The sequence below is a fragment of the Magnolia sinica genome, chromosome 17 (genome assembly GCF_029962835.1).
Source record: "Magnolia sinica isolate HGM2019 chromosome 17, MsV1, whole genome shotgun sequence".
Taxonomy (NCBI): Eukaryota; Viridiplantae; Streptophyta; class Magnoliopsida; order Magnoliales; family Magnoliaceae; genus Magnolia; species Magnolia sinica.
In genome coordinates this window covers 44,642,125-44,714,213 of record NC_080589.1, presented here as the reverse complement: position 1 = coordinate 44,714,213, position 72,089 = coordinate 44,642,125, and the positions used below count along the sequence as shown (strand labels likewise).

Here is a 72,089-nt window from a genome sequence, read left to right as displayed (position 1 = left end):
TCGCTTACGATTGATTGAAGAGTGGCAGTCTTTTCGACAGGGCTCCAAGAGTGTTGCGGACTATATCGAGAAGTTTAAAGAATACTCGACCCGCTGTGAGGTTAATGAGGACCCATGTAACGCCTTAAAAATCGGGGGTCGAGCATAAACTCGACTCCCGAGTTCCAAAGCATCACTTATGCAACATAGATAATGATGATTAAATGTTTTCCATATTAGTGCATTAAACATGAATGGGATTATACCAAAATAGCATATCATACTCCAGAGACAAGTGAATTTTGCAAGTAGAAGACTATAATAGATGTATAAAATATATGAACTATAGTAGGTCTCCAAAGTATGATCATGTTACGAGGTTAAACATATACATGTATACCCTAAAATTGAACAAAATGAATATACATGGGTGTTCCAAAGGTGCAAAATCGCAAGTGTAATGACATCTAATCAGCATCCCTTTAACCCTGTCGATCAGAACATGGTCTACATAGACCCGCTTGATAACTGCATATAAGAGAAACCCTCCTCATCATCATAAAAGTCCGGCTCCGCCTCATATGCATCGCCATCATCTGAAACTAAAACAGGGTCTGGTTGGTGTTTAAAACACTGTCCCATAACGTGGGAGTGAGTGATCAACTCAGTGGAATAATAAAGCAAAGGTTAACATGTTATCAATTCAGTCAAGCAGTAATGATAACGCAATACAACAATCAGGTTCTAAGTATTCTTGTTAATGCAAGAATGATATGAAATAATGATGCATGCTCTCACCTGCGCTCCCTCAGTGACTTCATCTCACGATCACGCATGAAACACTTCCTCAGTGCTTGACCTGCTACGCCAAACGCACACATAATACGGTGCATGAGCGTGATTACCAAGTTCTTATTAGTCTTTTCATACAGTAGGATTGGAAAGCTAAGGTACCTCATTTATATCAATTCCCAAACAATGATCCATTCTAGGGTCGTCAGTCCTAACAAATCTCATACGATGTTGCAGTTCTAGGTCACTACAAAATGCTCGTCACCTAATCAGTGTAGGCCTAGTTTGTACTCTGGTTGCTACGGAAAGACTCGTCACCTCAACGCAGTCTCAGAGTACACTCGAGGTCACTACCACCCACACCCTACCAACTGGCAGTCTATTTTCGAAGGCTCATCACCAACCCAACTGGGGACCACAGCCAGGCTATGCAAGGGTAGGCTGATAGCTCGAATACAGTTTCTCATACCACCGTATTCGGCTCACGAATTTGTGTTGTTCATTGGTCACTACAGGGAGGCTCGTCACCCTAGTGTAGGCCGACAGCTCGACCACGGTGTCCCATACTACCATGCCCGGCTCATGAGTCTTAGTGGATCGAGGTACCAAGGTTAAAGGGCTTTTCCACTGATGAGTTTGGTACCTTAGATTCAAGCAGTGGCGTCCATACATGGTGAACATACATTGGGTCAATCGAGTTACTTGACGAGCTCGACTGGTACGAGCACGCGTTGACTTGATCGACATGGAGTGCGCGAGCACTCCGTGTGGCCTAACCACTGTCGATAACCGAAGTACGGCTCGGACTCATTGAACACGTTCTGCATGGCGAAACAACCTTAGCCACCAAAACAGGGCATGTTACCGATTGTCTGGACTATAATATAGTCCCAAACACATTCGGATATGAGAAATATGTACACATGACAATCATACAGTATTTAACAATCAATACAAACATGGAAAGCATTTGAATGTATAATGAAACACATATAACATGCCATTCTACATATACGTATTCTACACAAACCATGCTATTTTGATTACAACAACTTGAAGGAATTTATGCATATAACTACGGTAGTTGGGAATCCTATCCCAACGACCCTATTAAGTACAATTCATCTAACTACTTCACATACAATCATTGTGTCACACACTTATACTACACATATCAACATACACGACATATGTTGATTATAACATATATGTGGACAAATCCTCGCAACAAGGAGTTGTCACGTAACAATTCATGTATTTGCATTCCATAAACATGGCTGACACAAATCATAATTCCATGTCCATTCAGACATTTCAACAAACACATAGACTACACACTTTAATATACATGTATTAGACTAGTTATAACATATATCCTAGTAAGCCCTTTTACAAAGGATTTGTCACATACACAATGAGCATATATTCATGGTTAATAATCATGGCAAGCACAGATCCAAATTTTATATTCATTCAATCATATCAACAAACACATGGAATACACTATATTCAACATAATTCATATATATGTGTAAAGCGTGGGAAACGTCGTATTTAAGCAGGTGATAGCAATCAAGTCGGTCATAAATCATTAACTGACATTGAAATCCTTGAAAACCATAACCTAAACGTTTACAGTCCGCACCTTACGCCGATAAACGCGTAACGAACTCAGTTTAACCACTAAGTCTTTGTCTACGGCACCACAACAACCTATATCAGGGAATAGGTTAGCTATTTCATCTATTACACTAGTTGGAAACCCTAAAACAGTTTAGGGTTAGGATTCCTTACCCAAGTAAGTTGTCGAAAAAGCCAGTATAGCGATACAGATGGGGTGGTTGAGTGCGTGAGTAGCGGGATCGAATCCCAGGAAGAATCGCCAACTCACTCTTTCACTTTCCTTCTCTTTTCTCTCCTCTCTCTCTCTCTTAGGGTTTTCCAAATTTATATGGAATGAGAGAGAGAGAAGGTTTAAGATCCTTATATAGGCCCAGAACTGATGCAAATGGCCCCAGGGCCATGGTATACTTAGGTTATAGCCAAATAATGACTATTTCAGTCCAACAGAGCACTTCTAGAGGCCCCTTTTCTGCGTGCGGTCGGACTTAAGCTCTTTGACATTAGATCTAGGTCAAGCTAAGTTTTCAGTCCGATCAGATTAACAGATCAACCGTGGCAGACCAGTTTCAGTTCAACGGTCACGGGTACTCGATCAAGGCCACAGGTGTACCGACATGTGTTGGAAATTTTTCCTGATCCGAGGGTGTAGTTGGGTCAGATTCTGATGGTCAGAATCCTCAGATTTGGCCTGCAAGTGAACCGACTCAATTCACTTAAGTTTCAGTTCGTTTTCTAAAGATATTAGCGTTTCTCACACACTTCACTCTGGACTCAAGTTGTGCATTTCTAGGTATTATTAGGACTTGATTTCTGAGGTAGATGTCAAGTCCAATGAGACGGTCCTAACCGTATGGTTTCGCAGTAACCGGATTTTCGACGTATGGTCCAAGTCTGATACGAAGTTTCAAGGTGCTCCCGAGAGCAACTGGGTTTTGAGATGGATCCTAAGTTTCAAGATAATGTAGCATTAACGATTCTATACATTTTGAGTCTTATATTTTGTATTTAAAGTGGTTCAAGCTAATTCTATTGATTGTTCAGTTTAGCACTTAACTAAATCGGGCCCTAATTACGACAGAATAAGGTCTTAGGGCAGCTCTACGTCCCTTTCTGGCACTTTTAGTTGGTATATTATTTTAATTATTCTTCTAGTAGTTATTCATCAAGTCCACTTCATTCTTACCAAATTTTATTAGATTTTTTGTTGTAGAAAAATTCTAAATATTCTAAAAGCAGCAGTTGTCCAAACTAATAATTTTTGAATAGTTGCCCCAACGACCTATATTTTATATCTTAAATATTTTATTATATTTTTCACTTATTTTTATATAAAACTAAACTTATCAAGCTTCAATATGGATTTTGAATCACCTAAATCGGAGTTATAACGAGAGAGATATGACTTTTCGAAGTTGGACGAAAAGTGTAGAAAATGGGGCAGAAAACGGGCCACTCGACCCGCTGGCTGGTGAGGCCTCCCGGAACCGGCGAGGTCCTCACCGGTCTCTGGACCTTCCGGCGAGGGGTCGGCAATGGGGCGAGGTCCTCCACCCCCAAGGGTGCCGAAAACATGCGGGGCCCACCTCGGGTCCCCCCGATTTGCATCGTTTGCCCCGCGAGTTCGTTTGATGTGTTTTCGGGTCCCCTTTGCAAACTGGAATGAGTTGTTTAACATGCAATATATGATTTTGGGGTAGGAGAAGATGATCTATCCAAATAACCTATGTATTTCATGATATTCTAAAAGGTTAAGGGTCAACTCATTTTATTTATTTAATTACTATTTATAGTAAATTTTAGTTTAAGTATTCTTCTTCATCACCTAAACTTTAGGATTCATGTCTAATATAATAGTACTTAGAAATATTTGAAGAATAAGGTGGTGGATTGTGAGATTTTGAAGGAAATGGGTTAAAAAAGGATTTGACGCTTTGGGATTGAGTTCTAAGAAGTTAATAAGGTATTATGATTGATCCATTGCCCAAGGAGGTCTATTTCTAAGTTGGTAAAATTCCGAGATGTTACAACCCAGTACTTACCTTTGCTCATTTCAAAACGGGCCTCCGTCCTGACATCAGGAGAGAATTGCTCGCCAAAGAGATAGACACTATTGAACAATTGTACCAAGTAGTGTTAGATGTCAAGTAATACCTTAAAGCATCTGTGGAAAGGCGGTTTAACTTTCGCGAATCCGGTGCTAAGTCCAACCCCTCTAGGGTTAAACCTAACACGGGATTCCAAAACAAACATTCCCTATGTTCAACCTAGACCTAAAGATGGTAAGGGTAAAGAGATTGTTGGGTCTAGTTCATGTGGAAGTGGGGTCACTAGGTGTTTTAGGTGTCAAGGGTTTCGTCATTTTGCTCACCATTGTGGCACGAGAGAGGGCACTAAAGTACTCATTATTAATGGGCAAGTAGAAGTAGTGCCCCCAGAGAGTGATAGTGAGGAGGAGGAATATGAGCCAGTCAGAACCCCTAGTGATGAGGAAGAGGGAGCACAAGAGTCTGTGACCCTCACAATTGTGTGTTGCGCCCTGGCTCAAGCCAAAAATACTGATGACTGGCGCCGCAACACGATCTTATACACTTATGCAAAATGTGAGGAAAAGAGTTATAAGATAATCATGGATAGTGGTAGTTGTGCCAACGTGGCATTGACTAGCATTGTGAGTCATTTGGGCTTGAAGCTGAAAGCCCATCTTCAACCCTATAGAGTCTCCTAGGTTGATGAAACATCCATTCCAGTCTTGCACCGCTGTCTTGTCCCTATTCAGTTCAAATCTTATAAAGACAATTTGGTATGATGTTGTTCCTATGGATGTGGGCCATATCATTCTGGGTAAGTCGTGGCTCTATAACAGGGATGTTACCATATTTGGTCATTCAAATGTGTGTATTTCTGGTTTGAGGGCAAGAAGGTCAAGTTAAATCCTCTGTCACCCAAGAATACAACTGGAAAAGAGTTCACCACACAGAGTGGTGTGAGCGGCCCAAAAGAAGTAAAGGAGTCGAAGTCCAAGTCTAAACCGCTCCATATTTTGAATGTCAAAGACTTTGAGCGAGAGACAGAGGCGAACTCGAGGATATACGCCTTTATGGCTAGGGAGAGTATACCAGAGACTAGCGTAGATTTACCCACTGAGGCCATGTAGGTAGTACATGAATTTCGTAATGCCTTTTCTGATGATCTATCTAATGAGCTTCCTCCTATGAGGGATATACAGCATGTCATTATTTAATCCCTGGGACAACTCTACCAAACCTCGCGCATTACAGAATGAACCCAAAGGAGCACACTGAGTTGAAGAGGCAGATTGATGAACTCCTAGAGAAGGGTTTCATTTGAGAGAGCATGAGTCCATGTGTCGTACCCGCCCTTCTTAAGCCTAAGAAGGATAGCACATAGAGGATGCGTGTTGATAGTAGGATCATCAACAAAATCAAAGTCAAGTATCGGTTTCCCATACCGTGTCCTGATGACATGCTAGATATGATGGCCAATGCTACTATCTTATCAAAAATTGACCTCAAAAGTGGGTATCACCAAATCCGTATACGCCCTAGTGATGAGTGGAAGACGGCCTTCAAGATGAAGGATGGGCTATATGAGTGGCTAGTTATGCCTTTTGGGTTAACTAATGTCCCAAACACTTTCATGCATGTAATGACCCAAGTGTTAAGACCCTTCATGGAGAAGTTCCTGATCGTATACTTTGATGATATCTTGATTTATAGCATGACTAAGGAGCAACACCTTAACCATTTGAGGTAGGTTTGTGGGATCCTTAGGGCCGAGAAGTTGTACGCCAACCTAAAGAAGTACATGTTCTTGTCTAGTAGTGTGATCTTCTTAGGTTTTATTGTGCTAGCTGAAGGCGTATTCGCGGATCCCGAGAAGGTTAAGGCGATCATTAATTGGCCTGAACCCCTCAATATTCATGAGGTGTGCAGCTTTTATAGCTTAGCCACTTTTTATAGGCAGTTCATTCAAGGCTTCAATTCCATTGTGGCTCCCATCACGGAATGCATGAAAAAAGGAGAGTTTCAATGGACAAAGGCCGCCTCGAAGGCCGTCAAGGAGATAAAGGTTAAGATGATCGAAGCTCCAGTCACGCGACTTCCACATTTTTTAAAATCTTTTGAAGTCGCATGTGACACATCAAAAGTTGGTATAGGATGAGTACTTAGCCAGGAAGGGCACCCTGTCACCTTTTTTAATGAGAAATTGAATAAGGCGAAGCAAAGATATTCTACCTATGACAAGAAATTCTACGCGGTAGCGCAATCACTACGCCATTAGCGACATTACCTATTACCGTAAGAATTCGTCTTATTCTCAGATCACGAGGCCTTAAGATATTTAAACTCTCAGAAGAAATTAAGCCTCAAGCACGCTAAGTGGGTTCAATTCCTTCAAGAGTATACTTTTGTGCTTAAGCACAAGGCCGGTGTAGAGAATAAGTCGGCCGACGTGTTGAGTCGTCGAGTCGCATTACTCAACTCCATGAGCGTTGAAATTACAGGCCTTAAGCGCATCAAAGAAGAGTATTCTGAGTGTCCAAATTTTGGAGTTGTGTATACGTCTTTATTAGAGAGTCCGTCAGGAGCTAACAATGAGTATTTGATTTTGGACAGATATTTTTTTAGGAGTGACCGCTTATGCATACCACGCACCTCCCTTCACGATTTTCTTGTTTGGGAGTTACATTCAAGGGGGGTCGCCGGTCATTTCAGTCGTGACAAGACCATTGCCCTAGTGGAGGATAAATTTCATTGGCCAAGCCTCAAGCGGGACGTGGCCAAAATTATAGGGTAATGTCATACTTGTTAATTGGTAAAGCAGAGGAAACAGAATACAGGATTATATACACCTTTAACAGTCCCATTCATCCCTTGGTAGGACATCAGTATGAACTTCGTGCTTGGACTTCCCAAGACTATTCGAAAGCATGACTTCATATTTGTTGTCGTAGACCATTTCTCTAAAATGGCCCACTTCGTTCTTTGTTCTAAGACCTCTGACGCATCTCATGTTGCCAAGCTGTTCTTTAGTGAGGTCGTCAAACTGCATGGGTTACCAAAAACCATAGTGTCTGACTGTGACATAAGATTCATAAGTTTCTTTTGGAAGACATTATGGCACATGATGAATACTAGGCTCCAATTTTCTTCTACCTACCACTCTCAGACCGATGGCCAGACTGAGGTGATTAATAGGAGCCTAGGGAGTTTTCTTCCATGTTTAGTGGGGAAGTATACCAAGACATGGGACGTCGTACTACCCATAGCCGAGTTTGCATATAATAGTTCTGTCAATAGGTCCACATGTCTAAGTCATTTTGAAGTCGTTACTGGTTACATGCCTAGAAAGCCTATTGATCTTATCCCCATGTCATTGTCTCATAGGCCATCAGAGTCTGCAGAGTCTTTTGCACATCACATACATACATTCATTACAAATTTTCTGCAAACCTACATTGACGTTTCAAAGAGTTCAATATTAGGGACTGTGATGGTCCGCATCAGGCCCGAGCGGTACCCTCCAGGGGCCATTCGTAAGTTAACGCGCGTAGCACTGGGCCCTTCAAAATTATAAAGTAAAACGGTCTCAATACATATGAGGTAGATCTTCCACCTTCCATGGGAATTAGTTTCACATTCAATGTGGAGGATCTAGTTACTTTTCAGGGACCCACTGATACTTTGTCGGGCCCTTCGCCCACCCATCCTGATTCCCCAGACTTACCCTTTGATCCATGGCCTCTTCCCGACCTTTCATCCTAGCCTTTGCTTCTCATACCTAGCCTTCACATACCTAGAGAGGAAATAGAAGATATCCTGGACCATCAGATAATATTCACATCGGACAATGGGTTTCAGAAGTACCTGATTAAATGGAAGTCATGCTCAGCTTCAGACAGCACGTGGCTCATTGAGGAGGAGCCTCAGAGACTTGATCCTGACATTCTGGATCGATTCAGGAGTTTATTTTGTCAGTGTCGAAATCTTCACAGCCGGGGAGAATTGATAGGGACATCATGCGCACACGTGCACGCACACCCCCCTACGCACATATGTACGCAGAAGGCGGGCCCCACCATCAATCTGGCTTGATAAAAACGTTCAGGGAGGGCCTCCTAACTAGAAGACGAAGTTTTGGTTCAAAAGGGTGGGCCAGATAGTCAAGAAAAGCCCATCATGGGATCTCATGATCATGACCCACTCGTCGAATTGATTTCATATTCTAGGTTTTACTTATTGTTATTATTTAGAACATCTTGAACGCTTTAAATTTCTTTATTTGGTTTTTATTTAAGTTTACTTCATCGCCAAGTAATAGGTTGCGCACATAGTGCGAGTTTTTGGGTTAGGATTTTCCCTATAAATAGGCACCCCTTGTAATTCTTTTCATTCATTCAAGTTTAATAAAAAAAAATTTGCTTTATTTTTCTGCTCTCTTCGTGAGTTGTGGAAGAATTCAAAAGTTGGTGTGAAGTCCTCCCTTTTTGAAGGGCTAACTACGTGGTGCAAAGCCACATCGATCCTGATTCACCCCATCGTCCATCATCTCTTTTTTTCCATCTTTTACTACCATCTGTGTTTCGAATTCGTCCTTTGTTGCATCAGTTTTCTTCATTACAGCAGGTTTTCAGATTTCGGCCCACAGGACGGCTGAAACTTCGGCGGAGCACCACGCACAAGTCGTAACTCGGATCGACCCGAAACTTCGAAGTTTTAGAGCATACCCCTGACCGACCAAGGTCAAGGAGAGCTTTTCCGCCATCAACGCACCTTTGCACGTGCGTCCAAGTACCTGTGCATGTGCGAGCTCTGCAGGCCCACTGTCCACACGCGAGATCGTCTTTTGGCTCAGGTTTTTATCCTCTTTTATCATCTCATAGCCGTTTTTCATGAATCCTAGCCGTAAATTACGTTTTTCCTAAGTAATTTGCCTATTTTCTCACCCTATGGTTCCTTGAATTAAGATTAGGGAATCCCTTGGATTAGGGACTAATTACTATGCATGTGTGGATGATTATTTCTTATCTTTGAGTATCGTTTTGTTTATAATTTTTATTGATCCAGCCCTATCATGTGTAGGCCTGGACCGGCATAGATTCCCCTTAATTGAATGTTTGGACTTCCATGAGGGATATGGAATTTATGTAATTGTTTCTGAACTAATGTGATCTTAAGCCTGAAATCTCACATCTCATATTTAATTTTCATGTCCTGCATCACATACTCTCATGTTCCTCATCTAGGTGGGAAGAGATCACCACCAGATATATTTCATCTTAACCTAAATAAGCATATTTAAGATTAGCGAGTAATGGTTTTAAGTTAAGCTTCGATACCTTGACATTAGACTGTAGAGGCTTTATATGGATTTGGGGTAATTTTTTAAATTTCAGCCTCCACCGATTAGTTTCAAGTATCGGTGTAACATTAAGCAAGGCATTTATTTCCCTAATCATATAATCATCTAAATCAGGGGAGTAGGCCAAACATGTATCTAAAGTGTCAGAGCATATGTTCAAAAGTCACCTATCTTCCACAAATAAGTCAATCACATTTACTTCGTGAGCATCATCAATATCCCTCGGCTGTTTGCCCATATTAAATATATTTAGCTTCAATGTCATGTTCTCGAAAGTTAATTTCATTATCCCATTCCTACAATTAGTAATGGCATTTGATGTTACTAAGAATGACCGGCCCAGGATGACAGGAATTTGAGTGCTTACATTAATGACGGGTTAAGTATCCAAAATAATAAAATATACTGGATAGTAGAATTCATTGACTTGGACTGACACATCCTTTATCATTCCTCTCCGTATACAAACCGAACTATCAACAAGTTGAAGTGTGGTCCTAGTGGGTTACCAAGGCCAAGTTATTCGTAAACCGAATATGGAATCAGATTCACAGTCGCCCCCAAGTCAAGTATTGCATGTTCTATCTTATAATCTCAATTACACAAGAGATAGTTGGGTTATCGAGATTTTTATATTTCTGAGGCACATCTTACTTGAGGATAGCACTCACTTTTTCTGTAAAATAAAATAAAATAAAATAAAATAAAAAATAAAAAAATGAATATTTTACCATCTCTTAGCCGTACAAATATCTTTCAAAAACTTAGCATATGATAGGATTTTTTTTAAATGACATCCAACAAAGGAATATTGATTTTCACCTGTTTAAGCACCTCTAAGATATCCTGAGTGTTAGACAATGGTTTTGGTGAAATCAACCTTTCAGGGAACGTTGCAATCGCCTTGTATTCTTTTTCTGGTTCTTTCTCATACATATCATGGCTAGGTCCATCATTCTTCTCTGATTCTTCCAAGTCCAAGAGTGGTAATAGACTTAGCTTGCTCCACATGGTGGTTCGAAGAGCTTGGGTCACTTAATTCACATTGTTGTTTTGGGTTAGGTAGAAGTTAGGCTAGAAGAGTCCCTTTCTCCCTAACAACTAGTTGTGACTCAATTCTTTGAATAGATGATATGAACACTCCCAATGATATTTTGATATCCTGGAATGCTTGTAACGTATTTTGGTTGAATTGCTCTTGATTTTAAATGCATTTCTAAACCATATCCTCTTAAGATATTTTCTGATTTAATGGATTGAAATTTGATGGAAAAGCTGCTTGAGGATTTCTTTCCGTATTAGTCGTTTGCCCATTCCTCCAATTGAAGTTGTGATGGCTCCTCCAGATAGGATTATATGTGTTTGAGATAGGGGCGCTAAATGGCCTTTGATAATTGTTCACGGCATTAGATTGTTCGGATAACAACTCTTAGAACGTAGGAATTGTGGGACAATCCTATGTTAAGTGTATGTTACTAGCACAAATACCACAAATAATTTCAACGGTTTCATCCGGTTTGATCGTTTCTATTTTCTTTAGTTCCATGGCCTCGACTTTTCTTATGAGATTAGCCACCGTAACATTCACATCGTCCTCCTCACTTAAGACGTACATTCCTCCTTTTTCTCTAAACCGAGTTGGTCTGGGATTAGTGGGCTTAGATGAGATATCCCATGATTGCGTGTTTTCAACAAGCATATCGAAATAATCCTACGCATCATCAGGGTCCTTGTTCATGAAGTCTCCATTGCACATCATCTTTACGAATTGGCGTATAAGCGAAGTCAGTCCATCATAGAAAAATATTATTACCCGCCAAGTTTCATAGTCATGGTGTGGACAGGAATTCAAAAGATCTTTAAATCTCTGCCAATATTGGAAGAAGGTCTCTTCCTCTTTCTGAGAGAAATTCATGATCGCCCTCCTTAGGGTATTTGTTTTATGAACCGGGAAGAACTTTTTAAGGAACTCTCGGGTCATCTTAGCCCAAGTCCCGATAGATCTCAGTCTCAAGGAGTGAAGCCAAGACTTGGCTTTCTCCTTCAAAGAGAAAGGAACCAATTTCAATCTTAAGGTATCTTCAAACACGTTGTGAAAGTGTAAGGTTGCTACTATCTCATCAAATTCCTTGATATGTAGATATGGACTTTTAGAGTCAAGTCCATGAAACTTCTGAAGTAGTTGGATCACTCCCGACTTAGGCTAGTCGAACACCTTTGAATTTTCATGTAAAATTGTCATAACTTAAATCTTAGAAACCACTAAGATGTACTTTAACCTAGGGTCTTTCCCAAGGCCTTCTTTACTTGTAGGTTAGTATACAAATAATTTTTCTCTTGAAATCCTTCCAAACCTTCTAATCTTGAGATGTTTTATCATCTTCTAGTCTTGAAATGTTGAAGAGAGCTGATGTGTACTGAAGTTCCATACACTATACAATTTGTCTACGAAATTTGACAACATACTTGTGTGCTTAAAGTATTAGCACTTAAAAGCTGTATATTCAATTATGCATACAACCATATAAATCAGGCTTAACTCACACTAGGGCACATTATAAATTATATTCACATGCATCTCACAAGGTAAGGATTATATTCAAGTGATTGAACAATATAAGAGAGCACATGTGTGAATCAACCTATATAAAAAGTGTTAAGTATGTTACATATTCATGTACAACTTCCAAAATTAGGGATTCTTACAAATAATCCTAATATTCACTTACATAGCATAAATTACCAGAGTTATTGCATGGTTTATACATTAATTAACATATTTATCAAATATTGAGACTATCACAAGACCAAAAATGTCACCAAAAAGTTTAAAGAGTACATCTTCACCTTAAAATCAGGACTCCTTGACTCAAGCATGGCCTAAGTGTAGGAAAATTAGCGGGAAATCTCCAAATCCCAAGTTGATCGCAAATCTATTGTTAATAACTCGGATTTCATCCTATAAAATGTGTAACAAGAGTTTAAGGGCCTACCTACTTTAATATAACAATCCCCAACTCAATTCGGCGAACAGTGGCTCGAGCTTGGTTCAAAACCAAAGCCCACACGGAACCACGCTCCAACACGATTCTAGCAAGAGAAAGGATTGCCATAAATCTGCTATCAGGACCTCAAAATCTAACATACACAAACCCTAATATTAGAACTCCCAAGATTCGAAGTAACATAGAGGATTTCTATCCTAACTAATTTCACATAACTAGAAAATTAAGGAAAGACATATAAACAAGGTTAGGAAACCTCTTACCTAGCAAAAGTGGAACAATTCCAACCCTAGATCAAAAGTTCCACTCCGAAAAAAGACTTTGGATAACTTGCACTACCCAAACGTGGAGACGAACAACCCGAATCAACGGATCAACTCCCCTCTCACTTTCTCTCTTAAACTCTCCTTCTTTTTCTCTCTCAAATTCTAGAGGTTTTGGTGGATTGCACAAATGAGGGAGAAATGGGTATTTATACCGTCAAGGGTTTTTGCCTAAATTAGAGCTCACAAACGAGATTTTCACAACTTAACACGACCCATCGGTGGGACCAGCGACTACCATCGGTTAGAACGACAACAACTAATAGAATATGTTTTCTCCCTATTTTTTTGTCTACTCGGGTTGGTCGAACCAACCGAGGGGTTTTTCGAACCGAAGGAGTGATGATTTCACTCCTAAGGTTGCCACTATTTTTAGTTTTAAGGGTTGGTTTGTTTTCCTACAAGTTATTCTCATGCAAAGTGGTATTGAGGCTTATATTATTGGATTAAGGTTTCACTTACGAGTTCTCTAAGTTAAAAACTTCGGATACGTGTGTCCGCACGTGCAAATCTATATTTTCTCGAAAAAAAATTAGAGTAACACCCGATGTCATCCAATACTCAAGTATTAGAGGGCTAGGGCATTATACTTTTGCAAAGCTAATCAACACATGCCATGTGGCCACAATTATCGTGCCCATTAATAAGGCAATGTGCCCACCACGTCTATAAGAGACTCACCGAGAGAACAAATCTTATCACAAATCTAGCTATAATCTTCTCAAAGAGGTCATCTCTTGCAGTCCTTCCAAAATGAAAGATTTTTCCAGAGACATTTGGAGAGACTGTAAGCATCTGAGAAGATTTTAAAGATCTAAAGATCAGACCAGTGTCCAAGCAAATCTAGCCACGGCTTAGGCCTGAATCAAGAGACAAAGATGCATATGTCCAATCAAGCCTTTCTCCCCATACCTTAATCGGAATAAGGAGAATAGGAAAATTAGATCCAAAATCTAGTTTAATCCATCCCCATTCAAAGGTGTGGGAGATCTTAATATCATGGATCATATTTATATATCCTATCAAGTACTCCACACAATCAAAGCGGTAAGATCATACGAATGAGCGACCTTGATTTCCTAAAGGGGTCCCTTCCAAATTAGCATGTGAGGTTCTTGGAACTTGATCTGGTGGTCCAAATCCAAAGAGAATTTGGTGGTCCCCAGCTTGATCTTTACTAGGCCACGAAGATCTCTGCAAATGATCAGTTACAAGAAGAAGATCCAAGAAGTCAGGGAGTCTAAACCTAACTAGAGCCCTCCCCAATCCAAGTCACCAGTTCCGGAGCAATTAAAGGGATTCTCATATCTAAAACGGCGGCATGAGTACGAAGAATCCAAAAGCAACAAAGAAACCCTAATAAGGGTTTCACCGCCTCGACGATATATAAAATGAGCAATCAAATAAGAGTTTGAGGCCCTATACTAAACACATCAATTTATCTTTTATTTATCTTTCCTTTATTCTTATTTTATTTTACAGCTACTGTGTAGCGACTCTCGCTACAATACCTTAGGAGTAGAGATAGTTTTTTTACAACCTTAAATTGTAGATCACGATCATCTAAATTCCAACTTGTTTAATCATACCCGCCTCAATTCGTCTATTCCAATAGGTGTATCAGGTATTTATCATTTTTCTTTTGTTTATTCATTTGGTTGTCCCGCAACTTGTCAATTGTAATAAACATCAATTCCAAATATTAATGAAATTAGCAATATTTTGCTTTATTTAATTTGAATGTTCAAGTGTTGGTGAAAGAATAAGTCCTCAAGTCCATAAACTTATATCTATTGTCACATGGTAAAAAGAACTCATGTAGAAGGATTAGCCTCATTTTCTTTCACTAGTCGCCTGAACGGAACGCAATAATTGTGGCTGAGAAGACTCTAGATCTTCAATCCCAGTCTCCAATTTGTCCATCTAGGTGAAGGGCACACCAACAATTCAATTAAAACCCTTGAGTTAGGCAAACTTTGGCACGCTCGTGCATCCTACTTACACACACATGTACCAAATTTACACTCTCAGTCACAAAAGTGGTCTAATTTAATTAAATTGAATGCAACAATACCACGGTACATTGGTGATATTGACATAGTTACGATACCTGGTGATATAACGCCAATACCTAAAAACTATATAATTGTTGCCAAGGTCGCCGTAACAATAATATCGCCTATTATTGATAATATCCTTGATGCCCAGAGCAGTTGCTCAAGTCAACAACCAATTGAATCAAATGGCTTTTCAAGGCACAAGAATACCAACAAACACACCCTATATAAACAATGTCCAGAATTTGATAAATAACAAAATACAAGTATGGCCCACTAACAAAATACAAGTACGATCCACTCAACGAGTGGATGTGGTTGGTTTTGTATAAGGTGATCCTCATGATGCAGAAAACCTAATAAAAGGGTGGCTTACCAAAGTGACGTCACCAAGTTCTGTGAGCCCATCATGATGTGTTGTCACCGTTTATCGATTTGGGGAGATCATTTTAAGTCATGACCCCAAAAATGAAGTAGATCTAAAGCTCGAGTGGACCCATTACAAAAGTGTCAATGGGACTCTTACACATTGTTAGCCAAGAATAGAGTTGTACATGAGTCGAACTGAGTCAAGCTTGGCCCAGCTCTGCTGCGTTCGGCCAGCAGGTTACCCTGCTCGAACTCAGCTCAGCTCGGTCTTCAAGTCTGATTAGCCGGCTCGGCCAGCAGCACGGGCAGTTCGAGCCTAAGAGTTGAGTTCTGAGTTTAGGTTTCAGGGTTTTTAACATATATATATATATATATATATATATATATATATATATATATATATATATATATATATATATATAAATATTTACAAAATATTTATATTAAGTGAACCCGATTCGAGTCGAATCGATTCGAACATAATTTAGTTTGAGTCAAAAGTTCCGAGCCGAGTCGAGCTCTGAACTCGAAAGTTTTTCGAGCTCAAAAAATCAGCTTGACTCAGCTCAAATCTAGTTTCGAGTCGAGTCAAGTCAAGCTGTTTTGAGCCGAGTTGAGCAAGTTAACCAGCTAACTCAGTTCGTGTTTCGAATACTGTCTCATCATGGTTGGGGCTCTCCATGTAGTAACCAGCTAACTCAGTTCGTGTTTCGGATGCTGTCTTATCAAGGCCTCCCTGTTTGGCAACATGGTACACGTGCCAAATATTCTCGTCTACACATGCACAAGATCAAAAGAACAATGCAACTACGCGGCCCCCATCTATAGATGGGCCACAAGAATCAAACAATTCCACCCATCTGGTGCAAAAATGAACTGGCGAAGGAAAAAAAAAAAAAATCCATTAAAGGTAGAGAGATGCATCAGTACACTCGTAGCACTATCATTCATCAGAAAACCCAGTCTATCAACCAAACAATATTTAATTGTTCCCTAGAAAATATTAAGCCAATTCTAATATTTCTCAATAAACACAAAATCAGTGAATGAATTCCCCAACAACCAAACAACCCTCAAAAGCAAGGCAGATCAGGAATGGATTTGATCATCTGATCAGTGAGATTTTTGCATAGTGCCACATAAAAAGTGATCTGGACAAAATAGATAGTTCAGATCTATCGATTGGACTGTTCCAGTGATAGTTGCAACCAGGAGCATTGTAATTTATAGTGCTCAACACAATACAGACTCGATGCTATACAACTCAAGAAGCACATTCAAGAGTATCGTTCACAGAAAAAAAGAATCTACATTATAGCTGAAACCTGTTTTTAAGAATGCAGCCATAATCGATCATGCAGCCTTTCTTCTCCAGCACCAAGCATCTCATCAACCCTTTCGCCATCTCGGAAGAAATGGAAAGTGGGTGTGTAACGTATATTCTGTGTAGTTTCAGGACATTCATCAATGTCTGCATATAAAAATGATAGCTTTGGGAATTCGTTACTCAGCTCACAGAAAGTAGGAAGGATCTGGCTGCAAACACGGCACCTGCATGCATATGATGACTTGTCAGAATCACGAAGATAGACAAGCACTATATTCTCATGTTCATATATTACACTCAGTTTGATTGTTGCTGCAAATGCACTTAGATATTATTCCAGTGTCGCTGACTTGCATACCAAATAGGATCCGGTTGCGTGCCACTTAAAACTGAGGTTTCCTCATTTTAGTTAAACACACTTATGCATTAGTGATCATATTTCTTTTTAGTAAGGCTGTGTTTGGTTGCACCAAATATCAACACGGCCATAAGGATTAAGAGTAATCTTGATAACCAACAATCATGATCTCTATTACATAGTCGTGAATTGTGATGATCTAAAATAAGATGAACTCGTTTTTAAGTGGGGTAGGAGCCTATCAGATTTACAAGTTCACTGTCCAAACCATTGAACTGATGAGCTCCAAACACAGATGGGAGAAAACCTGGCAAGCTTCAAAATTGGTAGATCCTAACCCTTCAATATTCGGCCTTATTTTTTTGCTGATTGAGAACTCTTGCTGCAGTTTCCTCTTTACTGTGCATTTTTAGGCCACAGTTCAAAGGATTGGGATCCTCCAATCTGGATGGTTTCTGGTTTGGATCTTCCTGGATGGTGTCTGGGGCATCCCCCCATGCATGGTGGGGCCCTTCAATGGATTGTATTACCAAACCATGGGTTCCACATGCATAAATCTTGTGCAGGCAAACTATGGTTTTTAATGATGAGCAAGACCATTAAATTCTTTATTAGTCAATGCCACCAATCTGCCAAAGAAACAATATGGACTGATTGGCAGCATATGATGGTGCAGACTCAAACCAAGCATTTAATCCAAAAGTCAGAGCCCTCTTATGATTTGAACTAGTGTTATGAGGTAATAAGCAATGTTTAAAAAACAAAAATTAAATAAGGGGAGAGAAGTGAATGGTCAAGACCATTTTGAAGCGGAACTAGGCATAAAAGCAGAGTGCAGTTTCACTGAAGACCCGAGTCAACTGATGATTACCCATTTTCTTTTAGGGATTTTTCAAAAGATCCACCTTTTTATTAGACAAAACCCCTGATTAAATTTAGGGTTAGATTTTTCCCACCTGCATTTTCATGCAATCTCATTGTGCCACTCTCCATCGTATTGAAGTCATGGCTGTCCTTGTGTTGTCATGAAAATACCCCTCCACAAAAATGATGCAAAAACCCAATGAAACATGAATGTGTTTTCTACCAAAATGATCCGAGTATGAGTGCACCTGCATTCTGTCATTATTGTAATGTCCAGAGGTGCCCAAGTGCATCATCTAGACCATTGAGTGATGGATTTTCACATGCATGCATGTCCCACTTTTTCAGTGATCTAGGCCATTGATATGACGGTGGATAGTACTGCAACCCAAACAGTTTATGCTATGTAGCACAGTCCTTGACAGAGAGGAATTATACAGAAGGATTCATGTAGCCAACCCCAAGTAGTTGGGATAACGCTTGGATGATAATGATGCATGGAGCCCATGTTTCCAGTGATCCAGATCATTGAAATTATTGTTGCCACTCACTATTTAAATTTTGAACATTTGAACTATAGTATAGTGATCCAAAACATGACTGATAGACCAAAACCATATTCTCCTTACATGTGGTGTGTGAGTGATACAGGCATTGTTCAAAGTATCCCCGATATTATCCATATCTCCAACTCGGCGATACCGATAACACTAATAGCGATACTAATAAATTGGTAGTATAAAAAATTCCAGGTATCAGCAATGTTTCACTAAGTATCACCAATGTATCAATATCACTAATGCATCGCCCCTATATTTTCGACTTTGTAAATTCCAAGCGTCGCTTGTATTGCCAATTTATCGATATCGCCAATTTTTTTGACTGTATAAATTTCAAGTGTCGCTTGTGTCGCCAATGTATCAGCAATATTTCGATAATATCGCCAATGTACTGCTATCACCGAAAATCTGTTTATTAAAAAAAAAATTCAATTTCTATTTTTTTATGAGTGTATAGTTGTATGTTGTGATCAATTTGTCAACGATATTATCGTTATCGCAACATGGGCGATATCGAGACCATAATCTTTCATTTCCTTTTCAGTTGTCGACGATTTCTCAACAAAATATCATTTGTCGATATTCTAAAATATCAATAGATGTTTGGATGGAAGGTTGGGTTGGATAGATGGGATGGTTGGATTGATTTCTTAAGACAACATATGCTTTTAGGCCCCCCATAAAATGGAAACTTATATGCATTCTTTTTGCAATTTTTTTATTCCTAAATATGTAAATGTGAATTTTAGCATCAATTGAAGTTTCACTAAAAATTTCCACTATTTCCCCGTGTTTCCCTGCATTTCCCGTTATTGGCGCTACCGATATTGTTTTTGTATCCCCAGCCAGCGAAACTTGTATCGATACCGGTACTTTGATCATTGGATATAGAATCTTCATCTAGTGGGCCCCACATTTCACATACCATGGCTAAAAGCACGCTAGTCTGGTCATCGATGGGCCACACATGTTTGTTGAATGTGAACTATATGTCAATATTTATTAGCAATCCATTTTCTTCATACCACGGGGCCCACTTGATGGCAAGACTGTATGTTGCACGTGTCTAAATATATACGTCCATCCCTCTTTTGATTATCATTTTAAGGCTAGATCAAAAGAGACGAGAAAAGTCAATGAGAGAATCAATCTCCATCATCAGTCTTCAGATGGCCTATGATCAAACCATTCCACGACCCAAATTTTCAACAAATTATGTGTAGATTGTTATTTTCAACCTTGGAGGACAGTGATTGTGATCATGTGAAGAGTGGGCCACTAGCATGTCTCCCACATGAAGTCCTCCGGTTGTGTGACTCTCATATTACAACAGCTTCTTTTAGAGAGCTTTTCTCTGACGTCTTAATTATTCAAATAGAACTAAAATTATAATTACTATTTCCATCACTTCTCTTGCAGCCCACTTGTGGGATCAAATGATGTCCAAACCACATGAAATTGGACCCATTTGAAAGCATTAAGTTAGCTTCCCAGTGATCCCAAGATAATGCAATTCCGACCCAAATAAGCAAGTTATGGATGATTTTCTTAGCATTTGTATGGTTGTGACGGGAATAAGGAATTTTGTTGTCATTTGCAATATTTTCTTAAAATAGATGGCTAGGATTAGAAGTTAGGAGGTGGAATGAAGGGTGTAGATTGGTTAAGTTTTAGACTATGTATTGATTGTAATGGGTATCTTAATTATTTTTGCTTATAAAGAAAGAACTCTCTATGCGGAAACTAACAGATTGTTTTTCTGAGAAAATTTCTTGCAAGTTTGTGTGTGATTGTGAGATTATTCTCCTGCTCGAACTGCTCGCAGAGGTGTATTTCCAAGCTTTTGGTTTTCCGTTCCTGAGACACTCGCAAGGACCCAAAAATCCAGCCCAATCAACATGATTTATCACCAAATCACTCGCCGAATTTCAGCATTGGTTATCAATTGCAATCTCCATTGTTGATCTCCATGATCATTACAGATGATCATGTGTGTCGTTTCCAACAATATGAATGGTCATCATCAATTTGAGTGGAGATTGGGAATAGGAAGAGGATGATGGAAAAAGTTAGATGAGAGAAGGGCATCACTAGCACCAATTTCGAGCTGATATTCTTCTTCTTCGCAATCGCCCTGATCATCCACATCCTCATCAAAATCGCCAATTACGAGAACCTTATTTCGCTCTTTCATATGGAACTAGTAAGCGAAATGACCATATCCTTGGCATTTGTAACATCGTAATTGCTCACCTACCCTTGAACTAGTACTAGCTAGACCTTTGCCCTTAACAACTCTATTAGTGGATTAAGTACCACTAGAGGCTTTGTATTGACTCCCAGAATTAGGCTTGGCTCCTTGGGGAGTGGTCTAGACCTTTGCCCTTAACATCTCTATTAGTAGATTAAGTACCACTAGGGGCATTGTATTGACTCCCAGAATTAGGCTTGGCTCCTTGGGGAGTGGTCTTGACATTAGATTCTCGATATTCGAATCGCCTCACGAATTACAGTTTTATATACCACTCAAGTTCTTGCACCACTTGATAGGCATGCTCTAGGGTGCTGATGTCGTGAAGAATGAGCTCACACTAAAGCTTGGATCGGAGCTCCATTTTGAAATGGGAAAGGGTCACTATCGGGTCCTCCTCAATGATACAATGCATCATATATTCATCAAACTTGGCAATGTAATCAGTCACAAGCATTGATCCCTGACGAAAAGATTACCACTGGTCTAAAAGCTTCTAGCGGTAAGAGAGAGGAATGTACTTTTCCTTTAAGATCTCTTTCATCTCGGCCCACAATGAGATCACAGACATCTCCATCTTCCGCTCAATATTCATCCAAAAAAACGTGGCTTGGCCCACCAACTTCATCTTGGTGAACCTCACCCGACGACGATTGGACATATCGCAGAACTCAAAGTAATGATCCATGTTCGAAAGCCAATTGAGAAAGGCCTTGGAGTCTAGGCAAACATCATAACTCAGTGCCTCAACTTTCACGCTTTTCATTACTCACTCATCAGGATCATGGTGATCCTAATACTCTCTAATGGGTGGCTGGGTACGCACCCCACCACAGCCAACGCCTCGACCACGACCTCTTCCACGTCCTCCAACTTGACCTCCCATTTGAGATTGGCCACCTTCTCCATCGTCGGGGATTGTCTAGAGGGAAGTTTCCAACTTGGATTATGCGAGTATTTGTCACCGTCGGTTGGTTGTTGGTGGCTCTACTTTGGGCCTCAAGAGCTGCAAGACGATTACTCGTGCCATTAATAGCCTCAGTAAACTATTTGAAACTTCATTGTAGAGTGTGGACCAAAACCACGCCCAATACAAGTAGGCATAAACCAGGGATCTAATGAGGAACCTAAGAACTAAAAACTCTAGATGCAATGTGATGAGAATGGAAAGACTGTTAACCCTAGACATGACAATATGAAAACCTACCCTAAATGCAACATGAAAGTCCTATGCTAACCTAGTTTCTGATACTAAATTTTGATGCAGGACGGATGGTCTAACCTAAGATGAAGCAATAAAATCAAATAACAAATTAATTAGAGAAATCAAAGCATGAAATAAATCTAATCTATCACAAATTTAAAGAATTCAAGTATCAAATATACTCGAGTTCAAACCAAATAATAATCTCGCAATGAGATCTTAGAAGATATAAATCAATTAGGACCTATGGAATGTAGGATTTTCAATTAGCATAGGGATTAATATTAATTCAAAGGGAATCACTTAACCTTGTTAGGGTTTTGGTAGGTTAGGATTCATTAGGGGACTAGGAGTTAGGGAGTTGAATTAGGGTTTTAGGATTATGGAAACCAATGTTTTAAATATGAACGATATTGGCCGATATATCTCACGATATATCTTGTATCCCACTTGCGTGATACGATACGCAAGTAGTGCCAATATATCCCACATGTTCGATCCGGTGAGCATTTTCAATTTCCAATCCTTATTTTTTTTGTTGAAATTATGTTAAATTGGTGTCAAATGGTTATAAATCCATTGGTTCTTCATATTTTGAATGAAAAATCATGGAGTTTGATCTTTGATTTGGATATTCATTGGTTCTTCATGTTCTCCATGTTTTTTGTTTCGAAATTTTTCCTTCAACCAACTGTCAATTGAGACTAATTTCAAAGTATTTAGGATTATCTGATGAAATGATCACATACACTCTAATTTCAAAATTTGAGTGTAGGTGATCTAATTTGGGGAAAATTCAAAATTTCCCCAAATTTCTCTCAAATTGCTTGCAATGTTGCACTCCAAACATGAAATCAAGCATGTATGAGGGTTGATCTACTTATTTGTTAAGTCCTTGTCAATTTTCAGAAAATAAAAATAATTTTTAATTAAAATTTAATAATTTTTTATTAAACTATTAATTTTTTTTTGAAATTCCCTTCAACCAGTTATCAATTGAGACTAATTTCAAAGTATTTGGGAGTGTTTGATGAAATGATCATCACATACACAAATGTTATGCATTCAGTTTGAATATAGTTGCGTTAGTTTAGTCAGACAACGCATAGCTTAGAACCATATATAAAGAAAACCTATTATGTTGACTTCTTTTTTGAGATGTTATGATTTAAAAGTGTGTATTAAGGTCTTTTTTTAACAATCCCTAAAGTTCCATCGAAAATTCAACCATTTTCCTATTGTTTCCCCATGTTTCCCAAAAAGTGTGATAAATTACCCAATACAAACGACAAATCCCATGGAAACTAAGATTTAGGAATTAGGGTTTCAGATTAAGGAAGCTAGGATTTGGGAAATAAGGGTTTCGAGAATTTGGAGACTTTGGGTTAGGGTTTTAGGTTTTGGAAATTAGGGTTAAGGATTGGAGATTTGGGGTTTAGGGGATGGGGATTTAGGGTAGGGATTAGGGATTTAGGGTTTTGGGGTCGAAGGATCAAGGACCCAAAGAGAGAAGTAAGGAGAAAAGGGACTGGCCGTATGGACGGCCGTACAGATGTGTCCGTATATTCGTACGGACAATGTCGGTTGTACGATTTGGGTACGGTCTAGGTTTAGACGATTTTGAGATAATGGGGATGGGATTTAGATGGAAACAAAACGAAAAGAAAGAAGTAGAGAAATGGAGGGAAATAGAGAGAGAGAGAGAGAGAGAGAGAGAGAGAGAGAGAGAGAGAAGGGAAAAGTGAAGAGAATACCTTGAAGTAAGAAAATACGAGAGAGATAAGTTGAAATCACTCCATGGCTTCACACCAACTCCAATCACAAAAGGTTTTCTTCACTCGAAAAAAAATTAAAATTAAAATTAAAAAAATTCAATTATTATTAGGTCACCTTTAATAGGTCTTTTGGTTTTTTTTACAAAAATACCCATATTGCTAAAAAAAAATGTCCAAATACCCCTTATTTCAATTAAAACATAAAATAGCCCAAAAGAAACTAAAAAGAAAAGTTCTCCACTAATGGACAATGTCCAAAACAGTCTACATGTCCACAATGTATCCATCATCCAACGGTCTAAGGTGATCCAACGGTCTAAATGTGTCCAATAAGCTCCTATATGAAGCCTACATGCATCTTCCCAATGTGGGGGCCTTCAAAGATGCATAAACATGTATGAGGGATCTTCCAACACAGCTACGTACTCAATCCATGGCCCATATAATGATCATCCAACCATAGAGATGTTGGAACCGGGGCCAAAGATCTCCTCCTCTGGTATACTCTGAATTGTGCTTGGACGTCCTCATCAGTTCCACTTCTCAACCTATTTTTCAACTTGCGCTCCTTAGATGCCAAGACCCGCAATGGGTTAAAGACACCCTCATTGAATTCAAGAAATCATTTAGTGTCTCCTTTGGGAACAAGGATGATGACTACATAGCTCTCTTCCAATTCTTCTAAGCTAGAGGTCCTTTGGCAGCCAAGAGGCAAGAAAATCCCATTAGTCTCCTAAAGGATGGAGAGAGTTGCTTAGTCTTAAATCCTCTATCAATTATGAATTAGCATCGAGCTCCAAAAGCTCGAAGAAAGGTCACAAGACTGCTCTCGTTTCCCGATGAAGATTCTTTCTTAGAATGTACATGGCTTGGGAAGGGGTCCAAAAACCCTCACATTAAAAGTATGTGTAAAAGATATGAAGCCCACATGATTGCCTTTTTAGGAAACAAAGCTCCAACCTGTGAACAGAGTTGTTTTTAACCCTCTGTGTTGTGCTCACAAAGATTGGCTCTCTCTAGACGCGACTAGGTCCTCAAGTGGTATTAGTGGCTTGGGATTTCAGAACTTGGTCAAAATTAGACTCCCTAATTGGTAAGTTCTCAGTCTCTGTGGTTCTCCAATGCCCCTCCTTTAGTTTCTCTTGGATTTTCTAGGCGGTCTATATGCCTTGTGTAGCCACCTTGAGGCACCTATTGTGGGATGATCTAAATGTGATTCGTGCTAAATGGCCCCACCCCCGGTGCCTCACAGGTGACTTCAACGTCATTCATTTTTCTTTCGAGAAATCGACAGGTGGTCGCCTCACTTGTAGGCAATAGCATGAAATCCTTCTCTAATTGAGTACCCATGACTTGGTGGACCTCCCTCTTTTTAGACATTAAATTTACCTAGTCTAATGGTCAAAATCCCTCGATCTCTCTCATCTCGATGGATTCTTGTTTCCCCTTATTGGTTGGATGCCTTCCCCAGGGTTACCCAATGCGTGTTTCCCGTCGTCTCGATAGTTTGAGTTATCTTGGCTAGAATTTGAGGGTTTTCCTCTTTACTCGGTAACTGGTGATGTTCATTTTCTATGTCAGGTGAGGTCAATCTCATCCTTAGCCAAAATCTCAAACTCCTCAAATTTGCTTTGATCAATTGGAGGAAGTCCTTCCTCAACGATCTTAAGGTGGAAATTAGAAGGCTTTTGTCTAAGATCCAGCTCCTGGACTCTCAAGGAAGAGACCGGTCCCCTATTTGACACTGACAGGGATCTAAGATCTTCTTTGCTTACTCCAAAAGGATTGAGCAAGAAGAAATCTAGTGGGGACAATGCTTGCATGCTCCATGGCTCAAAGAAGGTGACAAAAAAACCCATTTCTTCCACAACATTGCCAGCACTAGAGCCCAAAACAAATCTAACTAGTGTTTTTATTTATGGCTTTAAGGTCGAGGACAAACAACAGGTTTGTGATCACATCATCTCCTTTAGTAATTTGCTTACCTCTAATAGTTCGACTAGGCCTACTTTGGACAACCTTGATTTCTCCCAAATCTCTTCCAAGGATGCCTCCACCTTTGAGTCTCCTTCTTTAAATATAAGATTAAGGATGCGGTGTTCTCCTTGGGCAAAGACAAGGACCCTAGCTCGGAAGGGTTTTCATTGACTTTTTTCCAAGTCCTTTGGGGTGCGATGATATATGATTTATCAATTTCATCTCTGAGTTTTCCAACTTTGATCAACTACTTAAATCTATGGGTGCTTCTTTCATTACTCTCATTACCAAAATTGATAGTGCTGCTAATCTCAAGGATTTTTGCCCGATTAGCCTTCTGGGGGGGGACCTTACAAGATTAGGACCAAAGTTCGCATTCATTCCCTCTATCTCTCATATCCTGTTTGTGGATGATACTTTGCTTTTTTTGTGATGCTTTTGTGGTTGCGGTTAATAATCTCCATAAATTTGTTGAATGCTTCAAAGTTGTTTCAAGCCTTAAGGTGAACCTTTTTAAAAGCGAAATGCTTGGCATCAATCTCTCCCCCAATGACCTTGCTCGGCTGGCTGAGGTGTTTGGATATAAGACTAGTTCTTTCCCTCCACCAACCTGGGATTGCCTCTTGTATTGGGAAACTAGCTAACCACTTGTGGACGTTGTCATTGAATGGGTCGAAAGGAAATTGTCCACCTAGAAGTGTCGTTACCTATTCCTGGGCGGTCGCCTTACCCTCATTAAGGCGGCCCTTTCTAATCTCCCAACCTACTTCATTTCCCTTTACGGATGTCCCAAGGCGGTTTTATCCAAGTTGGAAAAGCTCAAAAGAAACTTCTTGTGACCAAAGGCCATAAATTCAACCTGTTTAAATGGTCCGAGGTCTGTAAAGCCCTCTCGGAGAGAAGTGCAAGTATTTGGGATTTACCGCTTTTAATTTGGCTCTTCTAGGCAAATGGATTGGGCATTTTTGCTCTAAGTCGGGTTCCTGGTGGAGAGATATTGTTGCTAGTAAGTACGGCCTTGCAGATGGGGGTTGGTTCACTAAGGCTTCCTCTCTTTACAGATCTTTCGATGTCTAGAAGGCCATTTCTACCTTGCTTACCAAGATGCAACATTGTTTCTCTCCCTGGGTAACAGTTTGAGTATTCGTTTCTAGTCAGACACCTAAGCCTCACGTAGGCCTTTTCGATCTATGTTACCTAAGCTTCCTCTCTTTACGGATCTTCCGATGTTTAGAAGGTCATTTCTACACTGCTTCCCTAGATGCAACATCGTTTCTCTCTCCCTAGATGAAGGGAAAACACAAATCTTAGCTTGATTGAAAACTTTGTGGCCCCAAGAAGTTTTTTAATGGTGGTCATTGAATGACCGTTGTTTCCTATGTTGTGGTCCACCTGAGATTTAGATCCACCTCATTTTTTGGCTCATGCCCTAAACTGATCTGTCAAAATGGATGGATAGCCTAGATATACAATGCATGCATAGAGGTGGCCCCCACGGTAGGGGTCCCACCCACCACTTTGGATCCGGGTGCGACGGTGAGTCGCGTCCTAGTTTCTAAGAGTGCAACTTCGTTGCGGCCCAAGAACCATCTGTGTGGGTAGGACCCTGATTGTAGGGTCCACCTGGATGTATGCATTGCATATCCACGCCATCTATCTATTTTGCCAGCTTATTCTAGGGCACGGTCAAAAAAATGAAGTAGATACAAATTCAGGTGGACCACACTACAGGACACAATGGTCACTAAGCCCCCACCATTAAAAACTTACCAAGGTCCACTATAATGTTTATTGACCATCCAACTTGTTGATAAGGTCGCATAGACCTGGATGAAAGGGAAAAACAAATATCAGCTTGATCAAAAACTTTTGTGGCCCATAACCATTGTTTCTTGTCATGTGGTCCACCTGAACTTTGTATCTGCTTCAGTTTTGGGACCATGCCTTAAAATAAGTTGGCAAAACATATGGATGGCATGGATGTACAATGCATACATCGAGGTGGGCCCTACGGTCAGGGTCCCACCCACATCGTTGGTTCTAGTGTCATAGCCAAGTTATGTTAGATTTTCAATCAAGTCGCGCTAGATTTTCAAGACGACGAGGAGTTCGTTTTAACTATTTCGCGATTTATGGTTACCATTATGCATTGCGAGACTAGGCCCACATATAGTAATATTTTGATGATTGGATCCGTCTTTTATCTTGGAGATTGAATAGATCGGTCTCACAATCCAAAATTCTTGATGAATAGACAAGACAATATATTTTTATAAATAGCTTAAATTCAATGGCGTAGTGTAGATTCAACTCATCAAGTCAACGATCAGTGTAGTGATCTAAGTATAATTATTGGCTCCTTACAATTCTCACGAGTTCCATGTAATGGACGACTCTTATCATCTGAGCATATCTATATGTGGGCCCCATGGGGCAATGCATCATTCATGCTAGTTAGCTTCTTGAGATAGATCAAAGGAAATATAGAAGAACATTCATCATCACGTGTTTATTGATTCTGAATTCATTTACATCCCCACATTTTCTTTAATTCCAAAAACAAAGTACATCGAATTGATGTAATGGAAGGAAAGGAATGTACTCCACTAGCAATTTCAACAGCATTTCGGTTCGAAAAGTGTCTGTTGCGATGACAAAAGAGTTGTGCGGATTCGAGATCCCTTGTTCCACGTCAATATGCATAGGATATGCGCATAGGAGAAAAATTCACGGAAAAATCTAAAAAGATCGTTGTCGCACAGCAGATGGACCATTGGGAGTCTTGTTGCACAACTAGTGGAATTCATTGCGCGGGCAATGGGATGCATTGCGCGGCGCGCAATATGATCGTGTGGCATGGGCGTGCAACAAGTTAACATCCTGCAAGCTACCTGGTAGCGGTGCCACTCTGACTCTGAGAGCTCCCGAGTACCTCTCTCACTTCTCTGATGATGTCAATGAGGGGGGGGAGGGGTATTTATAGGCTTCCGCATGTGTGAGCCTCGATTTCCGCACAACGGAACCTGCACACAACAGAATCTCCACACAACGAAATCCTGCGCACAACGGAACCCTCCGCACCACGGAATCCTCCGCACAATAAGCTGGGGCGACTCCTGTGAACTAGTGTATTTTTGTGCCCCAACATAGGCATCTCTTGAAGTTTCATTGAAAAATTCCACTATTCCCTGCAATTCCGGTTATCGACGATATTATCAACAATAACGATATTGTATCTTTATCTCTGACCAGCGAAACTTGTAGCGATATCGATAACTCGAACACTGGATCCACCTAAGATGTGGATTTGACTCATTTTTGGGCTCCTACACTAAAATGATCTTGCAAAATAGATGGACGACATAGATAAAACACATTACATCATAGTGGGGCCCATAGAGCACCAAAGGTGGACCACTCCTGAGTCTTGACTCACACAAGGTTATCGGTATCTTCTCTGTCAAAAGGGCTCTCAAAGGAATTTGGGGAAAAGGGGTTTCTGGAACCCATGATTTGAAAACCTCCAAATCCTATCCAAAATCCACCTTATTACCCAAGATTCGTCGAAATCCATCTTCCTTCTAAAATATGTCATATAATCGAAGAAACAAAAGAGAAATTGCAGGTTTTTTCGTACCTATGGAAGACAAGCCCATGGTTGTCGATCAATCTACGATTGGCCCACCAAATTCTATTTGAGATCAACCAATCCTCGCGTACAGGTACCGAAAATCACACTCTCATAGATCTTCAAATAAGATCAAAATGAAAGTTATTCTTCCCCTTTTCAAAAAAAAATCACTTATTTACATTGTTCCAAAATTTTGCCTAACAGTGATTTTGATGTTGAAAACCCATTTTATTGTGTAAAACGAAGAAAAAAAAAATCGTCGAATTTTCAACGACATTTGGAAGAGATACAATATTGGTGGGTTTGGCAATAATATTGAATTTTCACTAACAACTGAAACACTAATTGTACCTAACATTCTTTTTGCCCAATGTGGTCATACGAGTATAAGATCTCTGAAAAATGAAAGCCGCACGAGGCCCCGCTTCCCAACAACTGACATGGGTTAAAGTACAACTTTTTTTTAAAGAAAACAACACTTATTAATTTGCCCACCAAAAGGTAGGAAAAGAATACAACACTATGTTACATTAAAAGAGGCAACCTTGTATGCATTTACATGGGGAGCCCAACCCTTAACAAGACCCATAACTCTATTAATCACCCCATCCACCATGGACCTCCCATTTCTAAAATGCCCAGATTGCCCAGAGAATAGCTATAACGAGAAGCCTACAAATGAATTTGTTAGTCCTCCCACCACCTACTCCGTACCATGACCAAAGAAGAGCCTCCACCAATTCTGGCATACCAGTCAAAGTGCAAATATTGTAATCATGTGTCAAAGAGCATAGGGTGTCTCGTTTGAAGGAACACCTAATAGGGGGGCACATCAAAACGTTGTAGACTGCCCACATGTTCCAAAGGAGGTGAGAGCACAGACAATAGAGTTGTTGTAGAAATGGGTGATAATGAGAGATGACATTAAAGAGAGCACGTCCGATACAAGGTCTTAGGGCAGTAGAGGACGACAAATAGGACCATGATTATAGACGAGCTCTTGAGTCGTCCCCGCGAGAGGAGTGAGATAAGGACCAAATGAAGCGGCGGGAAGCACGTAGGCCCACTTTTAAGGAGTCCATGCAGGAAGCTAGTGGCGTGATTAGAGCAAAGACAACACAACTGACACTCCAATTGACCTTAATCACAAGCTTGTAAGTAATCAAGGAAATGCAGAAGATTGGTTGGAAATTTTATTTACTTAATTATTACTCGACCAGACATATCCTATGCAATGAGCATGGTAAAAGCCAATTCATTAGTTCTCAAGAGTACCTCATATGGAAAAAGTTATTCAAAAATAGCATTCCTTCAAAGAAGCACTAGGTTAAGGAATTTTGTATAAATGGAATGGCCATCTTCAAGTCATAGGATATTCAAATGCAGACAAGGTGAGTTCTTTAGCTGATAAATGATCCACTAATGGATATTGTACATTTGTAGGAGAAATCTAGTCACATGAAAGAGCAAGAAGCGATGTGGTGGCCAATTCAAGTGGTGAAGCAAAATACGAAACAATGACTCAGACCTCCTATGAGTTTATGTGGATCAAGAAATTGTTGCAAGAAATGGAATTTATAGTGCACTTTTTTTGTTTAACGCACACTCCCTCACACCCACACACACCACAATGGGCACTCGAACACATGGCCTTAGTGTTGAAACTCTTGTAAGTCTACCACTAAGCCATGAGCAAGAAATTGTTACAACAAATGGAATTTATGGTGCACCTACCTATGCAGTTATTTTTTGACAATCAGGCCACTTCACACATAACAAACAATCCGGTTTATCACAAAAGAACAAAACGCATCGAAGTTGACTATTACTTCATACGTGAGAAAGTTTTCAGTGGGGAAATCTCTACTCCATATGTTCAGTCTCAGGACCAAGGCTTCTCATTCCACTCAGGTCACACATATATTCCAAGCTTGGTATATATCATATATATGCTCCAGCTTGAGGGGGAGTGTTAATGAATGTGATGTAGGCCTACATAGGCCCACTTAGATTAATTATTTTGGTATAGGACATAAGAGGGATTTTTTTTTCTTTTGTTATTAATGGCATTTTTGTAATTATGAAACTTTATAATATAAAAAGAAGGGGCATGAACCCTAACTTCAGCCCTTTCTCCTCTCTTTACCTTCTCTCCTCTCCTCTCTTTCTTATTCTTTGTTCCATCTGTTTTTCCACTAATTTACAATCACCATTCAAAAAAGAAAAAAGCAGAAAAAATAAAACTAAAATGCAGAATATTAAACAAATAAATATGCATATGAAGCACAGAAGGGGTGAGAAAAGATGGCCTACCAAGATGCACCATAGTTGATGACTGCCTGCAAACAGAATTTGTAACCCAGGATAAGAATACATGCTTTATGAAACTTGCCCATTTCTAGTAATTAATCAAAAAACAAAAACATGAACATTGGAATCATTCAGCAATTCCATGCAAAATAAAAGTATATTAGTAAAAATTAAGGGGGATAAAAAGGAATACAAAAAAGAAACAGAACCAACTGTTGGTTATCCTTTCTTCTTGAATTCTTTAAATTTCAGGAATTGAAGAAAGAGAAAAACAAGAAAGCAATGAGGTAACTATCATTTGCTTTTCCCCCATTTATTAAAATTTAGTAACTCATCCACTTTATAAGATATACATGCACGTCAATCTAGATTATTCAAATTGCCGAGCACAGCTAGAAAAACACCCTGACAGCCATGATCGTAGTGATCTGATTTCATTCATTCAAAATAAGAACACCAACAGGTGACCATTTTCATTTTGCCCATCCATTTAACGGCCACCAATTGGATGGTGAGGATCATCCAATCAGCACAATTTTCAAGTGATGCTCCGGCCCCAAATGGGCCCTTGACTCGAAAAGTCTTGATCGACATATGTGCATGCCACATGTATGATGGAACTGTGGAAAGTGTAAAATTTTAATAAAAGGCCGGATTATGATGAGAGTTTACTACATTTCTCAAGTTGTGGCCTCATGCACCACACTCAGCCATACACATCAATCCACACTGTGTAAATCAATCATAGCCCAAAATTCGCTTTGACAGAATGATCCTGAATGCCTAACTAACCAAATTGGTGACATTCAAATATGTGGTTGAAAAGAAAATGGTCACAGTCCAAATGCAATGAATGAAATCAGATGGCTAAAATGTATCAAACAATGTGAATTTCAGGCTATGCTTCCCCACAATGACGCCGATTGCTGTGATTGATGCAGAGTTGTTTGGTTGCATGGAAATTTAAGACAAGAATATCCTTGTCCAAGGATCCTGAAACAATGTGCGGATGCAGAATTCACTTGAGACAAGGCTGTCCACACAAAATGAAATTTGTGCTGTCCAAGGAGGGAGGCCGGAATGCAGCTGTCCAAGACATGGGAGTCCCAAAAAATGTGTTCCATTCCACGTTCCTGATTGCACCCACACTCCACCAAGTGCAACCTATTCTACTTGGACTGGATTCCATGGACAACCCTATCCGTGAGGCTAAACACAATACATGGACGTGCACATCCTTGTCTTAAGCGAGTTGTCCGCACATCTAAACAATCCCTAAACATATTTCAAACCTCTTGTGGTGGATAAGATACCACAAATTAAGCAAGTGCTGATGAAGAGTCACAAATAGTCTCACCCTCATTTCAAAAACAGTGGCAAATGAGGCAACAGAATCTAGCCCCAATTTTTATTTTTTGAGGGATAAAAGAAATTTTATTAAAGCCCCGTTTACGAAGAAGGTGGGAAAAGAATACAAATACTAAGAGACCCACAAGATTTACAGCCCTAACACTGCCTTAATATAATCAACCTCAACATTCAAAAGCGCCACGCACCTAGACACGGAAGCTTTGATAGAAACCACCAAGACTTCACACGAGCCTGAAGAATTCCTGAAACAGTGTCTATTCCTCTCACCCAAATGATCCACCACACAACAGGTAAAATTAGTTGCCATATTGCCTAAGCTTTTTTAGGAACCCATCCCCCATGCCAAGCCCAAATGAGGTCAGAAACTGAACGCAGCATGGACCACATCATGCCAAATAATGAAAGAAAACGGGTCCCCACCGTGAACGTGAACAGGCACGAAATGAAGAGGTGGTAGATGGATTCAACTTCTTGTTTGCATAAACAACACATTCGGAATAACTGTACCCCACTTCTGAAGATTATCAATCGTTAGCACTTTCTTTCAACCCACCAAGTAGCAATCTTTAGAGGCGCTCCGTAAAACCAGAAGTGATAAGCATAAGCCCCATTAGAACTCATTGACTCCGGGCAAAGCATATGATAGAAAGAGCAAACTATAAAACGACCCAATTTATGGTTGGCCCAAACCATGGAATCGGCCTCTTCAGATGGCAAAAACAAAGGCGTGCTAATAGAAAGCAAAGCTCTTCCGTCTCCTCATCCGAAAATTCCTTCTACACAAGGGCATCCGACAAACCAAAGATCCACTATAAGAAAAACATCCTGACAGTTTTAAGTCATCAGAAATTGCAACAGAAGCCAAGTTAGGGATATCACATTTCAATAGATGGTCACCACACCAAGAGTCTTTCCAGAATCTGATTCTAGCGTCGTCCCCCAAGGAAAAGGAAATACCTTCCTTCATCTTCCCTCTTAAAGCCGAAATCGATTTCCAAATGTGAGAGGCCCTCTACTACCATTTTAGTTAATTATATTCCTTATATCTGAGGTTTGCCCATGCCCACTTGTTCCAATCTCCTTGTGTACCTTTACAAGCAACACACGTGCCAATTTAGCAAGCACATGGGGACATCTACTAGGCACATAAGGTGGCCCCAACAACGAAGATGAATATTAGAAGAATTAGGATGGTGTACATGGTCCCGCATGCACACTGAATGTGGAAAGTTGGCAATTCGAACTGTCCATTCTGTTTGTGTTGGAGGGCCCAATTGATGAGTGGACCAACCTCATTTGTGTATGTTCATCTCTATGGCGGTGCTACCAGCAACCTAATTGATGTCTAATGCCAGGTTGGCAAATGCGCTTATAAAGGTGCATTTGAAGACGATGTATGTGGAGCTCGCGGACCTTTTTTTTAATGGTAGGACCTCTTCTTTATCTTCTTTGCAAGCAACAATGCCTAGTTGCTGTGAGTAAGTAAGCAAGGGTTCCCACTCCATTCTGGACACGCGTGGGTAAAGAAGCTAGTCCAGGAGAATAGAATTCATCTTGCCACATGCAATATTAGAACATTGACAAGTAAGAGTATGGAGTCAGTAGATACAATGAGACAAAGGAGAGTTAACATAGCTTGCTTTCAAGAGACCAAGTGGAAAGAGATCAAAACTAGAAAAATTAATGAACATAAACTTAGGTATGTAGGAAAGGACAAAATATAAATGGGGTAGGTTAGTGGTAACAAAGATTTAAAGGATTAAGTTGTAGATGCCAGGAGAGTAAGATAGGATTTTATTGATAAAACTTGTGTTAGGAGAGGAGATCATCATTCATCAATGTTATTAGTACATATGCGCCACAGATTGGGTTAAAGGATAGAATCAAGAGATGGTTCTAAAAGGATATGGATGGACTAATGCAAGGAATTTCAAACGGAGAGAGGATATTTGTAGGAGACGGCGTCATTGATCATGCAGGAAAAGAAAGTAGATGATATGAGAGGGTCTGGTTTGGGGAGAAGAATTGAGATAGGGGATGCTATCCTTAAGTTCACTATGGCAGACAATCTAGCTCTCTAGCAAACACATACGTTAAAAATAGAGAGAGACATTTAATAACTTTCAAAAGTGGATCATATACAAGCCAAATAGATTTCCTTCAACTTAGTAAAAGAGAAATATGTAAAATTGCAAGGTTATGCTAGGAGAGTCTGAGTACACAACATAGGTTAATGGTTATGGATGTTTACATTAAGCGATGGAAGAAAGGAAGTGAAATTAATAAGTGTCCAAAAACTAGGTGATGGAATTTAAAAGACAAGAAAACATTATTATTAAGAAATAAATTGATGGGAGAAGGAAAGTGGAATATCAAGGATGAAGTAAATGTTATGTTGAATAACATGGTTGAGTGCATTAGGAAAGTGATAAAAAAATGGTTTAGGGGTATATAGAGGGAAAAGTCAATTATATAAGGAAACTTTGTGATGGAATGAGGATGTAGAAAATGTTAATCACGAGAAATGCTTATGTTTTAGAGCCTGCAAGGGACTAGAAATGATGAAAATTTTGAACGATATGGAAATGCCAAAAAGATTGCTAAGAAAGTGGTAAGTGATGCTAAACCTAAGGCTTATGATAATATTTACAATAAATTGGGGATAAAAGAAGGTAAAAAAGATGTCTTTTAACTTGCAAAAATGAGAGAGAGGAAAGGTAGGGAACTAAATCATGTTAGATGCATTAAGAGTGATAACCAAAGGCCATTAGCAAAAGACAATGAAATCAATGAAAGGTGGTGAAGCTATTTTCAAAACTTGTTAAATGACAACCACTCTCAAATTATTGGGATATAAGGAACCATAAACTTAAATGGCGTCAGAGAGTATAGATACTAACATAGAAATAGGATATCTGAAGTGAAAGAAACTTTGAGTTTCATGTGATTGTTGTGTACCACTCAAACTAAAAAGGAAATTTTATAGGATAGTTATAAGACAAGTCATGCTTTATGGGACAAAATGTTAGGCAACTAAGGAACAAGATGTTCATAGGATGAGCACAACTAACATGAGGATGGTGATATGGACGAGTGGCAAGACAATGATAGAATTAAAAATGCAGGCATTTGAAGGAACTTAGGAGTAGCACGAATAGGTAATAAAATGAAGGAAAGTACATTTAAATGGCTTGGTCATGTGCAACGGATACCAAGAACCGCGCCGGTTACTAGTGAGTTGGTACAAGTAGAAGGCTTTAAAAAGGGCAAGGGGACGAAAAAGACATGGATTGAGATAGTTTTTTTTTTTTTTAAATGACTTATGGTCTAGGCCCTTGATGGAGTGCAATGGCGGAACAGGATTCATGTAACTAGCCCTAATTAATTGCGATAAGGCTTTGATGATGATGATGAGGCAACTTTTTCAAATGGAATGAAAACAACATTGGCACGAAACTATACAATAGAAGTGGGCAATGGAGTATGGTAGACAGAAAGGAGAAATGAGATTTTTTTTTTACAGTCCATCAACTGGATCCATGGATGGGCCACACTCCAAAAATCACGTAACCATTGATTGGAGAACCTTCACCCCTAGCATGTCAGCTCTTGGTTGGGAATTTTATATCCTTCTCTTCGTAATCATGAAGTCATATGATCATATGATCGATGACTATAATTATCTAGTGTGATTTTGGTATATGGCCAATCCACCAAAGGCCCAAATTCAATAGATAAATGGTCCATATCCATGTGAGCCATGAACAATGACTGATGTCTAACTTTAAGACAAGAGTTCAAGACCATGGTGATTGGTCCCCACCTCCACTAAGTTGAAGTATGCGATCCACCATACCCATGCCACATACAAATGTCAATCTGGATTGTCAGAATCATAAGACCTGTCATGTATGAAGCTCGAAGATCACACAGATTGAATGATCCTAACCATCCTACTAATATTCTCAAATGAAATGCTAAAAACAGAAAGACAGCAGCCCAAGTCCAATGGGCAAAATGAGGTGGTTAGGATTGCTCGATCAATGAGGATTTCGAGCTATGATCCTTCCACAATAGGGCCATAATTTGTGTTGTTCCGAGGAAGTATATGCATGTCTCATCTACAGTCAATAAGACGCTACAACTTAGAAAAAGGTGGAGAACTATCATCATTCTTTGGTCCCAAACTCTGATAGATTCTCAAGAGGAATGTTATCTGCAAAAACACACCCTCAAGTGCAAACAAAAGCTCTATGCGTGCTGATGTGACATATAACTGTGAGATATGGACCATTCATAGCGACAAACACTGTTGTCATGTGCGATTGCATATGCGCGAACATGTGCACGGATCGAATATGTGACAGTGGCATATGTGATCACTGCACATATGCAATCGCAGATGCCACATGTGCGATAATATGCAATCACATACAACATGTGTGATCGCATATTTGCCAACGGTCAGAAATCTGACCGTTGGAAATTTTATTTTATTTTTAATCTTGATTTTTTTCTCTATAAAAATGGATTCTAAGCACTCCTACATACACTCAAAGCTTAAACTCTCTCTCTCTCTCTCTCTCTCTCTCTCTCTCTCTCTCTCTCTCTCTCTATTTTGCTCTCTTACACTCTCTCTTACATAATTCCAAGCCACAAGCTCCACTCCTCCATCCATATTTCTTTCAAGATTGAAGTTTCAATCAAGGCACAAGTACATCTACAAGGATTCAAGAATCAAGATTCAAGAGACAAGACAACCAAGCTCTCAAGCCATTGACCTCTCTTACTAGTTTCTATTTTTTCCAAGTTATAATCATAAATTAATAATCATATTCACACAACACACCCACCACTCTCTCTTTATCACTCTTTCTAGTTTATTTCTATCTCATTCTCTCTTAAAGTTTCATAATCATATCCGAGTTCTAAGTTCTAACTTCTAATATTTTTTTTTTTAGTTTGTTACTTTGTTACAAATTACAAGTTACAAGTTAGTGTTGTGTTAGTGACTTAGTGTTACAACTTACAAGTTACAACAACACAACTTTACAAGTCTACATTCTACATAATTTCTAGAATCAAGATCAAGACTCAAGGGTCAAGGCAAAAGTGAAGACAAGAAGTGAAGATTGAAGATTTTTTTTTTTTTTTGGTAATTGTAATTTTGTATGTAAATCTCTCTCTCCCACCCTCTCTTTTACTACAAGCGTAACTCAACTCTCTCTCTCTTTCTCCTTTTCTTTTCCCTCTTCTTCTCCCTTTCTACTACTATTGTAAGTGTAAGTGTAAGTGTAAGTGTGTAACTCTCTCTCTCTCTCTCTCTCTCTCTCTCTCCCAATCTCTTTAGTCTCTTTACTCTTAGCCTCTTAATTTACTTTAGTTTTTATTTTTTAGTTTACTTTCTAGTTACTTTTTAGTATTAGCAATCAATATGCACACACCACCAACATAATGTCTTCTTCCCAATCTTCCTCTTTGAAACCCAAGTCAAATGACCCGGGTTGGAAGTACGGACACTATCGTAGTGTTTCGGATAAGACTCACATAGTATGTGAGTTATGTGGGTTCCGGCGGCATTGCAAGGCACAAGCAACACTTTGCACATTTACCGGGGTCAAATACAAAAGCATGCGACAAAATTACTCCAAAAATCCGAAGGGAGATCATGGAGTATTTGGAAAAACAGTCAAGAAAGAGATGCAATAGTGCCCTACGTCAGGAAGAATATTTGGAACAAGATGCATATGAACATATAAAGGAAGTTATTGTAGATGAAGCTAGTCCCACTCCCCCTACTTCGACAGGCCGGTCTAGACCACAAGTACAACCAACGGTCTTGAAAAGAACCCGAGGATATGAGCCCATGGATAGATGGTATAGACCACACCCCGAGGATGTGATCGACCAAAAGGGTCAAGACAAAGGGCCGGCTTAAACAACTTTAAAGAACCGGTATAAACAAAAAGATAGGAAAACCACTATTCAATATATTGCTAAGTGGTTTTACCAAACCGGCATTACTTTCAACGCCGTTAAATCGAGAAGCTTCAAAGTAATGGTTAAGGCTATAGGTCAATTTGGACCTAGGGTTAAACCTCCTTCATATCATGAAATGAGGGAGACATGCCTGAAAACTGAGGGAGACATGCCTGAAAACTGAAGTTGAATATAAACAATCCTTCATAACTGAATATGAGGAATCATGGAAAACATATAGGTGTTCACTAATGGCCGATGGATGGACCAACAGATCTGGTCGGTCTCACATTAACTTTTTGGTAAATTGTCCAGCTGGGACAATGTTCTTGAAGTCCGTGGATGCATCGGGCCATTCACACACAGGAAAATACTTGTTTAGTTTACTAGATAATGTAATTGAAGAAATAGATGAGGAATATGTTAAACAAGTAATTACAGACAACGCAGCCTTGTATGTAATGGTCGGACATCTTCTTATGGAGAAGAGGCGTTGTTTATTTTGGACCCCCTGTGCAGCCTATTGTGTTGATCTTATATTAGAAGATATAGATAGGTTATTTATAAGTATGATTGGAGGGGCTAGAAGAATCACAGTCTTTATGCACAAACACGCCATTCTTCTCAGTCGAATGAGAAAACACATTAAGGGTAACTTGCTACGTCCAGCAGTCACCTGTTTCATTACAGCCTTTTTAACAGTACAAATATTATATGAAGAAAAAATTAAAAATCAGAAGCTTTGTAGTGTCGACCGATTTTACAAGTGGGCCTTGGTGTTCACATCCTTAAGTGTAGGGTTGTGATGTAGTAATAATCTCAGTAAGACCGAGGTTGAATTCATAAGGACTGAAACTTGTACACTGCTGAAATTAATTAAAAGTAGAAAAAAAAGAAGATGTGAAACTAATTCTGAAGTATTTGATAGAGTAATTGTGAATAGAGTAATTAAAACTAAGAATTTAAAGGTGAGAACTAGGGTTTCTAAGGATCCACTTGTAATATCTACAGTGATTCTGTTAATAAGCATTCTGACTAATATCTCTGACTTTGGTGATATGTGAGTTATCTGATTTATTCCTTCCTTAATTCGGATATATTAGGTCATACAGTATATTTAGATAGATGTATATATGGTAGGGGCTAAAGATCAGCTTGTATTTCTTCCCTAAATAGCTTGTAATCTACCTATATAATGGGCAATTGTCAATGAAGAAAGGCAGACTTTTTCAAAAGGACTCTAAACTGTGGTATCGGAGCTATAGCTCTAAATTTCCATTTGTCTCGTGCTCTCAAGTTTCTTAGTCTCGGTTATTCTTGTTCTAGTTCTGTTGACCTCATGTCTTCCGATAAGTCTGATGTTTCTTTGATTCGTTTCAATGGCAAGAACTACTCTGCTTGGGCGTTTCATTTCAGGATTTTCGTCAAAGGTAAGGAGTTGTGGGGACATGTTGATGGCAGTAACCTAGCTCCTGACAAAGACAAAGACAAAGACCGACACGCCAAGTGGGAAGTCAAGGACGCACAAGTTATGGCATGGATTTTGGGATCCGTTGAACCCAACATCATCTTGAACCTTCGATCTTCTCAGACTGCAGCTCAGATGTGGACATACCTGAAGAAGGTCTACAGTCAACAAAACACTGCTCGTCGTTTCCAGCTTGAACATGAATTGGCCACTCTCCAACAGGATAGTCTTTCTATCTCCGATTTTTACTCTAGATTCACTAATCTTTGGGCTGAATACACTGATATAGTTTATGCTGACTTACCATCCGAAGGTCTTAGTTCTGTTCAATCTGTCCATGAAACTACTCAGAGGGATCAATTTCTAATGAAACTAAGGTCTGAATTTGAAGGCACCAGATCCAATCTTATGAACCGAGAATCTGTCCCCTCCTTGGATACATGCCTAAATGATCTTCTTCGCGAGGAACAGCGCCTTCTCACTCAAACCACCATGGAACAACGACGATCTACATCTGTTCCTGTAGCCTATGCAGCACAAGGCAGGCCACGAAGCAGGGATATGAGCACTGTTCAGTGCTTCTGTTGCAAGGGATTTGGTCATTATGCTGCAAACTGTCCCCAAAAATTCTGCAACTATTGCAAAAAGGATGGCCATATCATCAAGGAATGCCCAACTCGACCCCCCAAGAAATCGGAGACAGCATATACTGTCTCAGTTGGCTCTTTTAGTGCGGGTAGTTTGGTGAATACAACACAAAGTGCTCCTGCTCCTGCTCCCGTTTCAGTCCAACCCGTGACCCCTGACATGATTCAACAAATGATCATTTCGGCATTTTCAGCTTTAAGACTCTCAGGTAAACCCTTCACTACATCATCTCCTTGGTACTTTGATTCCGGGGCTTCCCATCATATGACAAACAATGCTGCTTCTCTTACCAATGTAAACAAATATTTTGGAAATCTCAAAATTCATACTGCTGATGGCAATCATTTACCTATCACGGCCACTGGTGATGTTTCCTCCTCTCTCACTGATGTCTTCGTATCTCCCGGTCTTACCACCAATCTTGTGTCTGTCGGTCAATTAGTTGATAATGATTGTAAAGTAGAGTTTTCTAAATTTGGTTGTGTTGTGCAGGATCAACAGTCAGGGCGGATGATCGCGAGGGGGCCTAAAGTGGGACGTCTTTTTCCTCTTCAATTTCCTTTGTCTTCTTTTTCTTTGCCTTTTGTCACCTTATAATTTTGCTCATGTTGATTACCGAGCGTGGCATAAACGTCTCGGACATCCAAACTCTAATGTACTTCATGCTTTATTGAAATCTGGTTTTCTTGGGAATAATGAAACACCATCTCTTAGTGTTGTTCAGTTTGATTGCAATTCTTGCAGACTTGGCAAAAGTAAAACTCTACCCTTTCCTTTTCACACACCGCATGTTGTCAAACCTTTCGATCTGATACATAGTGATGTGTGGGGTATGGCACCAGTCACTTCGCATGCTAATTACAAATACTTTGTCACTTTTATTGACGACTATAGTCGTTTCACATGGATTTATTTCCTTCATTCCAAAGACGAAGTATTTTCTGTTTTTAAGATTTTTCATGCATATATTCAGACACAATTTTCGGCCCATGTCAAAATCCTTCGTTCTGACAATGGGGGTGAGTATATGTCTCATTTGTTTCAGGACTTCCTACAGAATCATGGCATCATCTCTCAACGGTCTTGCCCTTCGACACCTCAACAAAATGGAGTGGCTGAAAGGAAGAACCGTCACCTTCTTGATGTGGTTCGCACTCTTCTGTTAGAATCTTCCACGCCCTCTCGATTTTGGTGTGAAGCTCTTTCCACTGCTGTCCATCTCATTAATAGATTGCCTTCTCCCACATTGAACCATGACTCACCTTTCACCAGGTTATTTGGTCACCCTCCAACTTATTCTAACCTTCGTACCTTTGGTTGTGTCTGTTATGTTCATCTTCCTGCACATGAACGCACAAAACTTACGGCTCAGTCAATTAAATGTGCTTTTCTAGGATATTCAGTACAGCAGAAAGGTTTTCTTTGCTATGATCCAAATCTATGTCGCATTCGAGTTTCTAGAAATGTGATTTTTTTCGAAAATCAATATTTCTTTTCTACCCATCAGGATCATGTTTCTCCTTCATTTTCTGTTTTGCCTATGTTTCCTAACTCTCTTGCAGATCCAGTCCCTTCTAAACCTCTCCTAGTGTATCGACGACGCTCCACCGCCACTTCCCACCAACCTTCAGCACCTCCTGAGCCCCCTCAAGCTTCTTCCCCGACTGCTGCTCCTGTTTCAGCACCTGCACCTCCCTCTCTCCGACTCAGTACTCGGGTTCGTAGACCCCCAGATAGGTTTGGTTTCTCTTCTCCTTCATCCTTCACAGCCACTTTGTCGTCTATTTCTCTTCCTTCATCTTATAAACAGGCAATGGAGCATGAGTGTTGGCGAAAAGCAATTGAAACCGAACTTCTCGCACTTGAAGAAAACCAAACATGGGATGTTCCATGTCCCTCCTCCGTGAAACCCCTTGGCAGTAAGTTCGTGTTTTCTATCAAGCTTAATTCCGATGGGTCCATAAATCGTTACAAAGCTCGGTTAGTGGCACTTGGCAACAAACAAGAATATGGTCTCGACTATGATGAGACCTTTGCACCGGTCGCCAAAATGACCACTGTCCGAACTTTACTCGCTCTTGCTGCATCCCAATCCTGGCCCTTACATCAAATGGATGTTAAGAATGCATTTCTCCACGGTGATCTCAAGGAAGACGTTTACTTGAAACTTCCCTCTGGTATGCCCACTTCCTCACCTACTGATGTTTGCAAACTGAAACGTTCTTTGTATGGTTTGAAGCAGGCACCAAGAGTATGGTTTGAGAAGTTTCGATCCACTTTGCTTAGTTTTTCTTTCACTCAAAGTCAGTATGACTCCTCTCTTTTTCTACAAAGGACATCCACAGGTATCGTCGTCCTCCTTGTTTATGTGGACGATATCGTCATCACTGGCTCTGACTTGGAGGCAATCTCTGCAGTTCAGATTTTGCTGAATTCTACATTTCACATGAAAGATCTTGGCCAGCTTACCTATTTCTTGGGTTTAGAGGTGCATCATCAGCCGCACGGTCTCCTCTTGCATCAGCACAAGTATAGTCAAGATCTGGTTCAGCTAGCCGGTCTCACCAACGCTACTTCGGTTGACACCCCCATGGAACTTAATGTGAAATATCGACGTGACGAAGGGGAGCTTCTTGAGGATCCTACTACCTATCGGAAGTTGGTTGGTAGTCTTATCTATCTAACCATTACCCGACCAGACATCTCTTATGCTGTTCATACCGTTAGCAAATTCATGCAAGCACCGAGGCATCTCCATCTATCTGCAGTCCACCGCATAATTCGCTACATTCTTGGGACACCTACTCGTGGCTTATTCTTCCCTTCCGGTTCTTCACTTCAACTACAAGCCTATAGTGACGCTGACTGGGCTGGCTGCCCAGACACCAGGAAATCTACTACCGGCTGGTGTATGTTTCTTGGTGATGCCCTTATCTCTTGGAAATGCAAGAAGCAGGACCACGTCTCCAAATCCTCTACTGAGGCCGAGTACCGAGCCATGTCTGCAGCATGCTCCGAGATCATTTGGCTGCGTGGTCTCCTCACAGAGCTCAGTTTCATTCCCGTACATCCTACTCCACTCCATGCTGACAACACTAGTGCCATCCAAATTGCCGCAAACCCAGTCTATCACGAACGCACCAAGCACATCGAGGTTGACTGTCACTCAATCAGGGAAGCCTATGATCATCAAGTCATCACTCTTCCACATATCTCCACAACTTTGCAGATCGCCGATATCTTCACAAAATCCATGCCACGTCAGCGCCATCATTTTCTCGTCAGCAAATTGATGCTTGTCGATTTACCAGCATCAATTTGAGGGGGGATGTTAAAGGAAATATCAATCTACATAGCAGATTTACAGCTTTACAGATTTACAGATTTACAGCTTTACAGATTTACAGATTTACAGATTTACAGCTAATATCTACAGCTAATAGCAGATTTACAGCTAATATCTACAGCTTTGACTGATATGACAGTTATACAGATTTATTCCTTCCTTAATTAGGATAAATTAGCTGTACAGTATATTTAGATAGATGTATATATGGTAGGGGCTGAAGATCAGCTTGTATTTCTTCCCTAAATAGCTTGTAATCTACCTATATAATGGGCAATTGTCAATGAAGAAAGGCAGACTTTTTCAAAAGGACTCTAAACTGTCAATGGAGAGGGTGAAAATAAGATCATAAACTATTTTAACTATAGAGACCGTGATTACAAGCCAATTATAGATATTATAAATAGAAGATGGGGCAGTCAAATGTCATCTCCATTGTATTTGGCTGCTTACATCCTTAACCCAGCCTGTTTATTCACTTTTACTGATCCAGCAGAAACACTTACCATGCATATGGTTGGATTTATTGATGTGTTGGAAAGAATGATTCTAGATAGAAAAGAACAGGACAAGATCTCAACTTTGCTAGACCTCTATACAAAGAGTGAAGGGACATTCTCAAGAGATATCGTAATAAGGCACCAGACAATGAAATTACCCAGTAAGTACTACTATGAATATCAGTGTTAGTGTCTTACAAATAGTTTTTCAACAAAGCGTCTCTAACCTACTTAAACTGTTTTTCTTAGCTAACTAGTAGGCTGGCTATGGAGTGGACCCAAACAGGAAAGATCTAGCTCTAAAGAAGCTATCTATGAGGATTCTTGGACTCACGTGTTCTGCTAGTGGTTGCAAGCGCAATTGAAGCACGTTCGAGGCGGTAAGTTTAGTAATTGTTAACTTCAATTTTTTAGTGTAAGGCCTAAGCTAAATTAATTACTTAAATAGCTAATGCCAAATGCACTTTCTTTCATGCAAATTCATACCAAGAAAAGGAATCGCCTTGAGCAAAAAAAAGCTCAACAACTTGGTTTTCGTTCAATACAATCAAAAATTGCGAGAACGATTCCAAACTAGGAAAGAAAAGACTAGTTTCTTTGACTCTATCTACTTAGATGAGTTGGATGCAGATAGCGAGTGGCTTATAAAGACGGAGGACAGGACCTGACATGGGTGCAATTTGAAGATGCCGCATACAGATCGACACCTGGTGAAGGTACCACTCGAATGCAAAGGATGGGGGGAGCCGAGGGGCGAGTAGTAGTCATCAACCCGTTGAAGAGCTTGAGGAGATGGAAGAAGGAGAAGGAGATAGTGATAATGATCAAGCAGAAGATCCACGATTGGATGTTGATGAAATATTAGTACATACAGATGATGAAGAAACGGAAGAAGAAGAAGTATATGTGGAAGAAGGAGATGACTCGAATGATGGTGATGATGATGATGGTGGTGGTGATCTGCCACAATGGCAAATAGATTAATGTATATAGTATATGATTAGATGAATAATAAATAAATAACTTCTTCATTTTGTTTACCAAGTGTGTTGATGTTCATTGTTGATGTAGTGTTGAATGTTGAATGTTGATATTTCATATTTGTTAAGTTAACTATATTGTAGAATGTAGAATTGTTAATGAATGACGGGTTAATATTTAATTCATTATGTAATTGGCTTTATTTTACTTAAATTAAATGTATTGTAAGGGCAAAGGGCATATAATAATTTATTCATTTTTTTCTTAATTTCTCCATATTTTTCTGATTTTTTTTTAAATTTTTTGAAAAAAAAAAAATGTGCGACTGCATATTTGACAACATTGGCGACAAATATTCCTTTTGCCCAAAAATTAGGCCAGTCCATTTATAGGTGCGTCAGCCATATAGCTGAGAATTGAGATGGAGAGCTAAGAATGATAAGCAATTATCTAGATTCAAAATGCACATGGATCACCAAGATTTCATGATTCACTGCCGAACTTCTTCCAATTCCAACAGCCCGGACTTGGATTTTGGGACGCTTGACGAGTGGACTGGCCTGTTTGTTACGGAAGGACAATGCACTGAAGGGAGAGCCTAATGCCTTGGATTCTGCACACATGCATGTTGGCATGTGTGGAGCACTTGTGTTTGGCACTTGAAGATGGGGGCCGGGGGCATCTACAAATAGCATCATCAGGTATTATAAAAGAGGATGGTATTGTGCAGCTTGCACGATGATACTTGTGACAAACGGGTGGATTGTCAGGATTACAATCCAGCAAAGCCATCAAGTGGATAGACCAACTCAATTAAAGCAAGGTGTTTTGGACTGAGACAGCCATCATATCAATGGCCTGCAAAGGCAAACACTAGATCAAAATGGAGCAATTGTCCACACTCAGCAGAAAAATTCTCAACAAATACATGATCAATCATGTGCAGTGATCAGGACAGTTGATCTAGTCAGCCAATACATGGATGCGCTATAAGCCAAAAGTATGAAGTGATTGAACAGCTCAAGCATCCATTTAGTTTTTCTGGTTGACATGGATCGTTGCTCTAATCATTCCTTTTGCAAGCCACTGATTGGATGTGGATGGGATGAGACCCTAATGCCTACAAAAACCAATGACTTTCAAAAATCAATTACACCAAAAATAGAGTTATATTAGTTTAGAACTTGCCTACAGCTAGAACATCCCTAAAACCAATCAAACCCATATCGACCATAAACTAAAATAATCTTTGGCCAATAAAACGAAGTAGGGACTCCTAACCAAGCTGACTTAGAAACTAACTTTGAAAATACAACAACTAAACCCACCATAGTTTCCAACTCTAGGACCAAGCATGAAATCCTTTTCTAAATCATGGACTAACCAATTTGACTCTTGTGGATGCCAAATGATGACATCATTAATAAAACCTTAATTTAAACACAATGATAATTTGGTCCTAATTCTGAATCACAAAATCTTGCAGCCATCAAGGATATTGCTAGGCTATCCAACATAATGATTTTGTGCCATTTGGATTTCTTTGGGCTCCAAAAAGTGGCACAAAAAATACCTGACAAAAATGCCCACGCATCAATTCTCACTCAATTGGATACAATTCAACCTTGAGTTGAGACCCAGCACTACAGATTCTCTTTCAGACAAAATATTTTAACGTTCTCTCTATTTCCTTTTTTATCCGTTTTCATTCACGTTTCTCCAAATCAATTTTTCCTGATCGGAAAGTACCCCATCCTGAATTCTGATTCTACAAATTTATCCTTGAATCCTCAATGCATGCTCTTTGTGTTCCTTTATCTTTGATGCTTCTAAGAAGTTGTTTGAAGCAATAATAAACATCTTCGATCTCGTATTCAAAAAACTATCCACCAACCACCATAAACACACAATAATGGAGAAAACCAGCATGTGTGTTTCTGATTTGTTCACCGTTTCTGGCCGTAGCATGTGATTAAAGATGGTCTCCAATTTTGTTCCATCCAATTCTTCAAAGATAACATCAGAAACTACTTCGTCGATGACTGACCCAGGCAATTAATAGGCTGCTCCATTACTATCGAAAATCAGCAAATCCAAATCCAAATCCAAACTTTTGCCAACTATGTTATCCTTTGAATATTCATCACAAAATGGAATCGTGACTCCTAATCTGATATTTGCTTTCGAGAAAATAAAAGGATTGCAAATCTCGACACACGTCTCCAGCCTAAATATTCTAAACCCTTAGTTGAAATGCTTGAAAATATTTCTCTAGCTATTACTAATCCAAGCAAATTTTGATACAACCTGCTCTCCAACCCAAGTCAAGAACTTGCTTTGAACCAAAAACTGGAGTGTTATGTAGCTTGAAATAGAGCCCAAAATCAAATTGACTAAAACTTGTTTCGGATTGTATGTAATAGATTTGGAACCCAAACCTAACCTCCAATAAGCCACACATGAGCAGGAACTCCCCAAATGAGAAAACAATAACTGTGGAAGGATTTCAACAGCAATCTATTAGAGTAACTAGCCTCAAACCTTTATTCAATAAATCATATTCACTTTAAAACCTGTAGCTCACCTAAGGACACATATTTATAACTGCATAAACATCTCTAAAACTGAACTTTCTAAGTCTGATCCTAACTAAACTTATGATCACATGGGGACTTTCTGAAACATATTACACCCAAAAACAAAAGTTACACTGTACAATTTTCCTAAGAGTAAAAGACCAATCAAATCCATTATGGAAATAAACTAAAACAATATTTCGACAAGAAAACTAACTAATTAAGGATCTTAAATAAGGTACTAACCAAACTAACTTAGAAATTAACTTTGACTGTCAAACAACCCAACCATGGTTAATTTCTAACTCGGGGATGAAGCGTGAACTTTTTTCGAAATGAACAAGTCATGTAGTATCCAATTTGAGTCTTGGTAGACCACACATGATGGCATCATTAACAAAACCATAATGTTTATTATACACAACTGGATTTAGAATCGTGTAATCCTGAACCCGTTATAAGCATAATTTGACAGTCTATCCGTCAGTACCAGTCTTGTGTCATTGGTACACTACACCGCTGTGCCTCTGAAAATGGCCCCATAAAATAAGTGACGAAAATTCTCCTACATCAAGAGCTGCAGAGAACTCGTATGATGCAAGCTACATGGTAGCAATCGTCATTGTACAATCCTCAAGTATGGTACAGTTTTTCAGGCAGTAAAAGTGGGCCAATGGTTCAACCATCCAAATTTTGTCCTCATTGTATGATTCTCCAGTATGGTACAGCGTTTAGTCAGTACAAGTGAGCCAATGGTTCAACAATACAATTTTTTTATATTAAGGGCCTGCCTGCACAGATTCCCCATGTACTAAAAATCTACCAGATTGGAAGATCATATCCATAGAATCTTTTGCCTTTTTTAAGTTGTAGAAAACCACTTTTTCTTTTCCTTAATTGTTTATCTGTTGGCTGCAAAATGGAGCTTTAAATCTTCCCATGTGGGAGATTTTTGGTGTATGGGCAATTCATAATGATGCCCTACAAGTCAACCATTCGGATTATTAAACTAAGTGGCCCACGGTCACAAACATGGTGTGGCATAACAGCTGTTACAGGGCCGTAAAGGCCGTTATGTAAAGGTAACGGTGGCAACTATTACACATTACGGCATCGTAATGGCTGTAATGGCCGTTACAGAAAAAATGACCCATAACAGATGTTGCAGCCCCTGTAACGACCCGTTACACTCCCCGTAAAGGCCGCTATTGCCTTGTAATGGTCCATTATGAGGCCAATATAGGTTTTCAGGTTTTTTTTAAATAAAAAAGGAGACTGTAATGGCCATTACGGCCTGTATCGTAAAGGTAATGGTGATGGATGTTGCGGCCAATGTTACCGTTACCGTTACAGAATACCTTGATCACAAACTAAAAATCCAAATAATTCTAGCGTGGAGCATTGTAAAATGGATATAGGTGACAGCACAGGATATTCCTTTACCAAAAATATCAACTAAAGATAAGGCCCTGTTTGGTTGCCACTTAAAAATGAGCTCGTAGACATTTTATTTAATTGTAATTATGTCGGAGAGATCCCCCTTTCTATGGGGTAGGGAATAAAAATATAGCCAACAATTTATATAAACTATGATATCAAAATATGTAATTGATGTTGAGAGGTTGTTTAGCAGCATGGATTTAAAATCCTATGGAATCCAATGGATTTTGAAGCCTGTGGAATCGAGTGGATTTTGGAAATCAGCTTTGAGGTGGGACTGCAAAAAGGGCTCTTTTGACGAGTTTTGGAGGAATAAAAATCCTTGCTACCAAATGACTCAAAAAACTGAAATCCCCACAAATCCCTCAGAATTCACACTGCCAAATGACACCCAACTTAAATGAGACGCACTTATTTATTTTTTTTAAGCGGCACCCAAACACACCCTAGCGGTATTTGGGTATTTGAATGTCTAAAAGGGCTATTCTAATTATAACTCCGAAGATGGCTTAAAAAACTAGCATTAGTGCATTGGGAAGGGAAAAGATGTTTAGTTGACGTGGAAAATTTTCTGCATAACCCTTTTTTTAATGCAATGTGAGAGAAAGTGCAGATTGTAGTTATTTTCCCAATGATATATATATATATAGAGAGAGAGAGAGGATGAAAAGCTTACAGGGGTCTTGGAAGTTTTGATGTGATGAAGGAGGTCTTTGAGATGGCGATCGGTCGGAGCGGTCTTTAGATTTCCGTGGCGATTGGTGAAGGAGAGATTGAGGGGAGTACGGCCTGCCTCTTTCTTTTCTACTTCTTCTTCCACATTCTTACTGAAAGAGGCAATTCCTTCCTCGCCCATTCGGCTCTCTCTTTTGCTATGTTTCTTTCTCTTTCCAACAGCAAATAATTGAATGGATAGATGGAGGAGCGTTCTCCCAGTTTTGTTTCTTCTTAAGCTTTCCCTCCAGCAGCGGCAACAGTGCAAAAGAAGAGGGAGGATGCTTCATTCGCAACTGGCATCCGGGGTGACCAATATCGCCGAGATTTTGAAAATATTTCGATGATATTGGGGAAATATATACGAGGGGATTGCGTGCTGAGTTACTCAGTTGGCCCACGGTGAATGTATCCGTCCATCCGTTTTTCCAGCTCATTTAAGGGGTTGAGACAAAAAATTGAAGCAAATCAGAGCTCAAGTGGATCATACCGTAGGAGACATAGGAATAATGATTTCCACCATTGAAACCTTGCTAGGAACCACGGTTATGTTTATTTGTCATCCAACCTGTTCATAATATAATACAAACATGGATGAAGGGAAAAATCAAATATAAGCTTAAACTCACGTGGCCCCCAAGAATTTTTCAACCACAGAAGTTCAATTCACATTGTTTCCTGCCATGTGGTTCATTTGATCCTTGGATATTCTTCATTTTTTGGATTAAGATTTAAAATTATATGATAAAATGGATGGACGAGTGGATACAACACATAAATCATGGTGAGCCTTAAAGAGTTTACTCAGTACGCAGTCCGCTTGGGTTGATAAGGTAACAAAGATTTTGACGAAGATACCAAATAAATATCATCTTGATCCAAAAACTTTTGTGCTCACAAGAAGTTTTTAATGGTCAATTACTATTGGTTCATGAACTATGGTCCACATGAGATTCAGATCTTCTTATTTTTTGTATTATATTCTAAAATGAGCTTTCAACACGGATGAACGATGTGGATGTGAGAAAAATACAGCACAATAGGCTCCATAATTTGGGATCTCACACACCTTGATGGATCCACTCCAGTTTAACTAGCACGTTAGTCAATAACTATATTACTACTAGTTGGTGCTTTGTCCATGTTACATGTGTTTTATCCATGTTATTTATCAATTTTTTTCATATCATTTTAAGCCTTGATTCCAAAATGAGCAAACATAGGCAGATCTCAATCTTAGGTAATCATGATTAAAAACCTCCTAATGCTGAGTATAATGTTTATTTGATGTCTTACCTTATGATTAGGACATAAAGACCTGGATAAATGGAAAAAAACAAATATTAATTTGATTTTGTGGCCCATAAGTGGACCCACTTTTACCTGTTTTTTAATACGCTGGCTTACTTTTAGGACCCACTTAATGATTAGTTTAGCTTAAAAATTGGTCCAACTATTCATCTAAATGGATTCAATAAAATTACATACTTTTATACAAGCTTTCTTATGTATCAATTTGAATTTTAAACAATTCCACACTCCAGCCTCAAGTTGGTGTGAATAGACAACATCTTAACTGTAACTAACTTACAGGTTATCCAAATACATAAACTAAGTTACCTATAAGTGAATTATAGCTTACACCCAAATAGAATTACCTATAACTTTCTTTCACCTGTAAGTAGGTCACTTGTAACTTACTTATGACTTAAAAAAACTTACAGGTTATCCAAATACATAAACTAAGTTACCTATAAGTGAATTACAGCTAACACCCAAATAGAATTACCTGTAACTTTCTTTCACCTGTAAGTAGGTCACTTGTAACTTACTTATGACTTAAAAAAACTTATAGGCATCCAAACGCAGGCTAAGTGACTTATAGGCCAACGTCCTAATTTTTCAAAAAGAAGGGAAGAGAGGGAAATGCACCTTTGTGCTATCTTGAACTGTGATCGATCAAGTGTCTGTCCCACAAGATGAATGGTGCAGAGAGAGGTGTACATGGGTTTGGTAAGAATTCGGCAATTTCAAGAGAAGGAGAATGGTTTCTTGCAAGAAGTTGGGATTTGTAACTCATTTCCCCAACTTTCTTCAAATCTTATCTTCCTTACCAAGAGTCGAAATGGCAAGGATATGATCTTCCTCCAAATAAATCTAAAGCCTTTCGTTCAAAGTTACTACATTATGAAGCTAGGTGGGGCCCACCAGGAAGCTAGGAAATCATCATTGTATATATGCTTTAAACTCAATGGAGCCCACAATGATTTATGTATTTTATCCACCCTGTCCATTCATTTTACCATATAATTTTAAGGCTCTAGCAGAAAAATGAAACGCATCCAAAGCTCAAGTGGATAATATGAATTGAACATCTATCTACCGTATAAAATTTCTTAAGAGCAAAAAAAGTTTTAGATCAAGCTGATATTTGTGTTTTCCATTCATCCATGTCTTCCTGATCTTATGAATAGGTTAGGTGACAAATAAAACTTTGGGCCCAATGGTGGAAATCAATATTCCCACTGTTTCCTGTGGTGTGGTCCATTTGAGCTTCGAATATGCTACAATTTTGGAATCAACCCTTAAAATGAGTTGGAAAAATAGATGGACAACATGGACAAACCACATTCATTCTTAATGCACCCAACAAAGTTTACTTAATACTATAAGAGCATTATGAGTAACTCAAGACACAGTTTGATTTACGTGGATCACAAAATTAGAAACAATGTACAATGTAACACCTATTCTCTACACTGTTTTCTTTGTGTGGGCAACTTAAGTTATAAATATAGCTAAATTTGAATCCTCCATTTTATATAATTACTATAGTGGTCTCTAAAATAAATTAAGAGTGAATGATCTCCTCTAAGTATTTCGAGGGTAAACGTCCCATTCAAATTGTTTCCATTTAAATGGCCTGTTTGAATCATGAATATGGTTGATTTTTATGCATTATAGTTAAAATGTAATGATTCACCTGGTGATTGATGTGGATTTCACTAAAACATTATAATGGGATGTACTTTAACCAGCCACACATCTGATTGTTAGGATCCTCGAGCTTCCATTGCTCAATCTAGACTATTCGGCAAGTCCCGTTCGAAGGAAAACACAATGGAGTGGAATCTGCCATGATAACACGTATTATCTTCTTCATTTTGAACCAATACTAGGACAACACAAGAGGGCCCCGAAATAAGATCAAAGACATCCATTAGGTGGGACTCCTGATCATTATTCATCCCTTAAATCCTCACCAGAAACCCTCATGAACGGAATTAATTAATCAGATAAAAGAAAGAGAAAAAAATGTGTTAACAGTAACGTGCACAACCCTGGCACTCATCCTTACGCACTATAAAATGCTCCCCTACATAAGGAAAGTGGTCATAGCAACTCAAAATAAAAAAGAGAAACTAGTGAAGTCGAGAGAGAGAAAGAGAGAGAACGAGAGAAGAAAGAGAGAGAGAGAGAGAGAGAGAGAGAGAGAGAGAGAGAGCAGCTGTCTTTCAACGAGGGCATTGTGCATTCAAACAACAACTCATTGAGTCATGAAGGGCATCTAGTTCACATCCGTTTTCAGAAATCAATGGTCAACGATTATCCTTACAAATGTATAAGTTACGAGTAGAAATCTAATTAGATTTATTAATCTTAAATATACATTCGTAGATCTAAGAACGAGTCGACTTGGTAGAGAAAACCGGTGAACAAAGAAACTAGTCGACTAGAAGTATTACTGAATTAGGGTAAGGGAGTATTTATGTTCATTATCCCTAAGTGAATAAAAAATTCACCTCGATATTAACCATGCAATTCATATAAAACAACAATCTAACCTGGTAAAATATGCTAATTAGGCTAGAATTGGGAACAAGCGCTCAGATTTGGAAAGTAGTCAAGTTTAAGAGGTGGGGGATTTTCCTTTAAAATTTGTGATACATTTGATTATCTTTTTCTTACATGTTTTGAGTTTTTACTATTGTTTATTTTCTCCATATGAATCATTGTTACATAATTCAAATTATTACATTATTACTTTACAATGCAAGTGTTGTATTGGAAATTCCACCCTTAGCGATCGACATATTATCGTAGACGTAATGCACTTCGAGTAGTGACCCTCCTATTGACATATAATCTCATGGGTTGGGTAGTGATGCACAATCAATGTAAGTAAACTGTCATACGTGTTACATCACTTCTGGGATTGGATGTCGTAAACAGTTGTTACATGAATAAATCGTGTCACGTAAATCTTCTAATCGTGGATTGTATCACTTTGAGATGTTCGCATAAATCCACAGTAGCATTGGACATGCCGATGAATCTCCATAGTATGGGATGTGGGACAAACCGGGTATTTTTGAATTATTTTTCACATTGTGATAATCGCTATGTGTGATGGACTGCACACACTTTAATAAGCATGCATTCATATAGAATGGTTGCACATACCAATACCACTTGTATTGGTGGAGTATGAGATGTATCAGGACCCTTATTTACTCATTGTAAATCAATTGAATTATATAAACCTTAAAGGATAATCATCACTATGAGTAGGGCATTGACCATTTCCAACCTTACAGACATTACAGGTGAAGCATAGACCGAAGATGCGGGTAATGATCTTTATGGAAGATTCTTTTGAATAAAGAAGAAGGATAACACCACAATTAGTTTTATTTACTTTTCACTGTAAACTTTGATAATGTAATAAGCTCCCAATTGAGGGAGAGTTAGACAATTAACTAAATTTTATGCCTTGATGAAATAAGAAGTACAGATAATTTTATTCTTATGAATGGGTACCTTCGTGAATGTAACTGGATGTGATCTAAATAGAAAAAGGAAAAAAAAAAAAGCAAGGTGAGATGTTGAAGTATTCAATTAATTACTTTATTAACACCCGAAATTCTCAGGTAAGAGTATATACTCAGGTCATAGAAATTTAGGGCGTTACAAATAGAGTGCAGATGGAATGTGCATGAGAAGCGATGATTGTGGAGCTATGATGGAGACGAAGTAGAGATGAAGGATCGAGTATGACAAATGGGCAATGAAGTGTGAGATTGAAGATGTAGATCCAGAAATCCGGTTAGCCCTTCTTGGACATTTAAGTACCTGCACATGGAGAAGACAAATGAGACCTTGGCTGCAATAGGGGACCCTCCAATGCCTAAGTTAGATATGGAATCTAGGTCTAGTAAAGAGTAGGGTTTTTAGGCATAGAATCATGTGTACCTTTCACCATTAGAGGTGCTCCTATTTATAACTGAATGGGGGTCGTGGCATAGAGGGAAATTACCTGTTTAGTAAGAACGTGTTGTAGAGGGAATCATATCTCGGACGTATCATAGTGATCTTCCGAGATCTTCGGCTGAGATCTCGGACAACCCGTGTTGCATCCAAGGCTGAGATCTCGGATGGGTATCTTTGATAAGATTTAGACGATCGGAACCAGTAGAAACATGTAGTAGGAGGTCGAGGTCGAGAATCTGAGGTGGCCTACATAGCCGTTTTGAAAGGTAATTTGCTGACCTGGATTCTCTAGTGAGCCGTGGTCGAGTTTTCCATCGACATTGAGCAGATTACCGATCTGCCGACTTACCCTCGGGAGTCATGTTTGAGCACTGAGACCGAGCTCATTTCCTTAGTAGAATATAGACAAAATCGGAAATGAGCACTCTTTTCATCTTGCCATACGGGGCAAGGTTTCCCTGAGTGTAGCGGCTCGGAGGTCTTACTTTGTGTAGGGTTATACCGTGGGAGCCCTTACCAAGAGATGTTCCGAGTAGCATCTCGAAAATGGATGGGACCGTGGAAGGGATTGACATCTGATGGAAGTGGAGATACTTCATCTTCTAATAGTCAAGCTTGAGGAGTAGGCCGTTTTCTTAGCAGTGTATTTATTTCTTTCTTGCCATTGAGCAGCTTTGGTCGTGACTACCGCTGGCTGATCACACGATGAGCCAAAGGTCCGAGTTGACCTCTTTTCTTTGGCCGATCTATTTTTACCCATAGCAGTAGCCCCCTACTTCCGAGCTTGCACAACAGGCTCAGGAAGTAAGTTGGTTAAGTGAGATTAGACCTTCTCGTGCGTGGGATGTCGAGCCTGCTCGTCATTAATGCTGAATTGGGCGGTGGGCATGAGAATCAGAGTAGATCTACAATCATGGTACATCACACTCGAGGTAGCGTGGGCTGGTTCGAGGTCACGTGCGCTGGCAGGGCACATTCGTTCAGGTCTTGGCTTATGGGACACTGATGTGCGGCATTTTCTGGAAATTTAGGTCGACCAGTGAGTAGGAAAGCTACGCGTGTCCAAGTGTGGGTGTCGAGGAGCCGTTTTGACTACCGCATTGAATGCAGGCAGTCATTGATGTTCTATCGAGTCCCCTATTAAAGGGGGATGCCCTAACAGCGTGAAGGCATTTGCTTCCACTACCCTTCTTCACTACTGCTGCCCACCGAAGTTGGCGATTTCTGGTAAGTCAAAAATTTGTCTCTGTAGCTTTTCTTCACGTCTTCTCCGTCCTTCTTCCTTCATTCTCTTTTTTATTTGTTCTTTTACTCTTGTTTCTCTGACCGAGAAGGTCGAATTCTTTGAACGACTAGGATGAGCCTGCTACATCGCAAGGCGATTCTGATGGGGACTCGACGCCAGAAGGATTTCTACGTGATCCATCGTCCCCGATTATGATGTTGAGTGACAGGGAGATCGTGCCCATTCTGAGGGCAAGGGTTGCGGCTCAATCTTCTGCTAAGCAGCCAGTGGGAGTTGAGGCGGAGACAACTCCGACAAGGGAAGAGGCGACCCCATCTTTCGCAGAGTTTGAGAAGGCCAACTTAGTTTGGTCCAGCTTGAGGTAGTTCGTCCTAGTGCGAATCAGGTCTATGTACCACATACCGAACTCAGTGGTACTTCAAGCTCCCGCACCTAGCAAACTCCTAAGTAAACCTCAAGAGGGCAAGGGGATAATATTTATGGTCGCCCTCCGGTGCGGCCTGAGGCTTTCTCTCCCTTGCATCATTAGGGAGGTCGTCTTTCTTCTGAAGCTGGCCCTTGGCCAGATAATCCCAAATGCGTGGAGGGCTCTGTTGGGGGCCTACATCTTGTGGTTTCAGATCGAACAACCCGACCTAACTGTGGACGAATTCCTTCACGTGTAACCAGGTGAAGGCCAATCGTCCTCACAATGGTTGGTATTATTTTTCTTCCTGGTCGAAGACGGGCAAGGGCATTATTACAGACGCCTCGACCTCCAATAAGGAAGAACAAATGGTTCTGGGCATCAGGGGAGTGGGTGGCTCCGGCGACTGCCGAGCTACAATCTTGGGTTTCGACCCGCTTTGCCCACCCAGATTAGATACATTCAGACCACCATTTTTCTTTTTCTTCCTTCTTCTTTTTATTCCTGACTGTTCTGGGTTTTGACAGTTCTGCCCAAGTATCCGATCTTAGTGACCGATTCGGAGAGTAGCCGGATTGCGCACGCTAGGCAAGTAGAGGCTTCGGCGAGGTCTTGGAAGTCACTGATTACTCCCCACCTCCTCTACCGGTCAGGTCTTACCCCTTCTATTTCAGGTATGCCTTGTTAATTTCTTCGAGAGTTCAAGAGTTGTTGTTTTGTTTTTGTCGTTGATCACTCGCTTTTTCTATATAAAGATGGCCGACCAAACTTGTCACGCCCCAAAACCGAAAACCAGACTCATAAAATTTTTAATCGCTAAATCTAGTGCCGACAACCTCCGTAGTACCCCATTCTCGGCTCCTAGTGCCTATACACTAGGTTCCGATCTTAAGATCCTACAAGGAGGATTTTTCAATGTACATTTAACTCGTAATAAGCATAACCATAAGTTTACCCAAATCACAAAGCCACATCATCATCACATTTCCACTAATATAAAATTTGAATACAGTGCTGAAAAGAAAACACATATATCAAAATCAAAGCTACAGAAGACCGTTGTGTGCCCCATGCTCAACGCTGCTGCAACCTAACGTTAAATGCACGCATCTATCGTGCATAAGCTTATAGAAAGCTTAGAGGGTGGTGTAAGTGTGTGCATAAGATAAATGTCAAGCATTCAATACAATGCCATAATCATACAATTGTTGAGGGTCAAATATTGCATATTAGACCCCAGTTATTACTTGGATCTACAAATATAATACCGTTTAATAGCTGATTTAATCGTGTTTGTAATGCAGGGTGTGTTTAAGAGCCTGGACTGAAAAAGGATGGTAAATGCATGGATTTGACGCTCCAGAAGCACCAAAGTAAGGAACGGACTCTAGAAGACTAAGAGCGACGGAATTATACACTAGGGGTCCGCGAAAATCGAGAAACTGAAGCTCAAGTGGCCTGAAAGTTAAGCAGAATGCAAGATCACAGCGTTCTCACCATCCGTTCAGGTTGAAACTTTATACGTGGCTTGAGGACCATAAATGAACCGTACACGTAAAATTTCAGCTCTTGGATCACTGTAAAAGTGGCCTAACGGACAGATCAGCCCACAAATCACTGATCTGGGGCCCACCTGATCTATGGATACACCTCATCTTCGGTCTCAATGCCTTGAATCATGTGAAGAACCAGATGGATGGAGTAGATTTCTCACAAACATCTCTATGGGACCCATACAGGGAGTGCATGTACACGTTACGCAAGTGCACCGGGCGCACACCAAAAATCCAAACGTCGGTCAGTAACCACTGACCGACCTCTCCCTCTCCAACTCAATTTCTTTCTGTGGAAGAAACAGAGCCTGCGGCTCTCTCTTGTGGGCCACCACCGTGATGCAATGGACTGATCCGGACCGTCCATCAGAAGCCCTTGCCCCCTATCATCCTCGCCTAGATGGCGGAATTTCAAGAAACAGCGAGGGTAAGTTTTCGACGGTCTAAAAGGAAGACTGACGATGAATTGAAATGATTCACGGTCCACCACGAATCTGTCCCAAAACCAATCAGGTTCCACTCGTTTTTCGAGGGGGAACTAATGGACGGAGTGGATTTCTCATTGGACTCCGAACATGGACCCCACGGCATTCACTGCAATCGCTAACGCGTAAAACGTCGTGCGACCGAGAAAACTGGCCACTGTAGGCTGATTTTGTGATCCCGATCACGATCGGATTGACAATCCAACCCGTTCATAACGCAGAGGGGTGAAAACCAATCAAACCCATGATGAATTTGGACTGATAAAATCCCGCTACAAAGGTCACAAGAAGACTGCTCTGCAGCGTTCATAAATGTGCAGCGTGATTGATTCCGTGGACCACACCAGATCCAACCCCAAACCGTCCATCTCTTATCAGAATTGCGAGGCGCATCTAATGGACGTGGTGGATCTCTCCACCGACGCTGATCTTGTGTCCCAGCAAGCTCACTAACGCAAGATGGGCAGAGTCCCACGAGGAGTCTGCTGCGAATGGAGAGGAGCAGAGGCAGACGACTGCATAAGAGGGAGAGGCTTTGGAAGTTTTTTGGACGTGAACACCAGGGGCTTGGCTTGGAGAACGAGAAGACAGGAAGAGTTTGGCAAGGAAAGCTTGTCACTTGCTTGTTTTGGCTGGAACGTGAAGCGGGTTTTCTCTCTTTCCTTTCTTGTTCTTTTCTTTTCCTTGTTATCTTTGTTTTGTTGTTATATTCAGCCCATTCATGTGCGGCTAATCCTCTTAGCTAGGGCTAAGAGGTGAAGCCTGTAGTGAGATGGGAGAGTCTATTCTATGCGTTTAATTCAAATTTCCGAACTGAGTTTAAGTTGATTATTAAAGGAATATTTTCTCAGTCTTTAATGGTCTGTTGTGACTGAAATTACAATGGGTTGCATTGGCTTTGAATATTTCTTTTTCTCTTTTAATGTTTATGACGTCAGGAGGCCCTGTTGTTCACCATCGTCTCCTAGGCATGGTTGGATGATGGTACTCTTCTTGACCTTCATGGCATGTTGACTGGTTGGCAATTAGTTTAATTCTTTTGTTAACTTTGTCTCCTGGGCATAGTGTGGTGATGGAATCCATTCTAATTCATATACCTTTCATCTCTTAAAAACCAGATCAAGTAAGTTTAGTTTGAATTCCATAATCCTTGATGCAGGCATAAGATCTCCCTGATCTCTACAAGTGGATCCTCTGAAACCCTAGTTTCCTTCCTCTGAATTCCTTAAAGTTTTAGATAATTGTTCCACAATTATTTCTTAAATTCTACTTGGTTTAGATCACATCTTAAATCTAGTTCTAGTTCTACTTGGTTTCAGATAACGTATAGGTATCAGTCCCTGTGGATTCGACCTCGGTCTTACCGAGTTTATTACTACATCACAACCCTATACTTGGGGAGTGAACAAGTTTTTGGCGCCGTTGCCGGGGACTGACGATTACCATTCTCTGAAATTAATTGGTTTTAGGATTAGTTTAAGATTAGGATTTTACTAACATTAGTTTTTTTTTTTTTTTTGAGTTCAAAACTAACTTGTTTCCTGTTTTATAGGATCTTGACATAAGTTTCTCAATTGGTAATTCCTTCCTAATCTCTCTACTTCTTCCTATTTTTAGAATTAGGGTTTAAATTTTAGAAATTTTCTAATTCTAGTATCCTCCCTTCTGTAGGAAATAGTTTATTTTTAGAAATTAGGTTATTTCTTTCCCTTTTTAGAAATTAACTTTCTGTTTTTATTTTAGTAACTTTCTAATTTTAACTCTTTTAAAATCTAATTTGTTTCCTAATTTATTTTTAGAATTTTTGTTTAGAAACTAACCTTCTTATTTTGTAGGCCTTTAGAATAGAAATTTCTAATTCGGTAAGCCCCTTCTCTACTTTCTATTTTTCAGTTCTCTTTTAGTAATTTACTTTCTAGTTTAGGACTTGCCTAGTTTATTCTAGAAATTTTCACTTTCTTTTAGGAATTCTTTCTTTTAGAAGCTAGTTCACTTCTATCTTTCTTTTAAAGGATTGTTCTTCTCTTTTTAGAATCTAACTTATTTTGTTTTATTTTGCAGGTCCTTAACTTAGGGGCTTCAATTTGGTAATTTCTTTCCAACTCTCTCTTTCTTTCTAGATTTTCTTTTCCTTTCTTAGGATTAGGTTTTTAATTGAGGGCTGCGAGTGTTTTCATGCCCAAGTGGGCCCGTGACAATACTCGACGTCTCTTGACTGAAGGAGGATTGGTTGAGGGGTTGACTATCCATCACAGGACTAGACACCGCTCGAAATCCCCTGAATTAACTGAAGTTATGGCTGAAGACCAACCTCCTCTACTTCCACCCAGGGTGGAGGATACCCAAGATGAAAATGAGGTGCAACAGGCACCCCCGCCTCGTACTTTACGAGATTTTCTACAACTGGCGGGAGTGAGTACGCCTTCATGCATGATTTTTCCTGAAAACACAGGACAAATGGACATCAAGTTAGGAGTTATCCAACTCCTTCCCAAATTCCATGGACTTGAATCAGAGAGTCCATATTTACATTTGAAAGAGTTCGATGAGATTATAGCTACATTATGTTTTCCTAATGTATCTGAGGATACAATTAGGCTGAAACTCTTTCCTTTTTCCTTAAAAGAGAAAGCTAAGACGTGGTTACATTCACTACGTCCTAGATCCATTGGCACATGGAACGACATGCAGAGGGAATTCATAAAAAAATTCTTCCCACATCATAAAACGATTACCCTCAGAAAAGCGATCATGAACTTTGCCCAAAAGGAAGATGAAACATTCTTCCAATGTTGGGAAAGGTTCAAAGATTTGGTCAGTTCATGCCCACAACACGGATTTGAAACGTGGCGCATTACAAATTTTTTCTATGATGGACTGACATCTTCCATGCGCCAAATGGTCGAGACAATGTGTAATGGAGAGTTCATTAATAAAGATGTTGACGAGGTATGGGATTACCTCGATAGTCTCGCTGAAAAAACACAATCTTGGGACTATTACCCAAAGTCGAACACCACGTCTAGGCCGACTCAATTAAAGGAGAAAGGTGGATTATATCTCTTGAAAGAAGAGGATGATCTCAAGTGTAAAGTGACTACGCTCATAAGGAAAGTTGAGGCCATGGAAGGAAAGAAGGATAAGGTCAATGAAATTGTTTGCGGCATCTGTGATTGCAACATTCACACAACTGAAAATTGTCCTACAATACCTGCCTTTTGAGGAGTGTTGAATGAACAAGCCAATGCCGTAAACAACTATCAAAGACCTTTTACTGGACCTAACTCCAATACATACAATCCTGGCTGGAAAAATCATCCAAACTTTAGTTGGAGGAATGGACAAACGGCTACTCCTCCAGGTTTCTTCAATCAAAATCCAAATCAAGTGAAACCTCAAGAGGAACCGGTTCAAAATCCCATACAAGAGCTGGCTCAGGCAATGCGGGGAATTACAGATTTTATGTAAAAGATAGATTCTCATATGATGGTTATAGAAAAGGGGATGCTTCCTGCACAACCTATCCCCAATCCTAAACCGCAGTACGAGATTAATGATCCCAGCTCTTCAAATCAGATGGGGCACGCTAAATCCATCACCACTCTTAGGAGTGGAAAGATCATTGATAAAACTCTTCCGGTTAGGCCCGAAAAGCCTCAAGAACCAGAAGAGGACAACAATGATGGATCCAGTGATGCCCCACAAAAAGTAGAACCGGAACTTCTAGAGAAGCCCGTTGCTCCATTCCCCCAACGGTTGGTTTCACCAAAACCTCTCTCTAACTCTCAGGATATCCTAGAGGTGTTGAAACGGGTGAAAGTCAACATTCCTCTACTTGATGTCGTTAAACAGATACCTTCATATGCCAAATTCCTGAAAGACTTATGCACGACCAAAAGATGAAAAATTATTCAAAAGAAAATCTTCTTAACTGAGAAAGTGAGTGCCATCCTGAAGCAAGACGTGCCACAGAAATTCAAGGATCCCGGTAGCCCAACCATATCATGTGTAATCGGGAACCATCGAATTGATCACGCACTTCTTGACTTAGGAGCTACGTAAATCTGATTCCCTACTCGGTATACAAACAGTTAGGTTTGGGTGAATTAAAACCCACCCTAACCACATTACAACTTGCTAATCGCTCTGTTCGTGTACCAAGAGGGATAATTGAGGATGTGTTAGTCCAGGTCGATAGATTTTACTACCCTGTAGATTTTATCATCCTGGACACCGAACCCATCAATAACATGAGCACTCAGATTCCCGTCATTCTTGGTCGCCCATTCCTTGCCACGTCAAATGCAATTATCAATTGCAGGAATGGTGTCATGACTATGTCTTTTGGAAATTTGACATTGGAGTCAAACATTTTTTCAATAACTGCAGCAACTCAGAGGATGATGACGATTTCCACGACATTAACATGATTGACTCTTTCGTGGAAGATACGACACCGCTGACCTTATCCTCCGACCATCTGGAGACGTGCCTGGCCCACTCCCATGATTTTGATGATGACATGATTAGAGAGACGTGTGCCTTGCTTGATACTGCACCGGTACTTGAAGTTAACCGGTGGAGGCCACAATTTGAAGAATTGCCACAAACCGATGTAGTGCCTCTACCGTCTAACCTCAAGCCGCCGAAGCTTGACCTAAAACCTTTGCCCTCTGATTTGAAATATGCCTATTTAGGTCAAGATGAGACATACCCGGTGGTGATCTCTGCCCACCTGGAGAAAGAACAGGAGAGTATGCTCATATCTACTCTCATTGAGCATAAAGGAGCCCTGGGATGGACGATAGCGGACATCAAGGGAATCGATCCCTCGATTTGTACTCACCGCATATATCTTGAGGATAATGCAAAAATCGCTCGGCAACCACAACGTAGACTAAATCCAAACATGAAGGAAGTGGTTAAAGCCGAGGTTCTTAAACTATTGGACGTGGGTATTATATACCCTATATCCGATAGTCAATGGGTGAGCCCAACTCAAGTGGTCCCTAAGAAGTCTGGAATCACCATCGTAGCCAATGCTATTAATGAACTCGTGCCAACTAGAGTCACTACTGGTTGGAGAATGTGCATTGACTACAGGAAGTTGAATACCGTCACGAGGAAAGACTACTTCCCTTTACCCTTCATTGATCAAATCTTGGAAAGGCTAGTTGGTCATTCCTATTACAGTTTTCTTGACGGGTATTCGGGCTACAACCAGATAGAGATAGCCCCTGAAGACCAGGAAAAGACCACATTTACATGTCCCTACGGCACCTTTGCCTATCGAAGGATACCATTCGGACTATGTAATGCCCCTGTCACCTTTCAGCGATGTATGCTTAGTATCTTTTCTGATATGGTAGGGCAATATCTAGAGGTCTTCATGGACGATTTCTCTGTTTACGGTCCATCTTTCAGCAAGTGCTTGGAAAGTCTTAAATGTGTGCTGAAAAGATGTGAAGAAAAGAACTTGGTACTTAATTGAGAGAAGTGTCATTTCATGGTTCAGAAGGGAATTGTCCTTGGGCATATTATCTTGTCCAAAGGAATCGAGGTAGATAAGGCAAAAATCGATCTTATCTCTAACCTACCTCCACCCAAGAACATCAGAGACGTGCGATTCTTCTTAGGACACGCAGGATTTTACAGGCGATTCATAAAGGACTTTAGTCTCCTCTCTCGTCCTTTATGTAATCTTCTTCAAAAGGATGCTCCGTACGAGTGGACTGAGCAATGCCAGGAAGCTTTCACCAAGCTTAAGGGCACGTTAACCACTGCACCTATCATGCAGCCACCCGACTGGAGCCTTCCTTTTGAGCTTATGTGCGACGCTTCTGATTATGCTCTTGGAGCGGTCCTAGGCCAGAGAAAAGATAAGCAGCCCTACGTCATTCATTACGCAAGTAGAACTTTAAATTCTACCCAGGTGAACTACTCGACTACGGAAAAGGAACTCTTAGCTGTAGTGTTCGCCTTGGACAAATTTAGGTCCTACTTGATCGGATCCAAGATCATTATCTACACAGATCATGCGGCACTTAAGTATCTTCTTTCTAAGAATGATTCTAAGCCCCGTTTGATACGATGGATCCTTCTACTCCAAGAATTTGATTTGGAAATTAAAGATAAAAAGGGAGTTGAGAACGTAGTGGCCGATCACCTTTCTCGCCTTAATACCTCTGATTCCCTTGAGGCGACCCATATCAATGATATGTTCCCTGATGAACAACTGTTCAGAGTCTCCCATTCACCTTGGTTTGCTGATATTGCTAATTATCTTGCTACAGTGCCATACCGACATAGTGGACTGCGCAAGATAAGAAGAAATTCTTCACCGAGGTGCGCAACTTTTTCTGAGATGATCCTTATTTATTTAAATATTGCCCAGACCAAATCCTAAGGAGATGTGTACCAGACGATGAGCATCAGAGCGTCATCTCCTTTTGTCATTCTCAAGCTGTGGTGGTCACTTTTCTGCTAAAAAGACCACGGCCAAGATTCTCTTGAGTGTGGCTTTTCTTGGCCCACTATGTTTAGGGACACTCATGAGTTTTGCAAAGCTTGTGAGCGTTGTCAGAAATTGGGAGCATTGTCCCGTCGAAATATGATGCCTTTGAATCCCATCCTTATCATTGAAGCATTTGATTGCTGGGGCATCGATTTCATGGGACCATTCCCCCAATCATTTGAAAATTTGTACATTTTGCTCGCCGTAGATTATGTCACTAAATGGGTTGAAGCGATTTCATGTCGAACTAATGACCATCGCACGGTCATTAAATTTCTAAAAGAAAACATCCTTTCTCGATTCGGAACACCTCGAGCCATCATTAGTGATGGGGGCTCACACTTTTGTAATAAACCATTTGAGAGCTTAATGAAGAAATACGGTATCTCTCATAAGGTGAGCACCCCGTACCACCCACAGACAAGTGGGTAAGCTGAGATTTCTAATAGGAAAATTAAACACATTTTGGAGAAAACGGTTAACCCTGATCGTAAGGATTGGTCAATCCGATTGACCGATGCCTTATGGGCATACCGTACTGCCTTTAAAACCCCTATTGGAATGTCTCCCTTTAGACTTGTCTATGGGAAAGCTTGTCACTTGCCTGTGGAGCTGGAACATAAAGCGTACTGGGCGATCAAAAATCTTAATTTCAATCTGGACAACGCTGGCTCGCTACGCAAACTTCAATTGAATGAACTTGAGGAAATCCGGAATGATGCGTACGATAATTCGAGAATTTACAAGGACAAGATGAAAGCATTTCATGACCAACACATTTTGTGAAAATCATTCACGCCTGGTCAACAGGTCCTTTTGTACAATTCTCGATTACATCTCTTTCCGGGTAATCTTCGATCTCGTTGGACCGACCCTTACATTGTTGTCACTGTTTTTCCATATGGGGCCGTTGAGATAAGAGATCCCGACAATGGCAAGGAGTTTAAAGTCAATGGACATCGATTGAAACCATTTGTCGAGAAATTTGATTCAGAGGACATGTCCATGCCTCTGACTGATCCTGTTTACCAGGATTGATCTCCTAGTCTGATGGAGGTATAGGTAGGTTTATCGCTTTCATAGGACTAGAGCTGTTGCTTTATTTGTCTGGCTGAAGACGGTAAACTTAGCGCTCCTGGGAGGCAACCCAGCTCATCACTTCATTTTGTTTTTATCATTAGTTAGTTCAATGTTTGTGGGTAACATTACTGCAAACCCTCACGAGACTACAACTCGTCCACTAGGGGTAACCTAGGGGTTTAAAGGCTTGTTGCATACGCTAAATGCAATCGAGAGCACCTAAGAAAGTGGTGTAGGTAGGATTTCATTTTTGTTATTTTTATTTTATTTTTGTTGGTTTCTCTCTTGTGCTGACCCGCTCTTACGTAGATATCCTTTGAAAGCCTCTTGATTCTTTCGTCCAGGTACTATCTTTCCATCACTCCTATTTTTCCGTTGTCTCATGTGCATTACATGTCTATTTCTTTTACATTGAGGACAATATAGATTTTTGGTTGGAGGTGGGAGATTAGGTTTCCTAATCAGTGTTTTCTTGGTCTTGAGCAAAAGTTGTGAAATTTTTTAATTTTTCAGGATTTCTGATGAAGTCGAAGTGATTTTGTAGGCCATATAGGGCACTTAAAATTTCAAGATGCGTGATGTTGGTACTTCATGACTCTTGGATTCAGTTATCTATTAAATTTCACAGCTAAGTTTGAATTGTTAATCCATTATTAGAATTTGTAAACATTGATTGAGTCATGAATTCGCAGGACACATCTCGCTTGCATATTAAGGTTTCAGTTTGATATTAGAGGATTAACTTGGTAATCACTAAACATGAAAGGAACCAACTTGAGAAATCGAATGGATTGGGCGAACAGTCTTTACCATAGGTTTGCTCCCTATAGGTGAGAATTCGATTCCCCATGAATGATATGTGAAAAAGTTGGGTGTACAGTCTTTACCTTAGGTTTGCTCCCTATAGGTGAGGATCGGATCCCTCTTCTTGGCGTTACTTCTAATAAAAAAATCAAAAATTAAAATAATAAAAAGATAATGTGTAAGCTAAGTTGGGTTATCGTGAATTCTCTTAGTTGTTACCAATGATATCCTTAAATATCGAGGTGAATCTTAATGTTGACAAGTCGAGATTAGACTATACATCCATGGAATTCAATATTTAGAATTGTTTTAATTAATGGATTAGTATTTAAGCTTGATTATGAAGTTTACCGTGAGCTTGATTTCAGGAGAAAGTAATGCCAACATTCATGAATCTTAGTTTTTTTTAATTCGAGTATCTGAATTGTTTTTCATAAATCTCTTGGGTTTGTAGAAATTGTCCTGTAATTCTCAATTTATTTTTTCGCATACCTTGCTCGGGACTAGCAAGATGCTGGTTGGGGGTTGTGTTGAGGGTCAAATATTGCATATTAGACCCCAGTTATTACTTGGATCTACAAACATAATACCGTTTAATGGCTGATTTAATCGTGTTTGTAATGCAGGGTGTGTTTAAGAGCCTGGACTGAAAAAGGGTGGTAAATGCATGGATTTGACGCTCCAGAAGCACCAAGGCAAGGAACGGACTCTAGAAGACCAAGAGCGACGGAATTATACACTAGGGGTCCGCGAAAATCGAGAAACTGAAGCTCAAGTGGCCTGAAAGTTAAGCAGAATGCAAGATCACAGCGTTCCCACCATCCGTTCAGCTCGAAACTTTATACGTGGCCTGAGGACCATAAATGAACTGTACACGTAAAATTTCAGCTCTTGGATCACTGTAAAAGTGGCCCAACGGACAGATCAGCCCACAAATCACTGATCTGGGGCCCACCTGATCTATGGATACACCTCATCTTCGGTCTCAATGCCTTGAATCATGTGAAGAACCAGATGGACGGAGTAGATTTCTCACAAACATCTCTGTGGGACCCATACAGGGAGTGCATGTACACGTTACGCAAGTGCACCGGGCGCACACCAAAAATCCAAACGTCGGTCAGCAAGTGCTGACCGACCTCCCCTCTCCAGCTCAATTTCTTTCTGCGGAAGAAACAGAGCCTGCGGCTCTCTCTTGTGGGCCACCACCGTGATGCAATGGACTGATCCGGACCGTCCATCAGAAGCCCTTGCCCCCTATCATCCTCGCCTAGATGGCGGAATTTCAAGAAACAGCGAGGGTAAGTTTTCGACCGTCTAAAAGGAAGACTGATGGTGAATTGAAATGATTTACGGTCCACCACGAATCTGTCCCAAAACCAATCAGGTTCCACTCGTTTTTTGGGGGGAAACTAATGGACGGAGTGGATTTCTCATTGGACTCCGAACATGGACCCCACGACATTCACTGCAATCGCTAACGCGTAAAACGTCGTGCGTCCAAGAAAACCGGCCGCTGTAGGCTGGTTTTGTGATCCCGATCACGATCGGATTGACAATCCAACCCGTTCATAACGCAGAGGGGTGAAAACCAATCAAACCCATGATGAATTTGGATTGATAAAATCCCGCTACAAAGGTCACAAGAAGACTGCTCTGCAGTGTTCATAAATGTGCAGCGTGATTGATTCCGTGGACCACACCAGATCCAACCCCAAACCATCCATCTCTTATCAGAATTGCGAGGCGCATCTAATGGACGTGGTGGATCTCTCCACCGACGCTGATCTTGTGTCCCAGCAAGCTCACTAACGCAAGATGGGCAGAGTTGTACAGGGGGTCTTCTATAAAACAGGAGGGAGAAAGCATTAGAAGGGGAGTTTTTTGGACGTGAGCACCAGGGGCTTGGCTTGGAGAACGAGAAGACAGGAAGAGTTTGGCAAGGAAAGCTTGTCACTTGCTTGTTTTGGCTGGAACGTGAAGCGGGTTTTCTCTCTTTCCTTTCTTGTTCTTTTCTTTCCCTTTTTATCTTTGTTTTGTTGTTATATTCAGCCCATTCATGTGTGGCTAATCCTCTTAGCTAGGGCTAAGAAGTGAAACCTGTAGCGAGATGGGAGAGTCTATTCTATGCGTTTAATTTAAATTTCTGAACTGAGTTTAAGTTGATTATTAAAGGAATATTTTCTCAGTCTTTAATGGTCTGTTGTGACTGAAATTACAATGGGTTGCAATGGCTTTGAATATTTCTTTTTCTCTTTTGATGTTTATGACGTCAGGAGGCCCTGTTGTTCACCATCGTCTCCTAGGCATGGTTGGATGATGGTACTCTTCTTGACCTTCATGGCATGTTGACTGGTTGGCAATTAGTTTAATTCTTTTGTTAACTTTGTCTCCTGGGCATAGTGTGGTGATGGAATCCATTCTAATTCATATACCTTTCATCTCTTGAAAACCAGATCAAGTAAGTTCAGTTTGAATTCCATAATCCTTGATGCAGGCATAAGATCTCCCTGATCTCTACAAGTGGATCCTCTGAAACCCTAGTTTCCTTCCTCTGAATTCCTTAAAGTTTTAGATAATTGTTCCACAATTATTTCTTAAATTCTACTTGGTTTAGATCACATCTTAAATCTAGTTCTAGTTCTACTTGGTTTCAGATAACGTACAGGTATCAGTCCCTGTGGATTCGACCTCGGTCTTACCGAGTTTATTACTACATCACAACCCTATACTTGGGGAGTGAACAACAATATCGAAAATGCTGGTAAGATCATGAATCATACGATATCAGAGTAAGCAGTAACATACTGGTAAGTCCACGAGTCATATAATATCAGAGTATGCAATGCAGATCATAATGAGCCAAATATCATATACCGCGGATACAATGCAATGTGCAAATCCTGCTAAGCCCATCTAAGCCATATAAGTGCAAAAACGTGACAGCCCAACAGGCCATATGTTGTGGATGTAATGCAATATGTGATGCAAATGAAATGACCAAGCTGGAGTGAAGTTGGGATGATAGTACGTAGTATCGCACGTTACAGGGTCCACCACAAGGGACTTCTATCCAAATCAGTCCCATACCTAAATTTGGATAGTCAGACTCAATGTGGTAAACTCTTGATCTCAGGTTAGTCACGCGCCCCAATCGAAATTCTGGCTATTGTGAAGGTACACGTAACAAATAGTTGTGCACTACCAGCCCGAGTGGATAGTGAATGAATGAATGAATATGCAACTCCTGCTCAATAAGTCCACATATCAATACCGTACATGTATAGGATCATCACTGGGGTCTATTACACTCCAAACTAGATTGTCGCCCTATCACGCACAACCAGGTGAGTGGAAGAGATTTCACTATTTGTTTGGCCAGTAGTCAGCCAATACCTACCCGACACGTCAATAGTGGACCCATTTATGAGCTGGTCAAACTCAGCCTAGTTTTTGTCCATTACGAATCGGGCAGATAAGGTCACACCCCCTTCTAACCGACCACGACACAGTGGGAGACGCGACCTACTGGTATTCGACACTCGGGTGCTCATGTAATCCACTCGGTCTAGACGTTGGAGCGTCCTCTGGTACCAAGAGGGGTTTAGGGATTTTAATCCAAAGTCATCTATGGCGGCCCGATCTAGTAACAGATTTTCGGTATCTCATCTGACCATCCATGATATGCTTGTGGAGGCTACGGCCCTGATGTCGCTAGGGCATACGATGGTCATATCACAAAATGCGAGATGCATGAGTCACACAATCCAATCATGCATCAATCCTGCGCATACCGTGCGCTCATGTGGGCAACTCCGTCTCTCAAGGAGTCCCATAAACAACCTGCCCTATGGCATATGCAATGGTCACTCACATCTCACAACAAACACACGGATGATGCGTATGGGCATGTATCATG

General features: G+C 40.1%; 1 protein-coding gene, 1 non-coding gene and 1 pseudogene across 2 annotated transcripts; 1 reads left to right on the top strand and 2 right to left on the bottom strand.

The window, feature by feature from the left end:
* Positions 1-16,477: 16,477 nt before the first annotated feature.
* Positions 16,478-51,152, bottom strand: LOC131230805 (thioredoxin-like 3-3). The gene is made up of 3 exons (XM_058226795.1): positions 50,774-51,152; positions 31,792-31,817; positions 16,478-17,082 (listed from the first exon to the last, which is right to left on the bottom strand). The coding sequence occupies exons 1-3, from the start codon at positions 50,951-50,953 to the stop codon at positions 16,863-16,865; spliced, it is 426 nt and encodes a 141-aa protein (XP_058082778.1). The 5' UTR covers positions 50,954-51,152; the 3' UTR covers positions 16,478-16,862.
* Positions 51,153-62,505: 11,353 nt separating this feature from the next.
* On the bottom strand, positions 62,506-62,612 carry LOC131232182 (small nucleolar RNA R71). Its single transcript, XR_009164798.1, has one exon. It is a non-coding gene; the product is annotated as a small nucleolar RNA R71 (small nucleolar RNA).
* Positions 62,547-67,207, top strand: LOC131230671 (uncharacterized; annotated as a pseudogene).
* The last annotated feature ends 4,882 nt before the right edge of the window (positions 67,208-72,089 follow it).

Coding starts and splice junctions, on each gene's coding strand:
- LOC131230805 (XM_058226795.1), bottom strand. CDS start 50,953: ATGGGCGAGGAAGGAATTGCCTCTTTCAGTAAGAATGTGGAAGAAGAA. Junction 31,818..50,773: donor TCAAAACTTCCAAGACCCCT/GTAAGCTTTTCA, acceptor TTCTGTTTGCAG/GCAGTCATCAACTATGGTGC. Junction 17,083..31,791: donor ATCAACTATGGTGCATCTTG/GTAGGCCATCTT, acceptor ATATGCATGCAG/GTGCCGTGTTTGCAGCCAGA.